Source organism: Muntiacus reevesi, chromosome 5 (genome assembly GCF_963930625.1).
Source record: "Muntiacus reevesi chromosome 5, mMunRee1.1, whole genome shotgun sequence".
Lineage (NCBI taxonomy): Eukaryota > Metazoa > Chordata > Mammalia > Artiodactyla > Cervidae > Muntiacus > Muntiacus reevesi.
Genome location: NC_089253.1, coordinates 124,281,689 through 124,351,667, shown reverse-complemented (window position 1 = coordinate 124,351,667; position 69,979 = coordinate 124,281,689). Strand labels below are relative to the sequence as shown.

At 60.8% G+C, this 69,979-nt stretch overlaps 1 protein-coding gene across 1 annotated transcript; it reads right to left on the bottom strand.

Annotated features, from left to right (window-relative positions):
* Positions 1–14,796: 14,796 nt before the first annotated feature.
* On the bottom strand, positions 14,797–52,341 carry PKP1 (plakophilin 1). Its single transcript, XM_065936355.1, has 14 exons — positions 52,035–52,341; positions 43,073–43,179; positions 27,215–27,609; positions 24,413–24,557; positions 23,491–23,698; positions 22,885–23,062; positions 21,583–21,697; positions 20,561–20,716; positions 19,709–19,885; positions 18,562–18,715; positions 18,090–18,276; positions 16,579–16,663; positions 16,242–16,347; positions 14,797–14,907 (listed from the first exon to the last, which is right to left on the bottom strand). The coding sequence occupies exons 1-13, from the start codon at positions 52,234–52,236 to the stop codon at positions 16,273–16,275; spliced, it is 2,184 nt and encodes a 727-aa protein (XP_065792427.1). The 5' UTR covers positions 52,237–52,341; the 3' UTR covers positions 14,797–14,907; positions 16,242–16,272.
* Between the last annotated feature and the right edge of the window lie 17,638 nt (positions 52,342–69,979).

Sequence of the window (69,979 nt, the reverse complement as noted above, 5' to 3'; positions counted from 1 at the left end):
ACTGTGCGCTCAAGCCGGGGGAGCAGGCCCCCCAGGGCCGCCAGAGGCTCTCGTGGGCGGGCACACCCTCAGCGCCCCCAGCCCCTCGCCTTGGGAACCGAGCTTGCTCACACTCCGGGGCTGTGACCCCCAGAGTCAGCGTCTGGTCCTCTTTTTTCAGTGTATTTGGAATTGCAGTCTGCAGGTGACTTACAATGTCCTGGGTTTTTTTTTTTTTCCTTTTTGACCTACAGCAACCTGATTTACCTAGATGTATATATGTCTTTTTTCGGGTTCTTTCCCCACATAGATGATTACAGAGTGCTGAGTGGTGTTCCTTGTGCTATACACCAGATCCTTGATTATTTTATAAATAGTAGTGTGCCTATGTTAATCTGAACCAGCTAATTTCTCCTGGCTTCCCACCTTTCTTTTGTGGTAGCCATAAGTTTCTTTTCTAAGTCTATGAGGCTCTTTTTCGTTTGTAAAGTTCATTTGTAGCTATGTTTAGACTCCACCTTGGGATCCAAAATCACTGCAGATGGTGACTGCAGCCATGAGATTAAAATATGCTTGCTCCTTGGAAGAAGGGGATGACAGAGGATGATGTGGCTGGATGGCATCACCGACTCAAGGACCATGAGTTTGAGTAAACTCTGGGAGTTGGTGATGGACAAGCAGGCCTGGCGTGCTGCAGTCCATGGGGTCGCAAAGAGTCGGACATGACTGAGCAACTGAACTGAACTGAACTGCTCCTTGGAAGAAAAGCTATGACAAACCTAGACATCATATTAAAAAGCAGAGACATTACTTTGCTGACAAAGGTCCATCTAATCAAAGCTATGGTTTTTCCAGTGGTCATGTATGGATGTGAGAGTTGGACTATAAAGAAAGCTGAGTGCTGAAGAATTGATGCTTTTGAACTGTGGTGCTGGAGAATACTCTTGAGAGTCCCTTGGACTGCAAGGAGATCCAACCAGTCCATCCTAAAGGAAATCAGTCCTGAATATTCAATAGAAGGACTGATGCTGAAGCTGAAACTCCAATACTTTGGCCACCTGATGCAGAGCTAACTCATTTGAAAAGACCCTGATGCTGGGAAAGATTGAGGGCAGGAGGAGAAGGGGACGACAGAGGATGAGATGGTTGAATGGCATCACTGACTCAGTGGACATGAGTTTGAGTAAACTCTGGGAGTTGGTGAAGGGCAGGGAAGCCTGGTGTGCTGCACTCCATGGGGTCAGAAAAAGTCGGACACGACTGAGTGACTGAACTGAACTGAGACCCCCCTGAGAAGTGGTGTCATGTGATATTTGTCTTTCTCTGTTTCACTTACTTCATTCAGCGTGATCATCTCTAGCCTCTTCCCTATGGCTGGAAATGGCATTATCTCCTCCTTTTTGATGGCTGAGTGATATTACATTGTGTATATGCACCCCATGCTCTTTATCCACTCATCTGTCCTTCTGGAGAGTTGGGGGGGGGGGTGGGATAAATTAAGAGTTTGGTATTAAAACATACACATGAATGCATATCAAATAGATAACCAAAAAGGACCTACTGAATAGCACTGGGAACTCTGATGAACACACTGTAATAACCTGTATGGAAGAAGAACCAGAAAAGAAAAGGATGCGCGTCTCAGTATAAATGAATCAAGTTCCCCTACACCTGGAACAAACGTCCGACCAACTCTGCGCGGAGACAAAAATTAAAGAGTGGGAATGGTGCCACCTTGTGGCCATTTGCTGTAACAACAACTTTAAAACCTGGGCTGATGGGCCCTGAATAGTCACAAGACCTGCGGGGCTCTAAACCACCTCCCCTCAAGAAATGTCCTAGGGGAGTTCATCGGAAAAGAATTCAAGAGAGCGCAGACATTCGAGAAGCCAATTTCAAGAGGTAAATTTTACTCACCCTGCTATGTTTAACACGGATACCCAGCAAGGCCGCACTGCACAGCAGAGGGAACTCTTTTCAACGCTTCGCGCCAGCCGGGACGGGAGAGGCGTTGGGGAGAATGGATTCAGGCACATGTATGGCTGAGTCCCTTTGCGGTCCACCTGAAACTGTCACTACACTGTTAGTTGGCTGTACTCCAATACAAAATAAAATTATTTTTTTGTTGAAAAGTCAGTTTTGGTTAGGGTGATCCTTTAGAATAAATGCACCTCTGAGTGACTAACATTTAGATCAACTAGTCAAAAAGGTCCATCACCCACTGTTCTAAAACACTGATCCGTGGAAGAAGTTCTGCTGGGTAACAGCGTACCCCTGCCTTCCCGGAGCTGCTCTCTAGCTGTGGTCCTCGGGCTTCTCACCGCGGGGGTGTCTCTTGCTCCAGGGCAAGGGCCCCGGAGCGCAGGCTCAGTCGTGTGATGCAGGTTAGCTGCTTCATGGCCCCTGGAATCCCCCTGGACCAGGGGTCGAACCCGCGTCCCCTGCCATGGCGGACAGCCCTATCCACTGTGCCGCCAGGCAAGTCCCTCGCGGAGGTGACGCTACACGCGCTCCCCGGCATCGGGGGCCCCAGGCTTTCTTTCCTTTGTACAGGAGGCGGCGTGACAGGAATCGGCTTGGCCAGTCCTCCCTGGACATCGTCCTCCACGATCCACACGGTGGGTGAGCTCACTTCCTCTGTTGTGGTTGGGTTAGGGCTTTCAGTCGCTCAGTCGTGTCTGACTCTGTCGGGAAGGTCGTGGGACCAGTCCTCACTGTCCTACGAGGCTTCCTACACTGACTTCCTCTCTCCTCAGGCCATACCCTTAAATCAACATGAGTAGAAATTCACAAGAGTATTTGCAGCAGTGAATATGACTTTATTCCCGCAGCGCAAAACGGCCTCTCAGGGAGCCATTTTATTACTCCACCCCCCCTGATCCACAAACAGCAGGAGACATTTCGTCTTTGGGTTCATCCATCTCAGGATCAGCAGTCGCGCTAATCACCCGCGTTACTTGAGAAGCATTTGCATTCAAACCAGACGTCTCAGGAGCGGAAACCAGTGCCCCTAACCCAGAATGGCTACGCGGATGCCCTTCAGCATGTCCTACACTCGAAGATCCTCGCTATGGAAACGTAAAGTACAGCAGACGCACAGGTTTACCAGCCGTCACTGTAATCTTAATTGCCTATCATCACTGCAAATCCTTTACCTGATACATGAAATCAATAACTCTTCCCAAATCATGAAAACTGTGGCTCACTCATAATACTGAAGCTACGAATACACAGATGGCAAAGATTTAACTGTTGGCTCCTTCATAATCCCCACAACAGATCTGACACAGGAAAATTATGACTCATGGAAATCAACAACCGAGTAGGAGAGAGGTCGTCACTGAATACTAGTTGCATTTGAAAATGTTTACCACTCATGAGCTGCTCCTTCGTTAGGCCTAAAAGAGCCTAGATCTATCCCAGGATGCCTAAATTGAAGGCTCCTAACATCGATGGGACCAGGCCTACGGTGTGGACACGGAGCAGGAGAGGCCGTTCTGCAGCTTTCAGACCGGACGGAGGGAGAAGGGGACACGCAGACTCCGGAGCCCTTGGGGACGGGCTCTCCAAACTCCAGGACGGACAGGCCGCGGGGGTCCCAGGCCCCGCTGCCCTCCTGAGCGGGATCGTGGGCGCGTTCCCCTCCCCTCCCCCGCCCTCCCCTGCGAGTCCCCAGAGGAGCGCCCTCGGGGTGCAGCCCGCTGAGAGTGAATAGAGGGGTCACCTTTCTGCTCGGTGCTTGACAAAGACTGAAGTTGCTCAGCGGTGTCTGACTCTGCCACCCCGTGGACTGTAGCCCGCCAAGCTCCTCCGTCCGTGGGATGTTCCAGGCAAGAATACTGGAGTAGGTTGCCCTTTCCTGCTCCGCATGGACAAGCAGTTTTTCCCCCTAAACGTGACACACGGCCACCCCTCCGGCCTCACGTCTCCTCCCTACGGTCCAGGGTGGTGGTGCGCAGGGGGCATAATGTCCAGGCCAGCTCTGCAATGACAGAAGCGATGTAAGGTCCGCTGGGCCAGGCCCCTGCGCGTCACAGTTCCACTCCGAGTCAGGGTCTGCGGTTAAAGTCCTGTACGAACGGACCTGAGGCTCACAGAGGCTGGCAACTCATCAAGGCTGGGCAAGGCAGGACCTTGGCTGCTTTGATTATGAATTTAAATTATTTGTACAGTACACGTTTTACCAAATTGGGTGTCTTATAGAAACCAAGAAAAGCATATTTTAAAGAAATTGCTTCCATATTTTAGCCAACAAATATTTGAATAACTTGTGATTCTATGAAGGAAAGCGTGTGTGAGCAGTCCTGCTGCTCACACATGTGAGAACGCGTGTGGACCAGCATTCAGGTCTGTCTGCTGCCAGCTCCCGCGGCTCCCGGGCGCTCAGCTGGGGTGGGCCGCCCGCTGGGTCTCCACTGCGCTTGCTCAGGTTGGCGGCAGCCTCGGCCCTTGGCTGTGGGGCTGCTTTCCTCATCTCTCGTCCACGCTGGGCCCGGCTGCCAGTGGCCCTCCACGTCAGGCGAGTGGCTGGAGGAGGAGAGCGTTCTTGGGCAGCAGGTCTGGGGCGGGATTTGACCATTCGAACATCGGCTACTGACTGGGAGGGAAAACACCGCCACGGCGGCACTTAGAGCTTTCTCTCGGCTGGTTGCCAAGGCGCTGAATCAACCCAGAAGAGGGACGCTAGAATTGGAACAACTTTGCTCTAGAAAGGCTGAGGTCCTGCCTCGCTCACGTGGTCTGTGTGAGCACCAGGTCGGCCTGCTCTGTGTTGCCAGCGCGAGCCTCATTCATTCATCAGGTCTATCCTTCTGTGAACCCAACCTGCATGCGTGGAGCGCAGAGCCTCTGCAGGCGCTGCCTGTTGTCAGGGTCACAACTGGGAACACAACAGGGGTGGCGTCTCAGGTATTCCTAGACCAGGGAGAGAAACTAGACAAACACTGAACCACTGGACAAACACTGAACAGACACTTCTATACAGAGAGAGGTATGCACGTGCACACACCCAGGTACACGCTCACATGCACACACACCCAGGTACACACTCACATGCACACACACCCCCAGGTACACACTCACATGCACACACACCCAGGTACACACTCACATGCACACACCCCCCCCAGGTACACACTCACATGCACACACACACGCCCAGGTACACACTCACATGCACACACACACACCCAGGTACACACTCACATGCACACACATCCCCAGGTACACACTCACATGCACACACACACCCAGGTACACACTCACATGCACACACCCCCCCCAGGTACACACTCACATGCACACACACACCCAGGTACACACTCACATGCACACATACACACACCCAGGTACACACTCACATGCACACACATCCCCAGGTACACACTCACATGCACACACACACCCAGGTACACACTCACATGCACACACCCCCCCCAGGTACACACTCACATGCACACACACACCCAGGTACACACTCACATGCACACATACACACACCCAGGTACACACTCACATGCACACACATCCCCAGATACACACTCACATGCACACACACACCCAGGTACACACTCACATGCACACACCCCCCCAGGTACACACTCACATGCACACACCCCCCCCCAGGTACACACTCACATGCACACACCCCCCCGGGTACACACTCACATGCACACATACACACACCCAGGTACACACTCACATGCACACACATCCCCAGGTACACACTCACATGCACACACATCCCCAGGTACACACTCACATGCACACACACCCCCCCCAGGTACACACTCACATGCACACACACACGCCCAGGTACACACTCACATGCACACACACACACCCAGGTACACACTCACATGCACACACATCCCCAGGTACACACTCACATGCACACACATCCCCAGGTACACACTCACATGCACACACCCCCCCCAGGTACACACTCACATGCACACACACCCCCAGGTACACACTCACATGCACACACATCCCCAGGTACACACTCACATGCACACCCCCCCCAGGTACACACTCACATGCACACACACACCCAGGTACACACTCACATGCACACATACACACACCCAGGTACACACTCACATGCACACACACCCAGGTACACACTCACATGCACACACACACACCCAGGTACACACTCACATGCACACACACCCAGGTACACACTCACATGCACACACACACACACCCAGGTACACGCTCACATGCACACACATCCCCAGGTACACACTCACATGCACACACACACCCAGGTACACGCTCACATGCACACACACCCAGGTACACACTCACATGCACACACATCCCCAGGTACACACTCACATGCACACACACACACAGGTACACACTCACATGCACACACATCCCCAGGTACACACTCACATGCACACACACACCCAGGTACACACTCACATGCACACACACCCCCAGGTACACACTCACATGCACACATACACACACCCAGGTACACACTCACATGCACACACACACACAGGTACACACTCACATGCACACACACCCAGGTACACACTCACATGCACACACACACAGGTACACACTCACATGCACACACACCCAGGTACACACTCACATGCACACACACACACACCCAGGTACACGCTCACATGCACACACATCCCCAGGTACACGCTCACATGCACACACACACCCAGGTACACAGTCACATGCACACACATCCCCAGGTACACACTCACATGCACACACACACACAGGTACACAGTCACATGCACACACATCCCCAGGTACACACTCACATGCACACACACACACAGGTACACAGTCACATGCACACACATCCCCAGGTACACACTCACATGCACACATACACACACCCAGGTACACACTCACATGCACACATACACACACCCAGGTACACACTCACATGCACACACACACACAGGTACACACTCACATGCACACACACCCAGGTACACACTCACATGCACACACACACAGGTACACACTCACATGCACACACACACACACCCAGGTACACGCTCACATGCACACACATCCCCAGGTACACACTCACATGCACACACACACCCAGGTACACGCTCACATGCACACACACCCAGGTACACACTCACATGCACACACATCCCCAGGTACACACTCACATGCACACACACACCCAGGTACACACTCACATGCACACACACCCAGGTACACACTCACATGCACACACACACCCAGGTACACACTCACATGCACACATACACACACCCAGGTACACACTCACATGCACACACACCCAGGTACACACTCACATGCACACACACACCCAGGTACACACTCACATGCACACATACACACACCCAGGTACACACTCACATGCACACACACCCCCAGGTACACACTCACATGCACACACACAGGTACACACTCACATGCACACACACACAGGTACACACTCACATGCACACACACACACCCAGGTACACACTCACACACACACACCCAGGTGCACAGGTGTGTACATAGACAGAGATCTACCCGGCTGGCAGAGGGGAGGGGGAGCTGGACTTGACAGGGAGGCTGGCTATGAGGAGGACTAGGATGCAGTGTTCGTAACTAAGATGTGACTATTGTAAGATGTAACTGTGCTGAACCAAAGTGGCTGAGTGGGGCCTTGATCAGAACCCGCTGCCCGCAGGGAAGGGGCTCCCCGGGCGCAGTGGTGGCCCTTGTTGAGATGAAAATGAGACTCTCATTTGGTAAGGAAACCTCACCTCCTGGGGGTGGGGGCACCCCTGGCCCAGAAGCTGGGCCCTCCCCTGCCGTACTGTCTTCTCCATGCTGTGTGTTCTCACCATTCACCTTGTTTCTTTGTCTCTCTGCACTCACTGTAAGTGCTCAGAGATCCTGGATTTGTCTTTTTTGCTGAATTCCCATCTGAATCCCCAGCGTCAAGAGCGTGGCTGGCATACAGGGTGCTCAGTAACAACTTGCTGAGTGAATGAGTGACCGTTTATTCCCAGGGAGTCGAGGCCATGCCCCCCATCCCCAGGGCCTGTCAAAAGGGCGGAGGGTCTTGCCGCTGGGAAAGGGAGTGGAAACTCGGGGGCCCTAGGGCCGGGCGGGTGGCTCTGTGGCGCCCTGCAGAGTCTGTCCTGGAAAGTCACAGTTTTCAGCTGGTGACAAGGCGCGGGCTGCAGGCCCTGAGTGGACGATTCGGGGGGACCAGGAGGAAAGCGGCTTCCCCGGAAGGAGAATGGCCGCTTTGCCAGCCGACAGTGAGGCTTGTTTGGGCCTTCAGACCCGGTCCTGCCCCTGCGGGGCCATTACCTGGGTGGGGCGGGCCACCCGTGCCCCAGATCCTGTTGTGAGGGGAGCAGCCTCTGAAGCCGGGTGCCCCAGATTAATCCCAGTTCTGTCACCGACTCGCTTGGTGACCTTCCTGTGTCTCCGTTTCTTTGCCTGTCGGGCGGTTGCCATGAGCAGTCCCCCGGTTGTTGTGAGGATGGAAGGAGCTTGTTTGCATCTGCAAGCCTGGGGGTGTCTGCCGGCACCTCAACTACCACGTCCCCTGTCCTCCTCCTTCTGGGTGCCCACCCCCTTCCCACCTCTGCCCCCGGCTTAGGTGCCCTCCCACAGCCCGGGGCACAGGGCGGGCCCCTCCCACCCCCCCCACCCCCACCCCCACCCCCACCCCCCCGTCCTAGGCACGCCTGGCACCGCTGGTCATGGGAAGATGGACCTGGGGTGAGCCAGCCCCCCCCGTCCCCCTGCAGCCCCCAGCCATGGAGGCACACCCCTCTTCTAAGGACCCGGGGCTCACCCGGGTGTGGTCCCCAGCCTTGAGCCTGAATCACTGTCACCCTCCCTGTGGGCCCGTGGGTGGGGCAGGCTTGGCTGGCTGCCCTGCTCGGGTCTGCCTCGCGGGCCTGTCTGTGCCTCCCACCCTGGCCCACTCCAAGGCCGGGCCCCCAGATGACCTCACTGCCAGACTCTCCTACACTCCTCTTATTCTGCAGCCCCAGCTCTGCTGCCTGGTCTTCCCTCTCGTCTCCCCTCTCCTGCAGCTCTACTCCTCCAGGAAGCCTTCCTGGACTGGGAAGGAATTGCAGCATGGTGCGGTCCCCACATGGCGGCAGGAACACCCCCGGGGGCTGGTGGAAATGCAGATGCTCAGGGTCACGTTCAACCAGATCCCAGGGGTCCACACGCACGTTACACCTTGAGACCCAGTGAGCGAGATCACTCCTGCTGTTCCAACCTGACAAGATGGACTTTTCTGGGAAGCTGCGTCGGCTGGTCGGGCTGACTGGGGCAGGGGGTGGGGGTGTCTCAGATTCTGTGAACAGCAACGAGGGCTGCTCGGGCCCCAACCTGAATCGCCGTTCAGCAGCAGGCTGCCCACCAGCCTCTCCTATCTGCTGGAGGCTGGACACGCTGACCCCACCGCGAGGCCGCCCCCATGGGGCCGGGTCAGCTGAGGCCGAGGGTCCCAGGCCATGCCCGCGGGTTGCTGCTGAAGTGCTCCGGGGGGCCTCCGTCTGGGACCCCAGAATCTCCCGTTACCTGGCCTCAGGCCGACTGAGTGTGGCCCAGACTGGCTCCCTGCAGGTAGACAAGGTGGGGCGGGGCTCGGGTCACCCCACCTTCTCTTCCTCTCTGTTACCACACGCGGCCACGTGTGGACTCCTGAGCGAAGATCCATGTTTAACCTCACGTAGCCCAGATTTTCCGAAACTTAGATTCCGTTGGTCACTTAGCACCTGTGGGAATAACCTTGGGAAATGCTAATCTAATTCCACGCACATGCACACACATGTGTGACCACACACGCACACACATGTATGGGCGCGCACACGTACGCACAGGCTACCATGTACACGCACATGCCCGCATACACATGCACACACATGTATGGGCACACACACGTATGCATGTGCTGCCATGTACACATGTGCACACACGCACACGCATGCCCCCACATACATGCACACGTGTACACACATGCGTGGGCACACACACATGTACCAGTCACTGGGGCTCTCTTGGGAGGGGTAAGCTGAGTCTGGGGGCATCTCTGCAGCCCCTCTGCACAGAGGCCGTGGGGTGGGGCAGCCTCTCCTCGCCCAGGGTTGGCGGGGTAGGCTGTCCTCACCAGCTTTTGAGCCTCAGATGTGGTTGTCCTCCCCAGTCCACCACCGGCCCTGGAGTGGGCAGCCCTGCTGGCCGTGATGGGGTGTGTGTCCCACCGGAGGGCCTGCGGGAAGGGCATGTTGGGGTTGGAGCAATTTCTGGGAACCCCGGCCTGGACTCGAGCTGACATGAGGGTTGGATTGAGTGGAGCTGGCAGGGCCGGGCCTCCCTGGGCCTGCTGCAGAGGGCAGGGGTGGAGGTGGGAGGCTGTAGGATCTGGGCACCCAAGGTGGGCCCCCCGGGGGCCTGGCCAGGAGCTGGGACGGGTGAGGGCCGAGGTTCAGGCTCACGGGGATCCTGGAGGCAGGCTGGGAGTCGGCCTGACTGTGGGCAAGTGCTGTTCAAGTGCCGCTAAAGAGGGAGACGGTGGGGGTCTGGCCTCCGGCCCCCTTCCCCTTCTGTCGCCTACTAGCGGTGTGACCTCGGACAAGTGGCACAGCTCCCCTGAGCCAGAGTTTCCTCATCTGTGAACTGGGAGAGGTCGCGCCCACCTGTGGCATCGCCGCGAAGATTTAGGTGATTAACGTGTGGCCGCGCCGCCACGCGCCCCGTGTCCCCGTCCCCCGGCCCAGCGCTCCTTCAGGACCGTGTTGGGCCCGAGTGCGGGGACGTGAGGCTGGGAGGGTTCAGAACGACGCACCGGCCGTGCTGGTGGCTCCGGGCTGGCCTGCCTGGGCCTCCCTGTCCTCAGCTCTGAACCAGACATTAGTGCCCTGAGCTCTGTCCGTCTCACTGGGGTGAAGAAAGGGAACACCCTAAGCCTTTGCAAGGTAAGAGCTGTCTTGTGGGCCCTCAATAAAAAGTCTATTGCTAACAAAGGATAACTAACTTCCGTTCACTCCTTCTCCGGCCGTGCGGGGCGGCAGAAGGCCCTGGGTTCCAAGAGGTGACGCGTCAGGCCTGTGTTGTCTCCAGGGCAGCCTGGCCTCCAGGGACCAGCTTCCCGGCTCGGGGTGGACGTGCTGCGGCAGCTGGGACGTGGGGTCTGGGCGACTCGGGCTCAGGGCTCCAGAAACTCCGCCCTCACAGCCTGGGCTGCCGGCGGCCCCTGGGATCCCCACTCTGAGCTGCCCTCTGTTTCTGGCCCCGAGGAACGTTGCATTCTCCTCAGGAAGTTCTCCAAGAGGCCAGCAGGGCCTGAATCCTGCTGACTGGACACGGCCGGATTAAGCCCCTCTGGCAGCGCACACGCTGAACGCACCACCTCCCGTGGAGTCGGGGTCTGTGACGGCTCGCTGTGCGTTCCGACACCATGGCCCCTTCGGGCAGCGCCGGGCACACGTGGTCTCCGCGGTCACACACCCCGGACACGGGGCAGCAGGCCACGCTGCGTCTGCACCGCAGGGCCGTTGTGGACAGGCCATCTCTCAGCAGCGCCCGCGGGGCAGAGCGGCAGAGGACGGGGCCCCGGGGGGCCTGAGGGCCTTGGGGAGCTGGTCACTCTCTGCATTTGACCTGGGGGCCAGCGCTTGGCGGGTGGAGAGTCACAGAGCTGCCCGCCCTGAAGCTGCGTACTTTCCCGTGCGTACACTTCGCTTTAATGCGTGATGCCTGTTCAACTCTTTTGCGATCCCGTGGACTGCAGCCCGCCAGGCTCCTCGGTCCATGGGATTCCCCAGGCAGGAATACTGGAGTGGGTTGCCATTTCCTTATCCAGGGGATCTTCCCAACCCAGGGTCCAAATCCGTGTCTCCTGCACTCCAGGCGGTTCTTTACCACAGAGCCACCTGGGAAGTCCTTGCTTTAATGGCAGTTCACCAATTAAGCATGTATTGACTTAAAATCTGCAATTTGACCTCACGTTTTGGAGGCTCCAGACCCAGAGTGTCAACAGTCTGGGCCCCAGAAAGGTGGTCTTCTCCGCCCCCGCCCCCCGGAGCTGAGGCCCTGCCCTCCCCCCGGCCTTGCTGACTGTCCCCAACTGAGGGATGACTCAGGGCTCAGAAACACAGGCTCAGAAAGGTCACCGCCCTCCCAGGCTGGGAAGGGTCCTCTCTCCAGCCTGCCCTAAGCCTTCCCAGGCCCCTCCAGCCGGGGAGCCCACAGCCGCGAGTCCCACCACCACTTGGGGCTTCCGCCCTGTGACTCAGGAGGTTCCCTGTGTCTGTCCTATCCCTTATGAGCCTCTTGGGGCGGGGGCCCCCAGCCTGTCCTGCAGGACTCGGGGAGAACAGGCCTTCAGGAAATGCGAGCTCCTCTTTCAGCCCTGAGGTCCGCTTCCCAGGGGCCTTCCTGGACGTGCTTCCCTGGACAACCTGTGTGATGTTGGGCACGTCTGTCCTCTCCCGAAGGGGACTTATCTGTAAGATAAGGCCAGCCACACCAGTCTGGGCCTCAGAGTCCTCGTCTGGCACAGGGAGGCGTGAGTGGCCCCTGGGGCCTCAGCGGCTCCCCCAGTAATCCACTGCTCAACAATGTTCAAAGAAACGCCAGCAATTTATTGATTTCCTATATTTCCAAAAAAGCAAACACACAGTGTACCCCACAGGAAACGGGCCTGGCCGGTGCCCGGTTCTTCCAGACACAGAGGTGGGGAGCAGGCTGCAAAGGGACCCCCCTTTCCCTCCCATGCCCCCAGCTCTGCTCGGCCCCAGGCAGACAGGAGCAGCTCTGCCTCCGGTCCGGGAGGGGTCTGCGCTGCTGGGCAGGGCCCACCAGGCAGGTCTGGCCGCCAGGGGCCTGTCCACCTTAAGCCCTGGGTCGGGGCTGCACAGGGAGACCCTCGTGGCCTGGGCCCTCCCCCACTTGATCTCGCATTGGAGTGTCCCGTTTCGGGTGTTGAGCCCGGCAGCATGAGGCCAGCACATCCTTCCAGCCCAAGCTGGGCCCACAGACCCCGAGCTCCTTCTCTAGAGCCTCATCCACAGCACCACCCACCCTGCAAAGGTCTGCCTCTTCCAGAGTGACAAGCCTGGCCAGCCGGCAGCAGAAGTCACGAGATGGCTAAACCAGGCCTGGCCTGACTGTCCACCCGGCCTACTGAAACGCCACCCCCTGGCAGAGGCGGGGGCCCTCCCCGGCACAGCCACAGACCCGCTGGTCCTCAGCTACTTCCCTCTAGCCCTGACTGGACTGAACGGCTCTCTCTCCCTGGGGGCCCCTAAAGCCGGGGATCCCGGAGCCCCTCTTTCCTCCAGGAGAACGTGGGCCACATGGATGGGGTGTGGTCTCTCGTCACCGATGTATCCTAAGGACTGACAATACCGCCTGGCTCCTCGCGTCTTTCTTGGAGAAACAAACTCCCCTAGGGCCCGGCGAGTGGCCGAGGGGACGGTCTTCTGGAACCAGCTCCCCATGGGCCTGTGAGGGAGGCGGGCCTGCATGTGAGGGAGACCCCAACAGCAGAGAACACGCGGCCGCGTGGCGGGCCATCGCGGGTCTGCACCCGACCCGGCCAGTCCAGCTGTCCTCTCCAGCAGGCGGTCCTCAGGGCCGGGGTCTGACTGCCGGGGTGAGCAGTGGGGCTGGACGGGGGGCGGGGGGGACACGCGGCGGGAGGAGGTGTGTGGTGGGCGAGGCCAGGCAGCCAGTCCCCACTGATCGCCGCTGGCACTGCTGGGCAGGGGGGCTGTGGCCAGGCGGCACTGTGTCCTGCCCGGTCTCAGCCCGCAGACGGGGGGGCTCTCCGGGGCCTGTTCTATGCTCATACGAGTCTGGGGGTCTGGGAGCCACTGCCCCTGGCGGGCTTCTCACCACCCTCTCTGCAGTTGTCACAGGCGGCTGGGCGTCAGGGAAGGCGGGCCGGCCTCTGGCTGATCCCTGATACAACAGCTCCCTTTCCTAGCCGAGCGCCCTCCTCCGAAACCCTGCCTCGCTGGGGTCTCGGCGGGTCTCAGGACCCACAGGACAGCCCCTGGCCTACCTGGGCCAGCTCCTCTGCTGGGAATCCGAGGACGGAGCAGCCGCTCTCCCACCACTCTGCCTCCTTCCTCCCCAACATGTGGATTACTCGCCCCTGAAGAGAAGGGCTTCCAGGTGAGCCCACTCTGATGGGTACACGGCCCGCGGGAGTGGTCGGCCGCCCCCGGCACCTACTCTCCGGACAGACTGCACACAGCAAAGACAGCCTGCCTGTCCTGGCCCACCCAGCAGACCCCATGGCCGCCCAACCCTGGCCCCAGGCCCTGCGGGAGGGCTGCTCGGCCACGCCAGGAGATACACTGAGCCCCGCCAACCTCCTTTCCTGCAAAGCCGCCTCTCAGGGTGGGTGGGGGGATGAGCCCCAGCCCCAGTCACTCCCCCGCCCTGACCCTGCAGGACTCCCCATGGGCCTGGTGCTGGCGAGGCCCCGGCACTCACACTTCGGGGTGACGGGGAGCGACACCCCAAGCACAGTCACCCGCGTCTGTGAGAGTGAGTCCCGCCACCACCGTGAGCTCAGCCTGCAGTTCCCCCAGTCCTGCAGTTCCAGGGCCTGCCTGCCTTCCGCACACACGCATGCACACACACGCGTGCACTCACACACACACTATACATATGTATATATGCCGCTCCTCAGAGAAAGAAGTATTAACATCAAGACATAAGCTCCCTTAACTCAAGAAAGCCCCCCCGCTCCCCTCCCCCACCCCCACTGCCTGTCAGTTCCCCCAAGGAAAAGAAAGAATCTAAAAATATTTTCATCCACCGCAGCGTCCCTGCGTGCTCTCGGCTGGCTCTGAACACCTCCAAACGCTGTGCAGGTGGACAGACGTGCCTGCACTGAGGCCCGGGTCTGCTCCGCTGGTCGGATCACGTCTGGAAAAGGAGAAGACCCCCAGTGAGCACCCGGTCTCACCAGCAGTCCCCTCCCAGCACGCCCGCGCCTGGGGTCAGGGCCGCGCCTGAGACGTTCACAGGGTGCCTGCATCGGATCAGAGCCCCCCACGCCCACGTGTCCACCCTGGCGGCAGACTGCGCGTGTCAGGCGCCTGCTGGTTGGTCTCGGCTCTGTGTCCGTCCTTGAGGTGTTGGGATGCATTTGCTGCTGGGGGGGAGGTTCTGAGGTCTGAGGGCACCTTCGTCTGGATTGAAGTTGTGGCCTCTGCCTCACCAGCACGCCCTGGGCCACTGGGGCGCCCAGAGGTCCCTTCAACTCAGAAGGCCCTGTCCTCATACCTAGCTCTCCGCAGGTGGGGCCACCTCTGCTGACCCTCCAGGGCTGACCAGGCCAATCTGAGCATCGAAACCTGGCCCTAACCCCTTGGGATGCTTATTTAAAATGTGTTTTCCTGGACCTCACTCCGAAGCCACTGAGTCAGGACTGCTGGGGTTGGGACCAAGCGTGTGTGGTTGAGCAAGCATCCCAGATGAGCCGGAGGAAGGCTTGTCAGGGATGCTGGACCTGAGTTTTTGGTCCCTAGAATTGTCAGCTAGAAACAAGCTTGTCCACACTAGGCACGCTGCAGGGACTGGACTGTGGCCTGTAAGAAGAGGTGAACCGCAGACGCCCAAACCCAGAACCACACACTGTGTCATTGCTGGGGTGCCATTCACGCTGCAGTCCATGTGAGTGGCGCCCCCTGGGTTGTGCAGTGAGCAACCTACACGACTGTGCCTGGCAGTTCTGCCCAGACCTCTGGCCTGTTGATACTACCAGTCCATCCTAAAGGAAATCCGTCCTGAATACTGACTGGAAGGACTGATGCTGAAGCTGAAGCTCCAGTACTTTGGCCACCTGATGTGAAGAACTGACTCATCAGAAAAGACCCTGATGCTGGGAAAGACTGAAGGCAGGAGGAGAAGGGGACGACAGAGGATGAGATGGTTGGATGGCATCACTGACTCAATGGACATGACTTTAAGTAAACTCCGTGAGTTCGTGATGGACAGGGAGGCCAGGCGTGCTGCAGTCCATGGGGTCACTGAGTTGGACACGACTGAGTCACTGAACTGAACTGAACTGAATGTCCTGTGTGGGACAGTCACCGCACAGGCAGTCTACACGGCAGTCCTCACAGACCTTATGTCAGCCAGACTGGAGCCTGCTTCTATGTCCCTGGGGAGCAGGGCCGGGCCCCTCTCTCTGAGGATGGCCGGGACCGTGGCAGGGGGCCTGGAGGTGCTCCTGCCCCAGAGGGGGCGATTCTCACCTGCAAGCTGAACGTGGGTGGGCGGCCCCTCTCAGAATCGGGAGGTGAAGTTCCTGAGGCTGTTGGCCCCGGCTAAGGTCCCCAGCATGCTCCTATCAAAACCTTGCTGCAGGAGAGACAGCAGCTGCGTGAGACACCTGGGGGCAGGCGCCACGGGCGTCCCCACGCTCAGAGGCTGCCCCCAGCGCGCTTCCTTGATGGCCTTGCCCGCCGCACCTCCTCAGCCTGGGGCGGAGGCCAGCCCCTGGACCGCGTCACGAGGGCCGTCTCCCTCCCGCGGCAGAGCCAGGCAGTGTGGGCGAGCTCGCCGGCAGGGCCAGGCAGGGTGAGGCCTTACCTGCCTGAGGAGCCCCTGCAGCTCCCGGCTGGACCACATGTCGGACAGGAGGAGGCGGGCGGCCTCCGCAGCCTTGGGGGAGGTGCTGTGGGGCGGAAGTTCACCGGCGCTGAGACTGGCCACCTGGGGATGAGCCGACCCTCCGCCCTCCCCCTCACTCCTCCCGGGGCAGCCCCGCTGGTGGGCATCCTCACAGTGGGCACACCCGCGGCTCTGCCCACTCGGGTACCCGGGACTCTCTTTGGGGCCCCCTTCTGTCCCTTGGCCTTGTCCTGGGAGGACAGAGCTCCGTGGGCCTGTAAGTCCTGCACGGCTGGGGCTGCTGCTGCCTGCCTCCTGCTGGCCCACGGCACTCACTGTCCTTGGGTTCCCAGCCAGGACGGGTGCGGCCCGGGGCCTGAGAGTGAGGCCTCAGCTTCTGGAACCTGCCTCCTTCGGGCCTCCCCGCCAACTCCCACTCTGCAGGGCCCGGCCACCCTCCACGCCGCCTGCTGCTGCTGCAGCCCTGCTGGCCTGCCCCCTCCACCCGACCCCCGGCCAACTGCAGTTCCCCCACCTGCAGTGCCCCCCACCTATGGTTCCCTCACCTATGGTTCCCCCACCTGCACTCCCCCCCACCTATGGTTCCCTCACCTATGGTTCCCTCACCTATAGTTCCCTCACCTATGGTTCCCTCACCTATGGTTCCCTCACCTATGGTTCCCCCCACCTGCAGTTCCCCCCACCTATGGTTCCCCCCACCTATGGTTCCCTCACCTATGGTTCCCCCACCTATGGTTCCCCCACCTGCAGTCCCCCCCACCTATAGTTCCCCCACCTATGGTTCCCCCACCTGCACTCCCCCCCACCTATAGTTTCCTCACCTATGGTTCCCTCACCTATAGTTCCCTCACCTATGGTTCCCCCCACCTGCAGTTCCCCCCACCTATGGTTCCCCCCACCTATGGTTCCCCCACCTGCAGTCCTCCCATCTATAGTTCCCTCACCTATGGTTCCCCCACCTGCAGTCCCCCCACCTATAGTTCCCCCACCTATGGTTCCCTCACCTATGGTTCCCCCCATCTGCAGTTCCCCCCACCTATGGTTCCCTCACCTATAGTTCCCTCACCTATGGTTCCCCCACCTATGGTTCCCCCACCTGCACTCCCCCCCACCTATGGTTCGCTCACCTATGGTTCCCTCACCTATAGTTCCCCCACCTATGGTTCCCCCACCTGCAGTCCCCCCCACCTATAGTTCCCCCACCTATGGTTCCCCCACCTGCACTCCCCCCCACCTATAGTTTCCTCACCTATGGTTCCCTCACCTATGGTTCCCCCCACCTGCAGTTCCCCCCACCTATGGTTCCCCCCACCTATGGTTCCCTCACCTATGGTTCCCCCACCTATGGTTCCCCCACCTGCAGTCCTCCCATCTATGGTTCCCCCACCTATGGTTCCCCCACCGGCAGTCCTCCCATCTATGGTTCCCTCACCTACGGTTCCCCCACCTGCAGTCCCCCGCGGCCCTACCTGCTGCGGCACAGGTTGATGACGTTGTTGACCATGCTGCTGGAGAAGTGCTGCTTGGCCACGCCCGGCAGGGAGGCCATCAGGTTCCTCACGGTGTAGCAGGCCGAGGCCAGGATGTCCTCCGAGTTGCTGGTGTTGCCGGTGTGACTGGTGAGGAGTCTGGTCACCTCTGGGAGCACCTGGGTCCCTGGGAGGGAGAGGAGGGGCGGGCGCGGGTCGGTGACCGAGGGGTCCCGGGCGGCCCAGTCTGAGGCTGCCCTCAGCCAGGCTCCCAGCCAGGCAGCCCCCACTCAGGGCTGGTGGCCCGATGGAACCCAGGCACCGGCTCCCCGCCCAGGTGACCTGCCGCTTCCTATGCCCACGCCGCTCTTGGGCCAGCTTCCCCTTCCAGGATGCTCCCCCAGGGAGAGGTCAGAGGGGGACCTCCCCGCAGGCCCTGGGGAGTGGGGTCCCTCGCGCAGGGGGCGCTCACCCATCACCCTGTGCAGCGCGGGGTGGCGGGACATGTTGCTCAGCAGCGAGGCTCCGGACCGCACCACATCCGAGTTGCCGGACTGCAGCAGGCGGGCGATGTGGGGCAGGCCCTTCTCCTTCAGCCCGATCAGCTGGCTCATGCCGCTGGACATCTGGGAAAGAGGACGAGCGAGGCCCTCGCTGGGCTTCCCCGGACCCACGGCAGGCAGGAGGGGGCCAGGAACCCCGCCCTCAGGGACCCCAGAACTTCCTCTTCCGTGTTGGAAGCAGATAGACTCACGTTTGCTCCCACCTGGGCGGCTGCAGAACAATCCCCCAGGCAAACACTCCTGCAGCTCACCGGGGGCAGCCTGAGCCCAGTGGGTCTGGTGAGGGGCATCCCTGCCCCTCGTCCCCCGTGGGAGGGGCCCAGAATCAACTCCCAGGTGTGACCGGTTCTCATGGTGGCTGCCCGGCCTCCCTCCTGCTTCCCAGCTCTCTGGTTGCGTGAAGCCTGGAGTCGACGGTCCCTGCCACCTAAGGAAGGGCCGCCCGTCTCCTGCCGGCTTGCTGCCTCTGTGCTGAGTGTCGGGTCGAGGGTGGATGAATGGGCCTGTGCAGCTTGGAGATGCAACCCGGGGTCCCCGAGAGGATGGGCAGCCCACCCGGTCCCTGGCAGGAAACCCACACTGGCTGTAACCTGGTCCAGGCTCATCCTCTAACAGTGGGGGGTCCTCTTTGACCCTGAGCACACCCTCACCCCCTTCTGTCCTGAGCAGAGACGGCAGAATGGCAGCTGCAGACCTGCCTCCTACCTCCCCCAATTCCACCATGTCCCCAGACTGCCTCTGGCCTCAATGCTCTCCCAATTCTGCCACACTTTTCTGTGGACCTGCCCACACCCCAAACCCTCCATGTCCACCTCTCTCCGCTCAGCACGCAGCAGACCCTTCACAGCCTGAGCCCAGTCTGGGCCGGGAGCCAGGAGGCAGAGGGGACCCTACGGCACAGACTCCAGGTGGGCTGGGGGTTCGGGCCCCCTCAGCTGCCCCGTGCCTGGCCTGGAGCCCAGCGTACATCCCTCCCTACTCAGGCAGGCTGGTGGAAGGGGCAGCCGGGCTCAGACCAGGGGGGAGAAACAGGTGGGGTGAGGTGGGGGCGCTCACCAGCCCTTTGCTGGCAGTCAGGTTCTGTAGGGCGCCCGCGCAGGCCTCCAGAGTGGCATCCTTCTTGCTCTTGCCCATGAGGTTCAGGTAGGTGCGGATGGCATCTGAGTGGTACAGCCAGCTGCTGCCTTTGGGGTTGGGCTCTTCTTCGGGAAGCGGGCAGTCGTAGTTGTTGTTCTGAGGACAAGAGGAAGGTCACGGGGCTGAACCCACACGCCCTGCTCCTCCAGCCTCAGAGTCGTGGTTCCCGGAGGAGGGTGTGCCCGCTGCCCCGTCCCCAGGCCCTCTGCCCTCTCCATGGGCACAGAGCATCCTAAGTGTTCCCCTGGCCTCAGAGTCCTGGTTCCTGGAGGAGGTGTGCCCACTGCCCCCTCCCCTCCCCCAGGCCCTCTGCCCTCTCGGCGGGCACAGAGCTGTCTCTGCGCTCCCAGCCACTGGGCCCCCGCCTCCACGGTGAGGCTGTGGCTCTCACATGGGGATGCCTCCCTCACTCCCCAGGCCAGCAGGGGTGGCCCAGGGCCCAGCTTGCATGGCCTGCCCAGAGGAGGCGGCCAGCCCTTCCTTCCCGGCATCTCTCTGTTTCTGGGAGCCCTGGGGGCTCAGGACGCTCCGACGGTGGGCGCCAGGCTGACCTCCACCATCAGGAACGAGGGCGAAGACAGGGGAGAGGAGGCCTGCCCGCAGGCGGCCCCGGCTCCGTCCCCGCGAGCACGCGGGGCCCTGTCGTGGGGGAGGCGAGGCTCTCCCCGCCCCTGCTGCAGCGGGGCCCACGGGCGGGCGGGCAGGGCCCCTCCCCGGGGGCCGGTCTCGGGCTCCGCGGGCGGGCGGGTGGACAGGGCCGCGGGCGCTCACCGTCATGCGGTCGCTCTTGTTGCTGAAGCAGCCGGTGGAGGACTTGTCGGTGTAGGCGTTGCGGGCGGTGTACTCCAGCTGGCGGTAGCGCGTGGGCACCTCGGCGTCCAGGCGGTAGGAGAGGTTGTGGAGGACGCACATGCAGTTCTCCACCGACTGGGGGCCGAGCAGAGACGGCCTGAGCCTCCGCCCGCCCCCGAGCGCCCGGCCTGACCGGGGAAGGCCCCCACCCAGCCGCCCGGGGCTGTGCATGCGGCCCTGCCCCCACGGCTGTGTGAGCACCAGTGACCCGCCTGCCCCTCCTGGGCCTCAGCTTCCTCAGCTCTGAAATGGGACCAAAGTGGCTTGCTTCCCGGGGCTCCCGGGGAGATGACCCCCAGGAGGCACCTATGGGAGGCCTGGTTGGCGGCAGGTACAGGCCGCGGCCACCGTCCCTGCTGCCCCGGCCAGCGTGCCCACGGCCAGCCTGGCTCTGGAGACACAGCCTGCAGGAGCGACCCTGAACTCCTCAAAACCTTCGAGTCCCAGGACCTCCCCACCCAAAAGGCTTCCCTCCTTCCTGGGGCCTCATATGCTTCCCTTTTCTATTTGGTCCTCCTCTCTCCCCTCCTTCCTCTCCCACCACGCCCTCAACCTGTCCCCGTGACCTCCGCCCCCTTCCCATGACCTTCACCTTCTCACTGTGACCTCTGCCCCTCCCTGTGACCTTCACCTTCGCACTGTGACCTCCACCCCCTCCTCGTGTCCTCCGCCCCTCCCCGTGCCCTGGAGACGGCTCTCTCCTGAGGCCTGTGGTCACAGCTGATGGAGCAGGAGGCAGAGTCCTCTCCAGGGAAAGCGCGTGCGGGACCCAGGGGTCACGATGCCCGGCCAGCCCCTGGGGACGGCTCTCTCCTCCGGCCGGGCGGGCGGACTGCAGCCTCCGTGCCCCTTCCCACCACCGTCTGCCCTTCTGCCCGTCCGCGCAGGTGTGCGGTGTGGGTGGGCGCGCGGCCACGCTGGCCTTCTGCGGCCACACTCACCTTGTCGTCACAGCGGTTGGCCGCCACGCAGTTCTGGACGTAGGCCATGAGCGAGTCGACGAGCCCCGTGTAGTTGCGCATGGTCTGGCGGCCCGCGTCTGCGGAGCTCAGGTTCCTAGTGGAGGTCACCAGGAGGTCACGGGGAGGGGGCAGAGGTCATGGGAGGGGCAGAGGTCACGGGGGGGCAGAGGTCACGGGGAGGGGCAGAGGTCATGGGGAGGTGCAGAGATCATGGGGGGTGGAGGTCATAGGGATGGGGTGGAAGTCACGGGGTGGGGTGGAGGTCATATGGAGAGGGCAGAGGTCATGGGGAGAGGGTGGAGGTCGTAGGGAGGGGATAGAGGTCACAGGAAGGGGCGGAGGTCATGGGGAGAGGGCAGAGATCACAGGGAGGGGCAGAGGTCACGGGGAGGGGTCGGAGGTCGTGGTGGGAGAGGAAGGCGGGGAGAGAGGACAGAAATTGAGTGAAGCAGATGAGGACCGGGCTCTTCTCAGGCCTGGCTGAGGCCGGGCTGGGGTCTCCCTGGCCTCCTCCGCCCTCCTCTGTGCCCGCCGGGCTCCAGGCCCGGAGTTGCTGTGTCCTGGGCTCTGATGCCACTGGCAGCCTGGCACACCCTGGACCCTCGTGCCATGTTCTGGGCAGGGTCCGGGGCTCCACCCGCCTGGCCCTGCCTGGGGCTGCTGGACAGGGGCCCGGAGGCTCCCTGGAGGCGGTGTCCTGCCCCCAGCACGGCGCTCACCCCCGGGCCGCCTGGGCGCCCCTGCCTGGTGCAGGTGGGGTTTGGCTGCGGCTGCCCCGTTAAGGCCTCCGTGACCCTGGCTCTGCACCTCCCCAGCCTCTGCCCTCCGCTCCTCGGAGGCTGCTGTTAGAGGGAGGTGTGACCCTGAGCGCGGTCTGCTCCTCGGCCGTACCCGCCACCCCCACCCCCAGAGGAGAGTCCCGCCCCCCCCTGCAGCCCCCAGGGACTTTGCCACGGCTGGGGAGGAACCCAGGAAGTTCTGGCCAAAGCAGTGCCCGCCTCACGCCAGGGAGCACGCTGTTAGCGTCACAGCCAGGAGGCAACGCACTGGGGCGTCGGTACACGAGCATCTCAAAGACGCTCGCTCCTCAGGAGTGCAGCAGCCAGGGCTGTGTGGAGCGGGCGGGCGGCCGGCGGAGCCAGTTCAGACGTTCAGACCCATGCGTCTCCGCTCAGACTCCTGGCTCAGGCCCCCCGGTGCAGGTGGGGGTCCCAAGCCTCGTCCAGGCCCCCGCCCCCGGCCCCTCTGAGCCTGGGCCCGGCCAGCCGGACCCCGCCTCACCTCAGGCAGCCGGTGGCATTGAAGAAGACCTCGGGGTCCACGGGCTCCCGGGGCAGGTTGCTGTTGCCGTCGCACCAGCCCGAGAAGGGGACGATGACGCGGTCAGCCAGCACGGGCAGCGCCTCGGCGATCAGCTCCTCCTTCAGCTCGTCGGTGGAGGACAGGTTCCAGAGCAGCCCTGGGGGACCGCGGGCTCAGCAGGACCAGGGCCCAGGGCCGCCCCACTGGACCCCGCCCCCGCTGGACCCAGGCCCTCAGACTGCCATCGGGCTCGCCAGCCCCCGACCCCACATTCCAGCCAGGTGGCAGGATTTCGAGGGCGGAGCGCTGGGGGTTCTCTGTGCGGGTCAATGTAACACACGGTGGCTAAGCCAAAGCTCCGACCCCTCGGGGTCTTCTCCCGGTCTCCATCTCTCCAAACACAGATCCCGTCTGGACACACTGCCCTCTCTCCTCAGGCACCTCAGACTGCGGGCGGACAGAGGGACCCAGTACCCAGACAGAGGCACCTGCTGGGCACGACTAGCCTGGCCAGCACTGGCCTGAGTGTCCGCTTGAGGCTGCCCCCCGCTCCCCCCGCCCCCGCCCCCACGGCCAGGCCCCCACCAGTCAGCTGCTTCTGGATCTCCGTGCTCCCGGTCCTCCTCAGGAGGCTGACCGCCTCGCGGATGCCGTTCTGCCGCCGCGTCTCCAGCTTGTTCGTGGTGCTGCGGAACACGAGGTTGCGCAGAGCCCCGGCCGCGGCCTGCTGCACGTTCTGGTTGGGGCTGCGGAGCAGGTCCACCAGCTTGCAGATGCCACCCAGCTGGTACACCTGCGGGAAAGCGCGCCGGGCGGGGCTCAGGCCAGGCTGGAGACCCGCCGCCCGGAGCCGCGCCACTCTGAGCCAATTGCCCGGCGCTGCCCAGACGGATGGGCAGCCTGGGGAGACGCGGGGGCCAAAGTGGCGCCGGACAGGGCGCTCTGCTGCCTCGCTGGAGCCCTCAGCCCCCTCCCGAGCCCCGTGTCCCTCCTGGGCGCCTGCGGTGAGGGCTGCACGGAGCACGCTTCAGAGTCCTGAGGCCGGGGGGACCCCCGTGGGGACACCTCCCACTGTGGCGGGGGCTGCGTGGACATGGACCCCGCCCGCACTAGGAGTCTGCCCGCTTCACAGGGCCACGAGGAGGCCTCCCTGCTGGCCACGCTCAGGGGCACAGACAGCCCTGCTCTCAACCATGGGCGAGACAGACAGACAGACAGAGACAGACAGAGACAGAGACAGAGAATCAGAGGGTAGGGCTGAAGCTGAAGGGGAGGAAGCTGTCCTTTCCTTAGTGAATTTGAGGAGGGGCTTCCTTTGAGCCCGTGGCTGTCACTCCAGACCACGGGCTGAGTGGCGTCCCCTGCAGACAGCCCCCCTGACCTTGGGCATGCCGGGCACACTCCCAGCCTTGGGCAGCTGGGGAGGGGGATGAGGAGCCAACAGCAAATGCCCCCCACCCCAGCTCGGAGCAGGCTCAGGCTGCCCCCCAGCTGCCCGGCCACTGACCTGCTGCTTGGCAGACTCGTCCTGGAAGCAGGTGTGCTGGATGTAGTAGGCCCCGATGGCCTGGCACTTCTCGTCCTGGGAGCTCAGGTACTGCACAGCCTTGGGGATGGTCAGCCCGCTGCACTCAATGTCCTCGCTGCAGATCCTGTGGGCATGGGTGGGCGGGAGGGTTGCAGGGGCTCAGGGTCCCTGTGCCCACCCCAGAGCCGGAAGGGGCTGGCCCCGCTCCCACGGTGGACAGGTCCCCCAGAGCAGCGGACGGCTCACCTCGCAGTGAGCATTTGCAGGGATGAGGCCCTGGTCACTGGTCATGTCCAAGCGGACAAGTCACCTCTGTGCTGAGAAGAAGCTCTGCCCTACTCCTGAGGGGAAGCACCCACCCACCCTGCCATCTCTCACATGTGTGCCTGGTGCTGGGAAAACAGAAGAGAATGCTGGGAGCCTGTGCATCTGTCTGCACCCCTCCATCACCCCTCCTCCCGCCCTCCCTCCACCCATCCATCCCCCATCTTCCTCTCCTGCATCCCTCCATCAACTATCATCCATCATCCATCTTCCCTCCATCCATCCATCATGCATCCATGCATTGTCCATGTTCCCTCAATCTATTGTCCATCTTCCATTCATCCCTCCATCCATCCATTATCCATCATCCATCCATCATCAATCTTCCCTCCATCAATTGTCCATCTTCCCTCCACCCATCCATCCCCCCATTTTCCTCTCCTGCATCCATCTGTCATCCATCTTCCGGCAATCTGCTGTCCATCTTCCATCCATCCCTCCATCCCTCCATCCATCATCCATCCATCTATCATCCATTTTCCCTCTATCCCTTCATCCATTCATCTAGCCATCCACCCCTGCGTCCCTCTCTTCCTCCTCCCTCCATTTCCAAGTCGAGCTGATTTTTCTAACACAAACATTCTCACACCTGCTCCTCCTCCCATCCTCACGGCCACTGCCTTCCTTCTGACCACGGTCACTCTCACTGGGATGACAGCGAGACCCACCCCCAGTGGCTTTCTTCTCCGAGCACTCAGTCCCACCTGAAGTGTAACACCCGTTCCCATATGAGTGGTTCTGACACCCTGTTTGCTGAGCTGTCCCCATCAGCAGCTTCTCCATACTGCAAGTTCAAGTTCAGACTCGAACTGAGACTGATACCCAAGGGCATGCGTTAGGTCGAACCATACAAAATGGCCAATAAGCCACATTTTTGGAGCCACAAAACTAGAACCATCCTGTTCTAACCCAACAGTCTGGTTCTGCCACGACTCACACACTCCCAGCCTAAACTCGTGTCTGCTCCAGCAAGACTGCGCTCCACGCTGCACCCTGATCAGGCCCGGGTGCCTCTGTCCCCCTCACTGCAGACCCCCGGCTGGGAGCCCCCCTGGGGAAAGGAGGCCTCCTTCCAGGACCTGCTCCAGCTCCCATGGTACTGACCGCAGACTGAGTTCCTGGCCTCTGGTTCCCACAGACAGCTGGGCAGCCTCTTCCTGGCCCCAGCCCCCGCCCCTAGAAATCCTCCCAGCATTTCTAGAGCAGCCTGCACCTCATGAGTCCCAGCCTCATGCCCCTCCACTGCAGGCGCCCGACTCCATTTCTGGAAAGACCGCCTCCAGAGAGGAGCTCCCGGACCTCCATCAGTGGTACCCGCCACATTGGGAGAACACCGCCCAGCATCTGCAGGGCAGACCTCACCTCCACACAGCCTGCCACTCATGCCTGATCCTGTCCTCTTGGGGCCTCCCATTTGGGGAAACGAGGCGGGGCCGGAGGAGGCCGTGGTCCGTCTCCAAGGGAGACATTCTCTCAGTCCTTCTCCAAAGACTCCTAAGTACCCGTGTGGCCTCCAGGCAGCCATCAGAGAGCCAGCTCCATAACGGCCAGGACAGCGTGGTGAGCAGAGGAGGGCGTGGTGGCGCCGTGGCCTTGGGCGAGCTACCTGGCACCTCTGAGCCCGTCTCTCCCCAGGTCCTAGCCTCGAAGGGCTCTGGGGGTCAGACACGAAGATTGCAGTGCCCCCAGGCCCCGCGGAAGGCAGTTAACCCCACAGCAGCAGGCGGCCCCGGCTGTTCAGTCCACACAGTCTCCCTGCTCTGCCCATCCATGCTCAGCAGACGTCAAGGAAATGTGTACAGGGCTCTGGCGGGGACCGAATGCAGCTCTGAGGTTCATGGGGCGCAAGAGCGACCCTCGAGACCCGGCGGCCGTCCCCAAGCCGGCCTGTGCCCAGGGCTCTCTACGGGCCCCGCGGCCGTCCCCAAGGCTCTCTACGGGCCCCGCGGCCGTCCCCAGGGCTCTCTACGGGCCCCACCCCCGGCGCTGACCCTGCTGGCTTCTGTCTTCCGCCCTGTAAGACGGACCCACCCCTTTCTCCTCATCGACCCTGGGGCACACTCCTTTGCTCTTTCGGAAGGTGGGGAGAGCATTAACCCCAAGCCCAGCGCGTCTCAAGCCCTGACAGAGGCTGCACTGCCTGCAGGCTGGGGAGGCACGCTGCAGGCCCGACAGGGTCTCTGAGTCGGAGGTCTAGGCAGCCTGCCGAGGCGCTTTCCTCAAAAGCTTCCTGGCGATGCCGAGGCTGGTGGTCGGAGGCACACTTTGAGAATCACTGGCCCAGGCAGCCCCTCACTTCCCTCCTCCCCCATTAATCACTGGAGACCCCTTAAAATCAACCCACACACTTGACGTCTCTGTTCGGGGTCCGGGTTCTGCCTCCCCCTGCAGGCTGAGAACCCCGGGCCAGCAGTCGGTCCCCCGCGGCCCCGCCCGCCCCTCGCCGTGGGTACTCACTTGGAGCTGGCCCTGGAGTGGCTGAAGGACAGGTCCTTGGTGCAGGAGGTGGGCGGGACGCACACGGGGTCCTGCTTGGAGGTGCAGGAGGGCGGGCGCCCCGGGTACTTCTTGACCGCCTTCTGGCCGCTGCAGGTGCTATAGAAGCTGTAGCGGTTCTGGGTGGTCTTGTGGCCCTTGCTGCCCAGCGTGCCCTTGCGTAGGGTGCCCCGGGGGTCGCAGTAGAGGTCGGGCTCGCTGCGGCTGGCCTTGATCTTCTGCATGAAGCAGATGTCGCTGCCGGCGCCCGGCGCGGTGCAGGTGCCCCGCGGGTACTGCCGGCCCCAGCTCTCCATCTGGCTGTAGGAGCTGAAGCGCCTGTTGTCAGCCTCCCGCTTGAGGGTCCCATTGTACATCTGGGGGAGAAGGGGAGGGAGGCTCAGCCGGGGTCCCCACCCGGGATCCAGGCCCCGTCACCCCCATGTGACGCTCAGAGGGTCCTGGGATGTCTGGTGAGGGGGGAACCTTGACCAGCCTCTCATAGACGACTTCTCAAACTGCAGGTTGTAAAACCTTATGGATTAGGAAATCAATTTTGCAGACTGTGACCATCAATTTTTTTTAATGGGGTCAAATAATATATATTGGAATTAGAAAATTTGAGTGCAGGACATGTAGAAAGGCCTGAGCTGTGTGTCAAGCGTACGGCTTACTGTGGCTTGTAGCCAGAAAAGGTCAGACAGCTGCTGACCCGGTCCCACTGGGCCGAGTCCAGAGGGGAGCTGGTGGCTCAGGGAGGCGAGGGGCTTTCCCACGGAGGGAAGTGCAACCGTGGGGCTTGAACCCGAGTCCCCGGGCGCAGCCCTGCCGTGTGTCCTCTGCAGACGTCCCCAGCTCCCGAGATCGCCTGTGCTCCGCGGGGGACTGCTCCCACCCTGAAAGGACTCTCTCATTGTCGTTTCTCTGCTAAACTCCTCATCTCGCCTCCCGCCGACCAGGGCAGAGGGCATTCTGGGGAACCCCTCCAAGGCCAAAGCAGGGAATCCTGCTCCTGGGCCCCCGGCGCCCACGAGGCAGGCCCGGGGCTGCAGTGGACACAGGGTGGCCAGGGCTGTGCCGTCAGACGGGCATCAAGGGAGCAGCGGGCAAGGCTCAACCGAACCGCAAACTTGGGGGACAGCGAGGTGCCCCCAGGGCTCTGTGTGAGCCCAGCAGGGAGTCGGGCGCCCTGGGAAGAGCCTGCAGAGCCGGGGGCTCAAAGAGCGAGGCCCTCACGGAGCAGAGCAGCCAACCACCGGCCTGCCGGCTCTGACATGCCCCGAGACCAGAGGACCCACGCGAACCAGAGAAAACGCATGCACCAGGGGCCGACTCGCACTCGGCTTTGCCGGGGTGAGCTGGGGCCCAGAGCCTGCCTGCCCCACCCTGTGAGTGAGTATGAGTGTGTGTGTGTGCGTGTACGCGTGCACACATGGGCCCACGCAGAAGGGTGTGGTCGGGCAGCCGGCTGAGCCCCCTCCACCCCAGGTCCAGCCACTGGCCCTCAGCCAGGCCCCCCTCGCCCCGCACGGAGAGCCTTTGGGGCAGGAAGCCGCTGTGGTCAAGCTCCGGTCAGCGGTGGCGCCAGCTCAGAAGCCCCCGTCGCCCTGGCAAGGGTGCTCCGGTGTGCTCTGCTCACCAGCCGGGCCGGTGTGCACCCAGACAGGCGCGGCGCTCACCCCCAGACTGGATCAAACCAGCCAAGCCCAAAGGTGTGTGGGGCGGGGAGGCGCAAAGGGACCAGAAGGGACAGAGGTCAGCGGGGCGGGCTGCCGTCTGCGTGTCTGCGGTTGGCACACGCGCGGCGCACCGGAGACACGCGGAGGGTGAGAAACAGGAAGCCGGCCCCCAGGCTGCGGGCTGGAGGCCACACCCCCTCCGCGGCACCTTGGAGCGAAGGCTGAGCCTTAAATGGAAATGCAGCCCAGAGCTGCCTGTCCTCAGAGACGACACTCCGGTCCTTGTTCCGACAGTCCCCGGGTCCAAGCCCAGCACATGCAGATGCCGGCATCCTAGCTGGAGCCTGTGACCTTCGCCCCTTTCTTCTACCTGCCCCAAAGGACGGGGCGTACCTGCTCAGTGTGCGGGGCGGCAGGGAAAGCTCGTTGCGAGGAGGCTTGGGGGGCACGGCACAGGGTGAGGCTCATGGTAGGGCAGCGGCTGCGGGCTGCCCTGGTGCTCAAACCGGGACCGCGGGCTGCCCGGGCACAGGAGGGGCCGAGCCCTCACCCAGGGCGGCCCAGGAGGGGTGGGGCTGCTCTCACGCCACGGCCTCAGAGCACAGGTTCCAAGAAGGCAGAGGAGGCTGGTCCGCCCACACGGGCAGCTTTCTGATGGAACAGCGCTGTTTCTTCGAGCGGGCAGGACAATTCTTCATTGTCCACGATGCCCTGAGCACCGCGGGTAAGTGCTGCGCTGGTCCCCAGGCCCTAATCGCCAGGAGCACCTCACAGCCGCTGTGGCCAGGGAGAACGCCCGAACGCTTCCCAGTGCTGCCTCGCGGGCCCCAAGCAGCCGCCCACCAGACCGCCGAGAACTCGGTGCTGGCCAGGCCGGGGGACCCGGCTCAGCCCACGCACAGACACTGGTCTGCTGGCAGTGCCCTCGGCTTTGCCTACACAGGACAGAGAGACGCACACACGCACACACACACATATACACACATGCTCACATGCACACGTACGCTCACACATGCACAAACGTGCACGCGCACACATGCTCACGTGCACACACATGCTCATATGCTCACATATGCACACACGCACATGCACACATGCTCACACACATGCTCACATACACATATGCACACACACATTCACACATGCTCACACATGCACACACACCTACACACTCACATACACACACATGCTCACACATGCACACATGCTCACACCTACACGCTCACACACATGCTCACACATGCACACATGCTCACATATGCACACACACATGCTCACACATGCACACACATATGCTCACGCATGCACACATGTACACACATGCTCACACATGCACACACATGCTCACACATGCTCTCACACACATGCACACACATACATGCTCTCACACACATGCTCACACATGCACACACATATGCTCACACATGCGCACACATACAGACATGCTCACACATGCTCACACATGCACACCTACACGCTCACACACACATGCTCACACATGCACACACACCTACATGCTCTCACACACATGCTCACACACATGCTCACACACACACACATGCACGTGCCCTGTGGTCTAGTTATCTCAAGCTTCCTTGGGAAAGGCCAGCCTCAGGCGTATCGGAACACGCTAGAGGCCAGAACCCTGGGAGAGCCTGGGAGCAGAGCTGACCAGAGAACCGCCTGTGGACACCTGGGGGGGCTCCGGACAGACACCTTTCTGTACCCGGAACCACCCAGCGAGCCTCGCTGGGCCAGGCCCTGCTCTGCTCCCACTTCAGCTAATGACTGAGGTCTTGTAACCCATTTTATCTCCCTCTCCCCTTCCTTTGTGGAGAGGTGGGGAACTCTGCCCACCTCTGAGTTCCCCCCAACCCTTCTCCTCGATGTAAGCTCTCTTCCCACCCCTCCTGAGGTCGGGAAGTCCTCAGAGGCAAGGAGTCCGGTCCTGTGGGCAACTAGTCCCCACTGAGTAAAGCAACCTGGACCGGGGCCTCAAGCCCCTGAGCGCAAGCACACCTCCCCCCCCACCTCCTTGGGCTGTGGCAGCCGGAGGGGCACAGGGCAGGCCTGGGTGAGAAGCAGGTCTGTGTCCTGCCTGTTAGCCCATCCTGAGACCAAGCCCTCCTGGGCAGGTGGGCCTCGGCAAACCGGCTTCAGGTGGACACACCCGGCCCCTCCCGCCCAGACACGCCCAGCAGAGCGTCACCGCAGAGGGCCTCTGTGAGAGCCAGCACAGGGCCACCTCCTGGGGTCCTCGCCCTCCTGGCCTGGTGAGGGGCTCCTGAAGAACCCAGACTGGAGACGCCTCGGGGACAGACCTCTCCTGCCATCTCACTGCACCTGCTCAGCACCCAGCCAGGGCCCCGCCCAGGGGAGCAGACAGACCACAGCCCGCCATCCTCCTGGACAGCGGTCAGGATGGCACCACGGCCAGTCCAGGCGGCAGGGGGCCTTCCCACGTGACACGCTGGCCCAGGGGTCTGGAGAGCACAGAGCCCCTCCCAGCAAGGGCTCCCCGGGGAACTCGGGGCCCAGGGCGTGGGGAGCTTCCCAGGGATGGGGTGACTGCTTACTCGGCAGTTTGTGTAAGTGTGGGAACCACCAGCCTGAGTCACCAAAGGTGGGACCTGGGCGGGGGCAGGGTGGGGGCGTGCCGGTCCCTGCCCCCTCCGGCGTGCCACTCCCTCCCTGGCTGGGAGCACGGGCCCGCCCAGGCCGGCCTCCCTTCCTTCCCGGGCACAGGGCTTGGTGCGGAGCATGAAGGACAGAAAGAGCAGGCCCTGGGCTTGGAGGCCCAGCCATCTGGGCTGGAGGCAGCTGTAGTGGGTGCCCTGCCCTGCGGTCCCCCAGGCGAGGAGGAGCTGTCCCAAGAGTCCATCACCTGCACCCAGAGACAGCAGTGCCCACTCGGGGGTCCCTGGTTTGTGAACTGGACGCTGCTGGTGGGTGACCAGCTCGCAGGCTGCAGGGGGGCACCATGGAGATCTGAAATCACTGATGCCAGCTGCCAGGCATCTTCTAGCGCCTGATTTGTTTAATGTGGATAAAATGACATTTTGATGTCCATTCTGGGAGCAGAGATCTCACCAGAGAGCTGGCTGGCAATGGCTAGTGTCCCCTGTAACCTGGGATGGTGGGGTCAGGGTTCACAGAGACCAGTCAGTGGTGAGAACCATTGTGGTGACTCAGAGAGACCTTCTGAAGTATCTGGACCATGAAGCCCAAGCAGAAGAGCCTGCATGGCTGCCTCAAGGCGCTGCTCGCTCCAAAGAGAGAAGTCGGGGCCCTGAAAAGCCTGCTGTCCTGGACTCTGGGTCCACGTCTGCTCTCAGAACGGCAGGCGTCAGGCCACCATGGCTCTGCTATTCCCGGTGATGGGGCAGGGGGCGGGGCCAGTACACTTGGTCACCCTGCACTTTGAGAGCTGGCCTCCCCGACATGTGATGTCCAAAGAAACAACGGTGCGAGCTCCAGCTCCAGCACCCAGCTCAGGCACTCAGTTGAAGCACCCAGCTCCAGCACCCAGCTCACATATTGAGTTCCAGCACCCAGCTCCAACACCCAGCTCGGGTACTCAGTTCCAGCACCCAGCTCCAACATCCAACTCAGGTACTCAGCTCCAGCACCCAGCTCCAATACACAGCTCGGGTACTCAGTTCCAGCACCCAGCTCCAAAACCCAACTCAGGTACTCAGCTCCAGCACCCAGCTCCAACACCCAACTCAGGTACTCAGCTCCAACACCCAGCTCAGGTATTCAACTCCCGCACCCAGCTCCAACACCCGACTTAGGTACTCAGCTCCAGCACCCAGCTCTGCCTTCACATCCTGCTTCCTGCTCCATCCCTGAACTGTGGGAGAGGCTGGGTCTTCTGAAACTCTTGCCCTGCATGCCTGAGACACAGGTTTTCCTCAGCTCCTGAACCCCTAGGATAGGTCTGGGGAACTGGGACTTCGGGTTTCACATGTGGACATCTCCACTTCACTTTGGGAAGGAACCCCTGGCAGGGGACTGCCTTTCAGAGGCAGATCTCAACAGACCCAAGAGGCAAAGGACCCCTGAGAGTCAGCCACCATTCTCATGGGCTCAGGCGAGTCCGAGGCACGGTCCTTGTACCCTCCCGGAGCCCCAAGCTCTTTTGAACCCAGAGGCAGCTCCTTGGTTCCAGTGATGGTTCATCCTGGGGACCCTTCCAAGGCCCCCACCTGAAATAACCCCTGGAACCTCAGATGAAGGGTGGACTCCTGAGAGGCTGCACCTGAGGGCGAGGGAGACTCCTGGGCCAGGCACCCCGCCTTGTGCCAGGGGCCTGGGGGATGGCTGGGCCCTGACTCGCCCCGGAGCACTGAGCCAGGAGGTGCTTGCAACCATAAGACAAAGGCAAGACCCCGCGAGGTGGCAGCGTCCTCGGGGCAGAGTCTTCCTTGCAAACTCCTTGGTGAAGGAAGCGCTCCTGCTGGGGAGACGGCCAGGAATCTCACGGGAAGGTTGGCTGGGAGCTCCAGGGTCTGGTGACCGACCCCTGCTTTGGAAGGTGAACCTCTGCACATGTGCACACACACACTGCTACACGCACGCCTGCCTGTGCGGGACACACACCACTTCACTGAGGTCTTCACACGTCACGTCACTTCACAAAGAGACTCCATGGGGAAGGTCTTTGGACATGCCTTGAGCCTATCCTGTGATCACTGTTGTAGCAGGCCTGGTGCTCCAGTTTGCAAAGATTCCCCCCCAGTCATCCCCCTGGACATGTCGCAAGGAGATCAAACCAGTCAATCTTAAAGGATGTCAACCCTGAATACTCATTAGAAGGACCAACATTGAAGCTGAAACTCCAATACTTTGGCCACCTGATGGAAAGAACTGACTCACTGGAAAAGACCCCGATGCTGGGAAAGACTGAAAGCAGGAGGAGAAGGGGACGACAGAGGATGAGATGGTTGGATGGCATCACTGACGTGATAGACATGAGTTTGAGCAAACTCTGGGAGACAGTGAAGGACAGGGAGGCCTGGCGTGCTGCAGCCCACGGGGTCACAAAGAGTCGGACATGACTGAGTGACTGAACAACTCCTCCTCTTGCTGGAGCCTCACAATCGCCTCCTCCCGCCCGGCTGATGACATGTCAGGACAGACGGCAGAGCTCTCTCCCATAGCATCTCTCTCTCTCCTCTCTTTCTTTTGGCTGCACCGTGTGGCATGTGGGATCTTAGCTCTTGGACGAGGGATTGAACCCGCAGCCCCTGGAGTGGAAGCCCAGAGTCTTAACCACGGGGCCACCAGGGAATGTTCCAAGAGCATTTCATAACTCAGAGAACTTGAGGCCGGGCCAAGGCCACGCAGCTTAGATGGGGCTGACTCTGAAGCAGGACTCAGACCTCCAACCTCTCCCAGTGTTCTCCCTCCAGTCACTCGGCCACCAGAGCCTGGTGACACGCGTGCCGTCCAGCGGCCCAGAGCCTGGTGACACGCGAGCCGTCCAGCGGCCCAGAGCCTGGTGACACGCGTGCCGTCCAGCAGCCCAGAGCCTCTGCAGCTGGGGCCCTGCAGCATGCGTGGCTCCCGCCCCAGCACCTCTGGGACACGCTGGCCCGGCACCTGGGAAACCGCCTCCCCTGGGCCCCTGACCCCGGCAGCGCCTGCCCCCGTCGTTGGCTGACAGTGGGAGACGTTCAAGAAGAGCGTGAGTGCCTGGCTGGGTGACCCACGACTCAGCTCCATGCCCACAGGGCCGGGCGGAGGCCCTCTGTCCCGGGGACGCCTGTGGGAGAGGCGACCTTGTGATCGGGCACAGCTGCCTGGTAAGGCCACGAGAGGAGGGCAAGCCGGAGGGAGCGCTCGCCCCTGCACCGAGCTGCGTGCAGAATCAGGTCAAGGCCAAGCTCCTGGAACCAGCCAAGCCTCGCTGTGCTTCCCGGGGCCCTAGAAGCCCGGCCACCTCGCTCCCCGCCCCGGGGGCGCTCAGAGGGAGGAGAAGGGCCTGCCCCCAGACCCCCAGCTCCTTCCGGCCTCCTGCACAGCACCCCGTCCTTCCCCCCCCTGCTCTGTGGGCCTCCTGGAGCTTTTTTCCACCTTGATTCCCTTGAGGAGATGGCCTGCGCTGCTGCCTGGATGTGTCTGTAACATTTGCCGACCTCCCTTTTCTGAGCAGGGGGAAAAAAAAGCCATCTCTGTATGGACTTAAATAAGGATACTGTTGTCTTTTTTCTCTCTCTTGAGTTACTGATACAAAGTTTCCTTTCAAAGTGAATACACTTCCTAAATTTTAAAGTCAGTCTATTAAAATTAAGGAATAATCGTCGGTGTGATGATTTTGTGGAAACAGTGACAGTGGAGATCAGACGCCCAGGTCCCCAGCAGGGACAGCATGACGGGACTGCTGGACAAGGGGCCCCGAGGACCAGGAGACCCCAGGGCCGGGTCTCCCTGAGTGGCTGTGCAGCCTCGGGCCGTCCCCTCATGCCTGAGCCTGCGTTTCCCCAACCAGAGCAAGTCCTGCAGGCTTCTGCCTTTGGGCGTCTATGATTCAGCCCGACTGCAGTCTTTTGGACGCGCCCTTCTCCCCAGCTCAGAGCTTGGGAACAAACCCACCAGCCTGCCCTCATCCCCTTCCCGGCCACACCCTCGTGCAGCTGTTGGGGTGCAGCCCCCAAGCTACCTCCCTCCCCAGCTGTCTCCACCTCCCATCGCCGCCCCGATTTGGGTTTTCAGCTGGGTTTGCTCTCCCCAGGCAGGAAGGCCTCCGTAGAGACACGCGGGGGCCCTGGTCTGGGAGTCTGGGCCCCACCCTACCGGCGAGGGGTGGGGGCCTCATCCACCCGCTTGGGAACGGCTGCTTGCCGCTCTTGTCCCACTGAGCCCGGTGACAAAAGGAAGCCGCAAGGGAAGGCAGGCAGCAGACCCCTGCGGTGTCTTGGCCCCTCTTCCCCCCTCACTGGCCCTGCCCCCTGCTGTCCACTCTGCAGCCGAGCAGGAGAGGCAGGAGACGAGGTCCGGGCGCCCGCCCTCCCCTCCACACCCCCCTGCAGTGCGGAGTGGGCTCTGGACCTGGTTCTGCCTAGCAGGCCTGTGAGGCGTCTGTTGGATGAGGCCCTGCACCGCGCCGCAGCCTGACCTCCCCGCTAATGAATCGGAACCCCAAGGCCTGGTTCACTCCGGCCCCACAAGGATGCCAGGACCAGAAGTGGAGACAGGATGGGGAGAGCAAACTGCTGCACTATTCAAGAGGCTCCCAGGCCTGGCTTCCTTGGGCTGCACCCACCCAGCGTGACGGCAGGGGCTCGGCCGGCCTCCCCGTCTGCTCACCCGGAGCCCCGGGGCCCCGTCCCCAAGCCTCCAGGACACTGGGGACCAGGGTTGGGCCTGACCTGGTCCCGCCCGCCCGCCACTGACACCCAGGAGACGAGGCCGGAGGTTAAGTCACTCTGCCGCCCACCACAGCACCTCATCCCAGCCTCTCATGCTGTTAGTGTTTTTAACTGGCGAGTTAGGGCTTTAAAGACTTGTCGGCTGAAACTAGTTCTTGTCAGGACTTAAAAAAAAAAGGCAAAACCAAAACACGCTAATTTTCTTCTGGCGCAAAATAAAGAAGCTTTATGATTGGCCCTGAGTCTTCAAATCTTCCCTCCAAAGTTTCGGAGGCTCTGAGGTGACTCGTGAGAAGCAAGGTGAGCCCGATGTGGCTCACGGGGGGCAGGGGGGGGCCTTTCTAGGAAGACGCTGACCGGAAGTAGCAGGTGGATTAAAGCCAAGAAGACGTAAACGCAGGCAGGCTCTGTCCTCTCCCGGAGGAGGAGGCGCCCCTTCCCGAGCCCCATGGGGAAGGACTACTGCAGACTGCCCCGGGTGGGCAAGGTCTGACCTCCCCCCTTCTGCTGCACTGAGCCCCCTGCGGGCACACGTCTTCCCAAACACGCCCCCTGCCCCCCAGGGCCCCACCAGCTGGGACCCAAACAGGTGACATCCTGCCTTCTCCGGGCCCGGCCTCTGGCCCCGCCCTACTGGGGGTGATGGCTGTGCCCAGGCGCCCGGTGCCAGCCCCAGGCCTGGACAACCCCCTGCCCCTCCTGTCTGCGAAGAGCAGTCCTCCAAGCTCAGTTACCCGCCCAGAGTTGCCCTGGGACTCTGCCTGCATGGCTCCCTGGCTGCATCCTCTCCCTTCCAAGCCCCTGGGTGCCAGCTTCTCTCCCCCAAGTGAGGACACCTGACGCAAGACCTCAGAGCCAAGGAGACCCTGCTGGTGAACCCGGGGGGCCAGCCGCGGTCAGACGGGGGCTGCTCCTGCAGGGAGGGGAGCAGGGGGCAGCCCCCGGCCCCACTCCCTCGTCTCCTCTCTCGGGCACATTCTGTCCCTCGGCAGCAGGATCGTTGCCTCTTCTTGCCCGGCGAGAGCCTGGGGCCCTGGGGACTGGGTGGGGGTGCGTCACTGCTGGCAGAGGACCCGGGCTGGCAAGCACCTAGACCACTCCCTCTGGGGGCAGGAGCCGTGCCCGCCTGGACGGGGCTTGCTTCTCTGCCGGGACTTTCCAAACTGATCAGAGAACCCAGAGAGGGGAGCAGGGCAGGAGGCAGGCCTGGGCTTTCAAGGCGGCGGTTTCTAGGGGCCTCCCCTCCTCTGTAGGGAGCTCGAGGGCCTGCCTCCTCCCTGCAAAGTGAAGGGCACGAAGCCCAAGCAGCTCTGTGGCTGCTGCAAGGGTCAATCAGCCACCGTTTCCCAGGTGCCCGGCCCAGAAGAAAGCAGAAGGCAGTGCACCCACAGGCCTGGGGGTGGCCCCGCTCCACCCGGAGACCACCGTGAGGTCCTGGCAGCTGCTCACGGACCGCTCTCCAGCCGCACAGAACCTGAAAAGTGAGGGCCAAAGGAGCCCTCCGCTAGGATGTCATCCAACAGCCTTCCCCAAGGACGAGAAAGGTCTCGAGAGGAGATGAGCCCCAGGTCCCTCTGCTCGTAGTAGCCGAGCTGAGAGCAGAATTGAGGCCTCCTACTTGACTGGCACGTCCTGTCCACAGCCCCGCCTGCCCTCGAAACAGGAATTCTCACCCACTGCCGAGACAGGCAAGCTGAAGCTAAGAACGGGTCCTTCCATGCCACCTGCCTCTGGGAGGAGCCTGTCTGCTGGCAAAGATAGGCTGTTCCTCTGCTTCAAGGGCAAGAGTCCCACCACGTTCTCTCCGGAAGCCCCTCGCCCTGGGCCCAGCCCCCACAGACCCCGCGCCCATGCGGCTCGCAGAGCCTGGGTTCCCACCCCCCACGGAGCCTTGCAGAAGCCCAACTCTCTCATCCACAGAAGGGGGCCTCGGGGCACCTCTGGGTGTTGAGTGCCCACCGCCCGCAGGGAGGGGGTCCCAGCACATGGAGGCTGGTTCGTGATGGGCTCATCAACCACTAACATGTCAGTAACACGTATAGCTGAGAAGAGGCTGGGAGGAAGATTTGCAGTGAATCCTGGGTATTTTCTTTAAATAATTTTTTTCCAGCAGTGCCACGCTGCTTGTGTGATCCTAGTTTCCCAAACAGAGCCTGGGCCCTCAGCACTGGGCGCACGGAGTCCTAACCACTGGCCTGCCCTGAAAAAGTGAAAGTCGCTCAGTCGTGGCCCACTCTTTGCGACCCCATGGGCTATACAGTCCATGGGATTCTCCAGGCCAAAATACTGGAGTGGGTAGCCATTCCCTTCTCCAGGGGATCTTCCCAGCCCAGGGGTTGAACCCAGGTCTCCCGCATTGCAGGCAGATTCTTTACCAGCTGAGCCACAAGGGAAGCCCAAGAATACTGGGATGAAATAGAAAAATGGGGTCAGTGACCAGAATGAAGACAGACTCTCCCCTGGTCACTCTCCTGGGGAGTCTGGCCTCTGAGCGCTGGTCTGGTGTAACTGAGCATGGAGAAGGGGTTCAACACGGCACCCCCGGGGGGACCCTGGCCCAGACCGCCTGGCAGCTACTACCGTATGGGATCGGCTCCCGGCAGGACGCTCTCAGCCTGTCCACAGCCAAAGCACCTCTCACCCATGTGACGCCCAGAGGGATGGAATGCTCATGACGCACTTCTTGGTCTGTGGAAAACCTTTCAGGCTGGAGGCGCAAGTGAAGGAGACTGACGCCTTAACCCAGAACCTTTCCCAGGAGTCTGACCTGCCCACAGGCTGCAGCCTCGTCCAGGACATGCCAGGGTGACAGCAGCTGGCTTCCAGGGACCCGGTACAAGGACCCTCAGAGGGGCAGCAGCCTCCCTTCCCTCCCCTAGGAAATTCTGTCTGGGTCCCCAGCCTAGGAGACAGGCACTTGGGGGTCTTGTTTATCTTGCAGGGAGAAGCGGAGACACACACTGACCTGGGGTCTCCAGATCCAGCAAATACAGGACACCCAGCTAAATCTGAAGACCAGATAAACAACAAATAACATTTTAGGATAAACAGGCCTCCAAAACTGCATTTCTTTATGTTTTAGTGGGCAGCCCAGCCTGACCTCCAGTGACACTGACAGCTGAGAGAGTCAGCTGTCTCAGTCCAGGAAGGAAGAGGGCCCCTTGGTGGGGGGAGGAAGGGGCGGGCGTGGGTGGGGCGGCAGGGAGGAAGAGAGGGCGTGTGAAGTCAGGGGTCTTGTCTGAGTCCCCAGAACGGGCTGCAGTGCCACAATGTGGAGATCGATGTCTGGAGTGAGGACAGGAAAATCCGTCAGGGTGAGAGCCAGGAGGCCGGGGTCCAGTCCGCTGCCCCGTCACCAGCCATGTGACCCTGGGCCTCACTGGGCCCGGGCGTCCTCAGCTGTGGAATGTCAGCCTCGCTGGGCTCAGACACTCCCCGAGCCTGGTCCTGAGAACAGGGCTGGGCACGCCCCACCCTTCACCTCAGCTTCCCCGCTCCCCACTCCCCAAGGTTCTGGGCTCTGGGCTCTAGCAACGCCGCCCCGTAGATTCGGTCTCCAAGGGCCAGGAGGCTGGAACGACCAGAAGGGATTGGACAACTAACCAGCCAAGGGTTTTCTCTGGACCGGTTCTTTCCCTCCAGGCCCAGGATGGCGTCAGATTCACTTTGCTTCATTCTATTACACACCCTCTAGGTTAGATTTTCTTGACGTGTGATGTGTGTGTACATGCGTGCTACATGGCTTCAGGCAGGGCCAACAGTTTCCAACCTGTGGACTGTGGCCCGGCAGGCTCCTCTGTCCATGGGACTGTCCAGGCAAGAGTACTGAAGTGGGTTGCCATGCCCTCCTCCCGGGGATCTCCCTGACCCAGGGGTCAAACCCTTGCCTCTTACGTCTCCTGCATCGGCAGGCGGGCTCTTTACCACTGGGTGCCACCTGGAAAGGATGACTTGTGATATAAGTGGTTGTAGATTACAAGTAGTATCAGTGATATGACGACATATATATATATGGAGAGGGAAATGGCAACCCACTCCAGCACTTTTGCCTGGAGAATCCCTTGGACAGAGGAGCCTAGCGGGCTACAGACCATGGGGTCTCAGAGTCGGACGCAAACTGAGAGACTGATACACACATATATACATCTCGTGCACGTTTTTTAAATTAGAAGACTATTGCTGAAATAGAATATAAGGTAGAATCATACGGCTTTTTAAACACCTTTAGAACTTTCCTTTTTGGAATTGTCCACAGGTACTTGGCATATTTAGATAAAATCCATGCTCAGGGGTGACCAGTCTTTGTTATCTGAAGTTGATTCAATGTTTCAAGCCTGAGAAGTGAGGCTCTCAGAGGGCTGACTGTCATTTCTGCTCAAACACAGGTCCTGACAACACAGAAATGGGGCTGGTTTTGTTAGGGGGCCCCTAAAATGGCACTAACGACCAGTATATTTTATAAAAACCTTTAGGGGTCACGAGTAATGGCAGGGCTGGTACAGTCCTGCGGCTCAGCCACCTTGCCGGCGTCCTCTCTGGGTTTCTCCCAGTTCCCTGCTTCTCCGGGGGCAGCTGGAGGCTCCCCTGAGGAGGGTCTGCCCCTGTCCTCTGGGCCAGTTTCTGGGGAGGGGGCCGGGGCTGAAGCCCCCTGGCTCGGGCGCTCCGTCCCTGGGACAGCCCCTCGGCCTGAGGCTCTCCCGGCTCGCCCTCTGCTCCCCGGCCCGGTCCCAACCTGCTGGGTTCCGCCGTCCTGGCTGACACGCGCTGGCTCCAGCATCAATTCTTCCACCGCCCCCCCGCCCCTCCCGCCGCCAAATCCCTGTGTGCACGCAGCTGTGTGCTGTTCCCAGAAGCCTCCTGAGCGGAGCGGAGCCGGGACGTGCCCCGACAGCGCCGGCCCTGAGTCATGTCTGAAGTCCCGCCAGCAGAGAAGGAGTGAGCAGGCCCGGGAGGGAGGGCTTCTCACCAGGTGTCAGCAGGCAGGCACCGCGAGGGTGGGGGCGGCGGGCCAGAAGAAACGCTCAGCCCTGCCACACTCAGGCTCTCGGAGCAACTCCTCGGGAAGAGCTCCGCGTGGGCCCTGCCCAAGGTCCGCTGAGACAACCCCTCATGGCCCACCTGAGGACGCTGCCCGGGGGATGGACCCCCCCCAGGGCAGGTGAAGCCCCCACAGAGGGGAGCGCCGACACCCAGGGCCACAGTGCCCAGGGCTCGCGCCCGGGTGCCCAGGTTCCGATTGGGCAACGCACCGCCGTGAAGACACACACACTGCTCAGTCAGCAGCTTACTCATCCTCACTGCTGGCCCCGTCCAGGGACCTGCCCTCCTCTCTCCTCACCCTTTGCACGGCGTTATAAGTCATCTCCAGATTCTGCCCGGTCATCAGTCTATGTGTCAAAGCCCTTTGCTCACATCTGTGCCTGAACTACCGACCTGCTGGGCTCACTGCATTCATCAGTTATTGGCACTGGTGTTATCAACTGACATCAAGAATCTGAAAAAGGAGGGCAAATGAATGCACAGCAAACCTAGTTAAACCTGTGACATGCAAGAAAGGCAAGTCCTCCTGTCTGAGCCTCCAGGGAGCCCAGTCCTCCCGGATGAGCCTCAACAAGACCTCAGGGAGGAAGGAATCAAGGGGATGACAGAGGACATCTACCTTGTAGACCATCCACCTCCCTCTTGCCCGGGACCCTGACAATCAGGTGACACCTGTGAGCAGCGTGGGCTCAAAGCCAGAGCTGCCGAAACCCCAGCCCCAGAGCACAGAGCCGAGTCCCCTGGAGAAGCTGTCCCCGCTGCCCAGGCCGAGGGGCCTCGCAGAACTCCCGGAGCAGTACAGGCTGATGTGGACGTTAGCAAAAATAAAGCCACGGAATCTGCAGACTGGGCAGAAACCTGGGCGTCACCTAACCCAGCACCCCGATTTGGAGTAGAAGACTCCTGTGTGGGCTTGTGTGGTTGAACCAGAGCATCTGGTTCAGCGCCTGGCGTGGAGTTAGGGCTAAAGAGGCATTTGCCCAGTAACGGGTGACGGGCGCGGCGGTGAGGCCACAGAGAAGGACGGAGACAGGGCTTGGCTGAAGGCATCGAGGATAGTCTCGTTGTGCTAATCAAAAAGAGCTTCTTAAGAGGACTGTGCTCAGGTTTTTCAATGCATATTGTTTCCTTTAGGCCTGACAACAACCCAGAGACAGACTTTGTCGGACCCATCCTACCTGTGGGGCGACTAAGGCACGGAAGGCTCTCGGCCAAGGTCGCAAGCCCCGTAGCAGCACAGCTAGAATCTCCACGTGGGTCTGTCCAACTTATAAACTCAAGCCCCGGGCACACAGCCTCTTACTCCAGAGCTGGCCGCCGTAGGCGCCCCCGCCCCCCCAGGGGACCTCCAGAGTCCCGTCCTTGCTCATCAGCACCCACGGAGGAGGGGGCCCCTGGGGGTGTTTCTAGAAACATCTAAGCACGCCCACGACCGGACCACAAGAATCAAGCTTCTTTCAGAACCACGAGTAAGTCAGACATGTGAGAAAACGGACTTAAAAAAAAAGATGCCTTCTTTACGTCTCTTCTAAAATGTTCTCATTTGACACATTTCGAAATACCCACTCTGCCCGGAAGGAGTGCAGTAGCGCCACGTGTGAAATAGTGGCCCAGCAGACGGACCGGTCAGAGACGGGGGCTTCCCCTCGGGGACCCTGCTGCCCCCCGCCCCCTTCTCAGCAGCCAGGACGCTTTCTCCTGCTCAAGCCGGGGGCCGTGCCCGCAAGCGCCCAGGGTCGGCTCCTTACCGGGTAGCCCCACGAGCCGTTCCCCGCCTGGAACTTGGAGTAGAAGCTGCTCCGGCTGCTGCTCCCGTAGTGGTTGTAGTTGTCGGCCAGGCCATCATACATGGAGCCTTGGGGGCAAGGACAGGCGTTAGCACGGTGCCGGCCCCGCGCCGCCCCCAGCCCCCGTCCCCCGAGCGCCGGCACCCTCGGAGGAGACCAGGAGGACGGGGAGCAGCTCTGTGCCCGCCTCTCCCTCTCTGCCCGCCTCCGGCACAGCCGCACGGCTGCGGGTCAGCTCTCAGGGCCCCGGGCAGCCCCCTTCTAGGATCTACCTGTGGTGGGCTGGCACCAACAGGTCAGGAGCTGGCCTGGGGGGCCTCGGGCCCCTGCCGCCCCGGTCCAGGGAAGCAGGACCCCTCGCTCCACGAGGACGGCCTTCCCGCTCAGGGGAAACAGCCAGGAGGTGGACATGCTGGGCCCAGAGGCTGCAGTCAGGGCCACGGCGCAGCGTCCGAGGATGCGGCCCGCGCCCGGGAGACTCTGGTTCCTGACCCAGATGGGGTAAGGGGCCTCCTTCCTCTCCCAGGTGCCCCCGCCGCCAAAGGGGGAGCAGCCACCGACCTCAAAGGTCCAGGAAGGAGTAATTACTGTTTTCCCAGAGCGTGTGGGCCCGCAGATGACAGGGTCCGCAGGAGGACGGAGCGTCATTACGATCATTAGGGGCAAAGTGGCTTCAGCTCACAGGGCGGCCTGGACAGACGGCCCCTCCACCGAACAGCAGGGGGGCGTGGTCCTCAGGACAGCCCGGCTCTGCCCGCTGCCCTAGAAGCTGACGGTGACCTGCCCAGGGCTCCGCTCACGCCGTGTGTTGTGCCAACCCGGCCTGCCTTCCTCGGCCACAGACGTGGAATTGGAATCGTCCGTGAATCCAAGCTCAAAACCTGGGACCGAGCTCCGCCCGAGGGGCTATCCTGGGTCTGGACCCCGGGCCGCATCCCATCTGGCGCCCCATTTCCCGGACCAGGAGCTATGGCTCAACGGCCTGGTAGTCCGCAGCAAGGCCGGCCCCACACCCTCATTAAGTGACGGCCCTGGGGAAGGCGGATCCCGTCAGAGGACCCGAGCTCAGCTCCAGGGGCAGGGTCTGGCTCAGTCCGCTCCTCCCCGGGTACTGTGCCCCTCAGACCCCCACACCTCTGGGGGTGGGCGCTGAGCACCCAGCTGAGAGAGAAGGCAGGGCAGGGGCGGCTTTGCAATGTGTGTCCCCGCCTCGGGCCACCTCCTGTCTAGAGCCAGGTGACCCCGACAGCTCATAGGAGGGGTCCTGCCCCTGACTCCCCAGGCCCCCACCACGGAGGGCTACTGGGGCCAGTGGCTGTGGCAGAGACCCCTGCCTGCAGCTCGAGGTGCTGAAACTGGTCCTGGCTCTGGACCTCGGTGGGGGCTCCCCAGGTGGCTCAGTGGTAAAGAACCCACCTGCCAATGCAGGAGACACAGGAGACGCAGGTTCGATCCCTGGGTCGGGAAGATCCCCGGAGAAGGAAATGACAACCCACTCCAGTATTCTCGCCTGGAGAATCCCATGGACAGAGGAGCCTGGCGGGCTATGGCCCATGGGGTCGCAAAGAGTTGGGCACGGCTAAAGAGACTGGGCAGGCACTTGCACTGGGCCTGGTCTTCCTCTTCTGGAGAGAGAAAGGGTGGCCTCTCTGCACCCCCAGGTCCCATGGCTGTGTGATCATAGCGACTCTCACCTCACGGCATTCAGGGAAGCCAGCCTTCTTGTCTCTAGAGACAGGCTTCAGCAAGGAAGCATTTGGGCCCCAAAGGCTTCATCATCATCTGCTTGGCTGCCAGCCTCAGGGTCCCTGCAGAGGTCTGCCGTGCCAGGGTGCCCCAGGCCCAGGCCTGACTCCCGAAGGGGCTCCCCTGAGGCTGTGACTTACTCCGAGCTTCCTGATGACCAGGCAGCCACACCGCCTCCCTTCTCAGGAAGCCGCCCCTCTGGAAAGGTGACCTTCCTCAGGAGGAGTCTGGGGGCAATCTCACGGGCGTGGACCCCAGGGCAGGCAGCTGACAGCTGGTGTCCTGCCCACCTCCCCTCCATCCAGCCCACTCCCGCAGCCCTTCTGGGTGGGGCGGGGGGAACAGACCAGGGTCCCACAGGGGAGGAAGTCCTCACCCAAGGGTGGGTGTGGGCCAGCCAGCTGCTTTGGATAGAAATCTGGGCTGGCGATAGACATGGGGTTCTGGGACAGGCGTCCCCGGGAGGCCCCACGGAGGGCAGGTTCCCACGGGGCCCCCGCCCTGCTCAAGAGGGAGGCGGTCAGCACAGACGTCACTTGTCCTCTCGGTCACCAGCTGAAGCGTCTCCTCCCCAACACCTGCACCTGCCCGCCTCCCTCTTACTTCCCTCCACGTGACATTGGGGGAGTTCTCTGCCATGGCTCTGGAGTACCCTATCAGCCAAGGCCAGTTCCTGTGACCCAGGGGGCCTGCGGGGGTGACAGGTGTGGGTGGTAGCTCTCACTTCTGTTTGGACCAAGGTCTCCAGGCCCGTCCAGGCAGCTCCTGAAGGTACCTTCCCAAGATCACCTGCCACTGGGGGTCAGACTGCCTGACTCCCACCATAAGCCACTTGGCCTGGCCTCCATGTGAGAACAAGGCTGCCATCACACCGGCCAGCACTACTTCTCTGGCAGGAGGCAGCTGCTTGTGGGCTGCGGTTTCGAGGGGAGTCCAGAGACTTCACATACTTGCAGTCACACTTTGCAGTGCGCCAGATACTCGAAGGGGTGCAGGCAGGAGGTGAGCTGTTTGTGAGCACAGCAGAAGCAAGGGCTCCCTCTCCCGACCCCGGGGGTCTGGTTGGTAAGCACCACCCTCTGAGTCAAGTGCAGCAGGAAGAACACGGGGCTTCCCCCTGAGAGTGATGCAACAGCTCTGACGGCTTCTCCACTGGCCCCTTGGCCTCTCTGGACGTCACTCCTAGGAAGCCTTCCGCGATGACCCCCACCTGGTCCCTGCACCCAGGTCCCCATCCTCTCGGTTCAGGGCATGGTGAGGTATGGTGCCCCCCGCCCAGCCCGGGGGCTCAGCGTCCCCGCACCTGCAGCAGGGGGCTGGGGTTCGTCACTCCACTCGACCAGGTCCCCCCGTACCCAGAGAGGTCCTTGTTGGTCTGTGAACTGGGAGAGACCAGAGCCAGAATGCCCAAGGCTGAAGCCCTGGCGGGGGGTGGGAAGAAGGGTCCCAGCACCTCTCACTCCACATTCACCCCACCTCCCAGGGGGCACGGCACCCACGTCCTCTCAGGAAGGGCCATGGGCCTCTCTGTCCAACGTGTGTCTGCCAGAGGTGTCTGCCCACCCCCAGAAGTCTGGGGTCAGAGGGCAAAGGTCCGCCTTCCCCATGGGGTCAGCATTGTCAGCCGCTCTGCCCACACAGAAGCCTCATTCGGGTCAGCGCTCGGGGCAGAAGCCGTCTCAGACCCACTCTGACAGCACCTGGGGTCCTCCCCTCGGGCCGCACAGGAGGCGACCCTCCCCAGGTTACCGGGGAGCCCTCGTCAGGACGCCCAGGACTCTTCCCCCGCTGGGGCGGCGGACCCTCCCAGGGTGATTCATCCTTCCACCTCCAAGCTTTCCACACCTGCCACACCTGAAACATTCCTGCTCTCCTCTCGGTGGGCCCCGCCCGCTCCCCCAACCCGACCACGGCCAGCTCCTCCTGGGGAAGACCCCCGGGGCCCGGGCCTCCCGCGGAGCCAGTCGCACGCGGCTGCCTGCTGGACACACTCTGTGCTGTGTGTGTGTGCGCGCGTGTGTGTGTGTGTGGGGGGAGGTCCCCACCCACACCAGCCCCGGACCGGACTGCACCTGGAGGAGGCCGTCAGGACATGGCCAGCCTGCTGGCCGGGCTGCTCCACAGCAGAGTCCCCCCAACACTGACCAGCCCCACACCCCGCCCCACAAGCCGCCCGCCCTCAGAGAGGGGCGCCTCGGGCCGCCCCACGAGGGCCTGTCTTCCGGCTGCTCTTGCGCTTACGTCGACTCCTCCGCACAAAAGCTTGAGAAAGGACGCCCTCCACCTTTTGGCCCTGAAAACGCCTTTGCTTCACCCCCTAAATCCCTCCCATGAGGGACGCCCAGCAGAGCGGGGCCCACAGTAAGAGGGACTTCGGTGAGAGAGCAGGGAGACGCCGGGGCGCCTGGACCGTCCGGCAGCCCGGCGCCGGCCCCTCCGCCCTCGCCCAGGCCAGCACGGGGCTCTGGCGCGCCGCCCAGCCCTGGACGCGGGCGTTCGGCCCAGTCCCACAGCCGCCCTGACACAGTGCTGCCCGCTCCCGCGCACGTGTAGGGACAGACACCAGAGCGGCCTGGGCCGCCCCAGCCCCGGCTCCCCCGTCCCTCGCCAGCACACGTGACCCGAGGGCCGGCCAGGGCGTGCTCAAACCAGCTCTGCCGGAACCTGCTTCTCCTTCTGAGGATCTGGGCGCGGCCACCGCGGAGCCTGCGGGTTGGGCCAAGGGCTGGGCTGGCACGGGGCGGGGGGGGCGGCTGGGCTCACCCGCGGGGGCTTCCAGAGTAAATGACTGTCCCCAGCTACTGCCGCGCCGGATGCCATTTGTATGTGTGAGTGTGTCTGTGTGTGCATGGGATGGGGTGATCCCCACATTGGGTCTCTGTCTGAGGGAGGGTGGGGACAAGAACGAGGATTCTTGAACTTTGTTGCAAGTCCACCTGCCCATGCCGTCCCCACAGTAACTAAACCAGAGCCTCCAGGGTGGGACCCGGGCAGGCGCATTCTTTAAAACTCCCAGACGGTGCCGACGTGTGGCCGCGATTGAGAGCAGTCACTGGGAGATATTTTTTGGTGATCCGATGCTTCCTGGGGGGAGGCTGGGAGGGCTGTGTCTTGCGAGGAGCGGCCTTTTGCCATGGCAGGTGGTTTGGGGAAACGGTCTGCAGAGGCAGTGAGACATACAGTCTGCTTCCAGTGAAACATCTGTGGTGATCGCGCCCCACCTCTAACAGCTGCACAGACCCAGAGAGAGGCAGGGCTGGCCTGAGGTCACACAGCAGCCGGCAACAGCTCCAGACAGCGCCCAAGCCTCCTGGGACCCGTCGGACTCCCACCATGCACAAGCTGCAAGAGGGAATGAGTGTGTACGTGTCTGCACATGTGCGTGCCTCAGAGGTGCGTGCCGATAAACAGCCTTGCACGAAGCTACCTTCCGCTCCATGGGAAACGTTCCTTCATTTTGCTTTGTTCAAACATCACACACCTTCTAGCAGTCATACCCTATAGCAGAGGTAGCTCCCAGAGTTTTAAACCGAGAACAACTGGTGTATTGATATTGATAGTCTGGTGTGTGGGGCGAGGAGTTTGTTTTGTTTATTTGTTTTTTTAATCTCTGTCAATGAGCTTAGCAAAGGAGCAGGATGCCGGGAAATGGCATGTGCCATGGAACACCCAGGATACTCGGCATTTTTGCATGTGTTGTAACAGGCCAGTGGAAATGCTGGCTAAATCCTCAGCTCCGAGCCAAGAGGCAATGTGAAGCAAGGAACACGAGCTCCTGTGAGGTTTAATCAGGACACTTCGCTCTGGGGCCACCGATGCAGACACCCCGCCCTCCTCGCGCCTCGGCGAGCAGAGCTGTCTGAGCCCGGCCTGTGCCCGGGACGGGACACCTTCCGAGAGAGCGGAGAGCAGACCCCCGGCCCGGGCGCAGGCTCGTGCTGAGACACGGCCCACGCAAGGCCAGAGCGCCGGCCAGCGTGGCCCGAGACGGGGCCGTGCCGCCCCTCCCCCTGGGCGCAAGCCTCCGCCAGGAGGGCTTCGGGGAGAGGATGCCTGCCCCGTGCACCCCCCACCTCTGCCCGTCGCAGGCAGGAAACGGTGCTGCTGAGGAGGGTGCAGACGGGACCCGCAGCCCGTGGTGACGCCGTCTCGGGGCAGAGGGCAGAGCGGGCGGGTCAGGACTCCCTGGAGTGAGGAGTGGTGTGTGGAAGGAAGTAGGCTCCAGCATGTGTGTGTGTGTGTGTGCACATACATGTGTGCGTGCACATTCGTGTGTGTGTGCATGTGTGCGTGCGCACACCCGCGGGTGTGTGTGTGCCTGTGTGTGCGTGTGTGTGCGTGGTGGTGGTGGCAGGTTTGGATGTGAGTCTGAGCAGGCTTGTTCAGCTTTCAGCAGAACCAAGGGGAGCGTAAAGGGCATGTGTGTGGCAGAGCCTTCTCCGGGGCCGGACGACAGTGCGCCAGCCCCTTCCCCCACGTCCACCCCGCGTGGACGCCCCCTCGAGGGGGTGACATTTTCCAGCCCCCATCTCCCACTGGGCGGCCACGCCCCCAGGTTCCTCTTGCTTCCCACCTGGGATTACACCCTTTGCCCACGGGGACCCCCAGGAAGCAAGGGCAGCCATGCTCCAGAGCCCCTTCAGGCAAAGGGGGGGCCAGGTCCCAAGCAGGCTCCACCTGCAGGGTCTCCAGGCCCCAGAGACTCCCTCCCTACCTGGGGACTGCCTGGCTGGGCAGGGCGTCTTTCTGGGCTCAGGTTTTGGGGGAGGGCACGGCGTCTGCGCCAGGCCCCTTCCACCGACCTCAAAGGCTCCAGGCCCCTCCCGGACCAGGTGGAGAGCAGCCCCGTGGGGCCGGAGCCAGGGCAGGGGCCCAGGAGAATCAAAGACCCCACAGAAGCCTGCTCTCGTGTCGTGGGAAACGGAAGGAGAACCAAGTCTGTCCTGGGGCGGAGGGGGACGGCCTGGTGTGTGGTCCCCCGAGGGACCCCGTCACCCCTCCTGGGAACCAGAGCAGATGGGCTGAGTGAAACCAAAGGGACAAAGAGAGACCAGAGCCGGCAGAGGTGGTCATGGAGCAAACAGGGGGCGCCCGGGCGGCGGTTGCCAAAAGGAGGGGATCCCTCCGAAGACAAAGCCAGACAAACCAGAAACACCAGCTCCAGGTGGCCTGACGGCCTCACCCAGTTACAGCACCCGCTGGGGAAACTGGTCCAAGCCAAGGGTAAAGGGGACACGCCTACAGTGTCAGCCCTCAGAGCGGACGTGCCGGCCATCGGCAGAGTCCACGCACTCCTGCTGACGCCCCCCGCGGACCTCGGTGGAGGCACGGGGAGGGGGGTGGACGTCACCCGCGGCGAGGGAGGCACCCTGTTGGGGCAGGGAGGGGGCATCGGGCACCTCGACTGGCTGTCTTCTCCGGAGCTGTGGCCCCCAGCTCAGGCCCGGAGGCACCGGAGGGGAGGGACCGGCGAGTCCCGCCCCATGGAGAGAGGAAGCCGGCGTGAGCGGTGACCGCGCGGTGCCCAGAAGGGGCCACTTTGTTTTCCAGTCCTACTTCCAAAAAAGGCTGGAAGCAGCCACCAAGGCCCCGAGCAATAGGGAAGGTGGCAAGCGCTCCGGAAGCTGACTTTGAGTGAGGGCCTGGCGGGAGAGGAGCCAGGGCGGGGAGCACAGAGCCTCAGGAGTGGGGGGCTTGGGCGCAGAGCAGTCCTCTGCCAGCCATCTTCTCGCCTTCATCTCTACCTGGGGCCACTCAGGGGAGAGAAAGAGGCATGGAGGCAGAAACCGCGAGCTGCCGTGTGTGTGTGTGTGTGTGTGTGTGTGTGTGTGTGTGAGAGAGAGAGAGAGAGAGAGAGAGAGAGCTGGTACGTGTGTGCCTGCGTGCCCGTGTGTCTGCTTGCGCGTGTGGGCCACGGGCGGGGGTCCATCCCCTTTGTCTCTTCCTCTTTACTACTCTCGTCTACCCAACTCTCTCATGAGCTCCTTGAGAGCTCTTGAAAAATTACCTCTTTTTTTTTTTTTTTTTTAATGAATAAATCTTGGTTGACCTGTACTGGTTTACAGTCTGCAGCTTCCTTATTAGCCTTAAACTACTGGGCTTCCCTGGTAGCTCAGGCAGTAAAGAATCTGCCCGCAATGCAGAAGGCCCAGTTTCAGTCCCTGGGTTGGGAAGATCCCCTGGAGAAAGAAATGGCAACCGACTCCAGTATTATTGCCTGGAGAATTCCATGGACAGTGGAGCCTGGCGGGCTACCACCCATGGGATCCCAAAGAGCTGTATACGACTGACTGGACTCTCACAAACTTAACTAACTAAATAATTAAGTAGAAGGTACCTGCTGACTTACATGCAATTCTCACCGGGAAATGCTTTGTATCAAAGTCTGTGGTCTAGAACTTCCACTAAGGCGCCTGTCAGGTATCAGACCTTCCTCCCTGAGTTTCGGGGTCCTGCCCCTTTCTCCTGCCCTCCCCCGACAGCTGGGGGACCTCAGCGCGGCCCATGCCTAGATTAAGGAGTGCCCAGCACCAGGGCCCAGACCAGGGTAGGGGCAGTTCTGACCTCCAACCCAATTGCCTCTGGCCTCTTAGAGGCATACTTCTACACCAGCTGAGTGGGCAGACAGTCCCAAGGGAGAGGGGTTGCTCTCAGCCCCGGGAAAGGGCGTCCTGGACCCCTCCCGGGGCTCGGCCCCAGCGTCCGCGCTGCCCTGGGGCCACCTGGGAACCACACTGCCTCCTCCGGCTGTGAGGCTGCAGCGCTGGGCCGTCACAGGGGCGCCTGCCGCCGGTGCCCGGTTGCTGGAATGCGCACCCCTCCTGGCCTCTCTGGGGCTCCGTGAGTCCCCGCCCATCCCAGCCATGCACTGGGCGCCCCCCTCCGCCGCGGACTGGGACCCCACAGCTAAGTCCGCGAACGCTGGGGTGGGAGGGGTGAGGGGCGAACGAGCACGGGCGGCTGCGCCCGATCGGACTCGGGGAGAGGCCCCCGGAGCCGGCTGGGGAAGAGAACCCCTGGACCAGGGGTCGTCCTGACTGTCCGCGGCTCCAAGGTGGACCGAAGGCCGGCGGCGCCGCTGGGGCGCTCCGCGCGGACCCTGCCCGCGCCGCTAGACGGGGACGCGCGCCCCTCGCGCCGGGGAGGGGCGAAGGCCACGCGGGCGTCCGGCCTTTACCTCGGTTGGAGTGGCTCAGGGTGGACGCCTGGGAAGACTTGGACTTCTGCCGCTTGACGGTCATCATCACCTGCTCCTGCACGCGCTGCCGCCCCGACGTGCCGGTCTTCATCCTCTGGTCGGACGGCAGGGCCAGCGTGGAGCTGTCCTGCTCCTGGAAGCACTCGTAGGCCAAGGCCGTCTTCAGCGGCGAGTGGTTCATGGCGGCGCGGCGCGGGCCGGGCGCGAGCCGAGCGGCGCGAGGTGCGGGCGGCTGCGGGGCGGGCTCTGCTGGCGCTCAGCGGCGCCCTGTGCGCGTAGCGCGACGGCTCCCGGCTGCTCGCGGCGCCTCCACCCGCCGTGCGGCCCGGCACTGGCGGGCCCGCCCTCCGCCAGGCTGGATATACCGCCCCGCCCCGCGCCGCCCCCTCCCCGCCGCGGCCGCGCCGCCGGAGCCCCGGGCGCCGCGCCGCGGGCCGGGCGCTCCCGGGGGCAGGGCTTCCAGTCCCGAGCGCGGACCGTGGCGGCTTCCTCCTTTCTCCCTTTGTCCCCGTCCCTCTCGCCGCGACCTGCCGAGGTGGGGCCGCCTCCGGGGGGCCGCCCTCCGGCCCGGCCCTGCGCGCTCAGGAGTAAAGCGTGCGCTCAGCTCGAGCCGCGGGAGACTTCCCTCCACCCTGCGCCCCGCACAGCCCGATGCCCGCCTCCCCTCGTCCAGGGGTCACGGCAGAGACCAGCCCTGTGAATGGAGGGCTCCCAGGCTGACGCAGGACCCTGTCCAAAGGCTCGGCGCTAAGACAGCTTCCGACCTGAAGGGAAGGCGTGGGGGCCCGAAGCCCACCGAGGACCAGACGTGAGATGTAAAACCATAGGGTAGCACCCCACCCCCATCCCGGACATGGGCTCCCCAGGGCAACAACCTGTGAACTGTGGTGTCTCTGAAACTCCAGACTCGACTCCTAAAATGGGCTCCTGGCCCATCTTAGGGGCTCAATAAAAGTAGGTTTTAACAGATGAATGAAGACTGGCTAACTTAAGGTAAACTAAGGTAACATGAACCAAGTAACTCGAATCCTACCCAGATCCTTACAGAAAAACTGGAAGGTTGCCTGACCTTTTGAAACTGCCTGGTGGTGGATTTATTACCCTAGGAAGTTGCGTCTGTTCTCCCAGACTCCCTGGGGACATGTCTAATGAAGCTTCATTCCTATAGCCTTGTCTTCAGGCCCAGAGGTCGCTGGCACCAGGGGATCTGGTGTGATAACAGGAACTGAATATTTTAAACTTACGTTGATGGAAATCTTTCTAAAGCCAGCGCACCCTGCCTTCCCCCATTAAGCAAAAGACCCGGAGCAGAGTTGTGCCCTTCCTCACACGCCGGACATCCCGTGCTGAGCCGCAGTGCGGCGCAGGGCCTCCTCCAGACGTCACCTCTGCTCACCTTTCTAGTTGACACTCACAGCTCATGTCCTTCCCTTTTGGTTTGCCCTTCTGCCCTGTAGAGGGGACTCAGAAGCTGCACTTGTCAGGGATGCTGTGAGGAAGAATGGAGAAGCCCAGGACGGTCTTAGGGCCCACGTGACGGTCACTCTCTGGCTGCCTGAGACGTGGGTGTTACAAGCAGCAGCCCAGGTGTTCTCCATAATGCATTCCTGGGAGCCACGTGCAGAGCAGAATATCGTAAAGCACATCATGGTTTCAATAGAAATAGTTTGATAATTGAGGGTTAGGTCCCTAAGAACTTAGCGTCAAGTAAGCCAGAGATGTGACCAACAGTAAGTATGTCATAGATAGCCAAGTCCACCCCCTGCAGACCTGGACCATCGCTTCCAGCTGTAATATCCCACTTCGAGCCTCAGTCTGTCGGAGCTGGGCATCATCGGGCAGTTCCCTGACCCAGAGAGCAGGTAGCTTGCCCCTGGTAACCAGTTAATACATGGCGAAGCCTCCATTCCCATCAAGCCTGGCTCTCCCCTCCACACGACCAGCCTCCTTATAAAAGCCCTATAAAATGGGCCTTAGAGTTCAGGGCACACTGGAGACAGAAGCGCCCCATCGTCCTGTAAAGTACACGTGACTGCACATAAAAATATAAGTCCATTGTGTCACACACCTGGACCATCTACAACCTAATATGCTGGCCATCATAGATGCTAATTACATCTTTAAATAACGAGAGTTTGCGACCTGTAGGATGCAGAAGGGCCCTGAAGGAGGTCACGGGAGTAGCCCGTATCTCTATAAAAGGCCACACTTAGCCCCTGGAGGTCGAAACTGATTATCTTTCAAATCGCTTCCAGATATGCAGTTTTTCTAGACGCTTCTCTATGCTTTTGATATAACATTATGATATGTTGAAAGCCACGGCAAGTATTCGCTGTGCCCCCGGCAATCAGCACAGTCTGGGCCCAACATGAAAAGCCTGGTCTGAATCCTCACGATCCTCCTATGAGTTGGGCACCAGCGCCATCACCTTTCTTTTTCAGACGAGCAAACAGGCTTGCAAGGTCTCCAGGCTGGTAAGCTGCCTGAGCCCAGGCAGCCTGGACCCAGCCCCGGGGCTCTCGGGGACGCTGCCGGACCGCATCCTTGAGATGTCCCCTTGACAAGCAGCGGCTGAAAGCCTTCCGTGGACCAGCCTTTAAACAGCACCCGTTCCATCACGTGGCATGAAAGCCAGGCCTCCGGGGACCCAGCTCCAGCCGCGTCCCTAGCTCACTTCACGATGCTGGGGTGGTCTCCTCCTCCGTCCTCCCCACAAGTCTGTGAAGTGAGGAGGTAGACCTGGTAGCTCCCAAGTCCACTGTCCCTCTAACGCCCAGATCAGTCACTTTGTCTCTCCTACCTCCAACATCAAGAAGGGAAGTGTGGACGTGGATGTGGGTGGAGGGCGGGCCGGTGCCAGACCCCGTCCGTCCACACTGCAGACACGATTTTAACTCCCCACAACCCTCCATAGTCCTGCAAGAGATATGGCTTTGCCGATGAGGAATCACACTCAGAAGCATGAAGTCAGTGGTGCAGCGGAGATCTGAACCCATCAGACCTCCACCCAGGAGAAAGAAAGGGAGGGACTAGGACTCCGCTGGTGGCCCAGTGAGCAAGACTCAGCTCCCAAGGAGGTGGCCTGGGTTTGATCCCTGACCAGGGAACTAGATCCCACAAGCTTCAATGAAGGGTTTGCATGCCACAACTAGAGATCCCGTGAGCCACAACTAAGACTCCATGCAGCTAAATAAGTAAACATAAGTTTTAAAAAGAAAGGAATCAGGCTCATACCACAAGTCTGGGACCACGGTGAGGTTTATTCTGGCTAGAAGACTGGTCTCAGGCCACAGCTCTTGCCATCCATCACCTCTCTTCTCCACCTGCCCCAGCCCTGCCCCATGGGGCCCTGCCTCAGAAACAGGCTGAGAGGGTCACCGGCCCCAAGGGGAGAGCAGAGGTCAGGAGGACCCCTGAGATGAGCCATGCCTGTAGATGGTAAAGACAGTTTAGTGGGTGTGGGTTGGTCTAGGGAGAAAGCGTCTTGGAAGAAGTTAACCCTGAGTTCGGAAACAAGAGTCGATTTCATCCTCAAAAATGTCGTGATGATGAGTGCGAATGGGGGTCTCACTGTCTGTCCCTGCCCTGCAGGCTGCCTGGGACCCCGAGTCCACCGTTCTCAATGCTCCAGCCTTGCAGCTTTGTGACTGAGACGTGGACAACGGGTTCCTTCATTTGACGGTGCTCCGTGAGGACTGCCCGCTTGGCAAGCCCTGTCCTAGGACACGATGCTTAAAGAGACCAAGTTCCCCTGCATCCAGCTCACCTCCTGGAGGTGCGGGGAGGCAGGGGCAGCCGAGCCAGGCAGGAGCGCTGGCCCGGGTGGAGGCTGAGAGCAGGCCCCTGGCCTGTGCTTTTTAGGGTTGAAGCGGCTCCTTGCTCAGTTTCCAGGCCCCCAGGTGAGGAGGCCACCTCCACCCAAACCCCAGATGGAGCCGGAACTGGCGGCTTCCCGGGTGGACCCCTGAGCTGGAAGGCACGTCCCGCCTCGTGCAGCTCAGCCCTCCGGTGCCTGCCTTGACCGCCCGCACCTGCCCTCCGTCGCAGGCAGCTGTGGGCCTCCCGCTCCGCCTGCTATTCTGGCTGAGTCCCGGTCAGTTAGTGGGGTCCCCAGGGCTCCTCACCAGACCCTTCCAACAAGGAGCCACAGACCCTTCCCCGGGGGCCCCACTGCCCCCCGCAGCCTCGCAGCAGCCTCCCTTCTCATCCTGTCCCCAGCCCTGCCCGGCCTCCTGGTGCCCCGCCTGCTCTGTATCTGCACGGCGGTCCCTCCGTGTGCGGCCCGCTCAGGCTGTCCTGTGAGCCGTGCCGGGGCTAAAGGGCTCCCCTGCGGGCTGGTGCCCGCGGACGGCGCTGTGAAGCATGGCCCCCACTCTCTGAGGGTGTCTGGGACAGCCAGAGGCCGGCGCTCAGGCGGTCCGCTCAGCCATGTGGACCGTGGGTGTAAAGGCCACAAACCGGGCATGTCCTCGGGACCCACAGTCCAGGCAGCCTCGGGGTGTGTGCGGGAGGTGTGCACAGGCGGGTGGGGTCCCGCACGGCTCCGTGTGGCGATGGGAGTGCCCGCTGTCTGCTGACTGAGCCAGCTACAGCACAAGGAGCGGGTAAAATAAGCACTTGGCATTAACAGATACGCACACTGCTACACCTGTGGGTCTCCATTTGAATGCAGAGTTCCAAAGAATAGCAAGGAGAGATAAGTGATCAGTGCAGGGAAATAGAGGAAAACAATAGAATGGGAAAGATTAGAGATCTCTCCAAGAAAGTTAGAGATACCAAGGAACATTCATGCAAAGATGGGCTCAATAAAGGACAGTAATAGTATGGACATACAGAAGCAGAAGATATTAAGAAGAGGTGGCAAGAATATACTGATCAGATCAGATCAGTCACTCAATCGTGTCCGACTCTTTGCGACCCCATGAATCACAGCATGCCAGGCCTCCCTGTCCATCACCAATTCCCAGAGTTCACTCATCATGTCGGTGATGCGATCCAGCCATCTCATCCTCTGTCATCCCCTTCTCCTTCTGCCCCCAGTCCCTGCCAGCATCAGGGTCTTTTCCAATGAGTCAACTCTTCGCATGAGGTGGCCAAACTACTGGAGTTTCAGCTTCAGCATCAGTCCTTCCAATGAACACCCAACTGATCTCCTTTAGGATGAACTGGTTGGATCTCCTTGCAGTCCAAGGGACTCTCCAGAGTCTTCTCCAACACCACAGTTCAAAAGCATCAACTCCTCAGCACTCAGCTTTCTTCACAGTCCAACCCTCACATCCATACATGACCACTGGAAAAACCATAGCCTTGACTAGACGGACCTTTATCGGCAAAGTAATGTCTCTGCTTTTTAATATGCTATCTAGATTGGTCATAACTTTCCTTCCAAGGAGTAAGCATCTTTTAATTTCATGGCTGCAGTCACCATCTGCAGTGATTTTGGAGCCCCCCAAAATAAAGTCTGACACTGTTTCCACTGTTTCCCCGTCTATTTCCCAAGAAGTGATGGGACCAGATGCCATGATCTTAGTTTTCTGAATGTTGAGCATTAAGCCAACTTTTTCACTCTCCTCTTTCACTTTCATCAAGAGGTTTTTTAGTTCCTCTTCACTCTCTGCCATAAGCGTGGTGTCATCTGCATATCTGAGGTTATTGATATTTCTCCCGGCAATCTTGATTCCAGCTTGTGCTTCTTCCAGCCCAGCATTTCTCATGATGTACTCTGCATAGAAGTTAAACAAGCAAGGTGACAATATACACCCTTGACGTACTCCTTTTCCGATTTGGAACCAGTCTGTTGTTCCATGTCCAGTTCTAACTGTTGCTTCCTGACCTGCATACAGGTTTCTCAAGAGGCAGGTCAGGTGGTTTGGTATTCCCAACTCTTTCAGAATTTTCCACAGTTTGTTGTGATCCACACAGTCAAAGACTTTGGCATAGTCAATAAAGCAGAAATAGATGCTTTTCTGGAACTCTCTTGCTTTTTCAATGATCCAGCTATACAAAAAAGATCTTTATGACCTAGATAACCACGATGGTGTGAACACTCACCTAGAGCCAGACATCGTGGAATGCAAAGTCAAGTGGGCCTTAGAAAGCATTACTACAAAGCTAGTGGAGGCAATGGAATTCCAGTTGAGCTATTTCAACTCCTAAAAGATGATGCTGTTAAAGTGCTGCACTCAGTACACAAGCAAATTTTGAAAACTCAGCAGTGGCCACAGGACTGGAAAAGGTCAGTTTTCATTCCAATCCCAAAGAAGAGCAATGCCGAAGGATGCTCAAACTACCACAAAATTGCACTCATCTCACACACTAGCAAAGTGATGCTCAAAATTCTCCAAGCCAGGCTTCAACAGTATATGAACCATGAACTTCCAGATGTTCAAACTGGATTTAGAAAAGACAGAGGAACCAGAGATCAAATTGCCAACATCCGCTGGATCATCGAAAAAGCAAGAGAGTTCCAGATAAACATCTATTTCTGCTTTATTGATTACACCAAAGCCTTTGACTATGTAGATCACAACAAACTGTGGAAAATTCTTCAAGAGATGGGGATACCAGACTACCTGATCTGCCTCCTGAGAAATCTGTATGCAGGTCAAGAAGCAGCAGTTAGAACCTGACATGGAACAACAGACTGGTTTCAAATTGGGAAATCAAGGCTATATATTGTCATCCTGTTTATTTAACTTATATGCAGAGTACATCATGTATAAGCTGGAATCAAGATTGTTGGGAGAAATATCAATAACCTCAGATATGCAGATGACACCACCCTTATGGCAGAAAGTGAAGAACTAAAGAGGCTCTTGATGAAAATGAAAGAAGAGAGTGAAAAAGCAGGCTTAAAACTCAACATTCAAAAAAATCAGATCATGGCATCTGGTCCCATCACTTCACGGCAAATAGATGGGGGAACAGTGGAAACAGTGTCAGACTTTATTTTTGGGGGCTCCAAAATCACCGCAGATGGTGACTGCAACAAAGAAATTAAAAGGCACTTGCTCCTTGGAAGAAAAGCTATGACCAACTTAGACAGCATATTAAAAAGTAGAGACATCATTTTGCCGATAAAGGTCTGTCTAGTCAAAGCTATGGTTTTTCCAGTAGTCATGTATGGATGTGAGACCTGGACCATAAAGGAAGCTGAGCGCTGAAGAATTGGTGCTTTTGAGCTGTGGTGTTGGAGCAGACTCTTGAGAGTCCCTTGGACTGCAAGGAGATCCAACCAGTCCATCCTAAAGGTGATCAGTCATGAGTATTCATTGGAAGGATTGATGCTGAAGCTGAAGCTCCAGTAGTTTGGCCACCTGATGAGAAGAACTAACTCACTGGAAAAGACCCTGATGCTGGGGAGGATTGAAGGCTGGAAGAGAAGGGGATGACAGAAGTTGAGATGGTTGGATGGCATCACCGACTTAATGGACATGAGTTTGAGTAAACTCTGGGAGTTGATGATGGACAGGAAAGCCTGGAGTGCTGCAGTCCATGGGGTTGCAAAGAGTTGGACACGACTGAACTGATACTGCTATATATAAAATAGATAAGTAACAAGCAAGTATTGTCTAGCACAGGGCACTAGATATTCTTTACTAGATCAATAGCACAGATCTAGATCTATTCTGCTAGAAACTCAGTATTCTGTTATAATCTTGACTCCCGCTGCCCTCAGGGGACCGGGAGGACTGGACAGGCCCTGGACTCGAGTCCGGGTGTGGGTGTCCGCAGCCCCGTCGTCCCAGGGCATCGCGCCTGGAGAGTCCGAGGGGCCAGAGAGCGGCCCTTTGCCCTCGAAGGGGACGTGGAAGCAGGGCCGGGGCGGCAGAGGCCACGCCCCAAGCCCTTCGCGGGGGTCCTGGATGGACGACGGGAGCACGTGACCGGGGACCCAGTCCCGAGGCCGGCGGGACCTGGGGTGACTGTGTCCCGTCGTCCACGCCACCAGCAGGGGCCGGGGCAGCTCCGGCCGAGAGGGGCGGGGAGCGGAGGCCTGCGGAGCCGGCGAGCCCAGGCGGGTCCCAGGCGCTGGGCGGGGCCGGCTCAAGGGCCGGGCCGGGCTGTGCACGCGGCCCCGACTCCCCAGGACTCTCCGGGAGCGGCCGCTCTGGTCTCCCTGAGAGGAGCGGGGCGCGGGGGTGAGGCGGTGGCCGGGCTGGGGCTGGGCGGGTGATGAATAACAGCCGCGGCCCGGCCCGGCCCAACTGGCCGCTGTCAGCGCGGGATCTGCTCCGCCCCGCCCTGCTGCCAACCCAAAATTCCAGTTCTGTCCTCCCCACGCGGCCAAACCCAGCGCCCGCCCCGGGCCAGCGCTGCTGTTTTGCAAACCTGCGACAGGACTGGGTTCGGTCGGGGCGGTCCTCAGGATCAGGGCGGGGGCGCATGGCTCCCCGCAGGGCCGAAGACCCCAGAGCACGTGCTCCAGGGGCTCCCCAGGAGGCGGCCTGGGGAACAAGACCAGGCCTTTGCAGCCACCACTGGCTGTGTGACCTTGAACCAGCCGCTTGACCTCTCTGCCTCAGTTTCCTCCTTTGTTGGGTTAGTCACACCTAGCTCACAGGCTTCTTGTGACCATAAACACGTTTAAAATGTTTACCACCCGTCTAGCCCCGTGCCAGGTGCCCCGTAGGAGCTTAACGCTAAGCAGAGCATCCTTCCCTCCTCCCGCAGGCCTCCTGTCCCCCCGCCCAGAGCCCCCTGCCCTGCCGGCCACTGCCGCCCCTCCCCTCCTGCCTCCCGGCCAGAGCCATCCTCTCAGCCCTGACTCTGGCGTCCTTGACTTTGGAGACCTCAGAACATCACAGGTGGAGGGGGGCTCGGAGACCATCTACTCAAGCCCTGGATCCGTCAGAGGAGGCATCTGAGGGCAGAGACGACGGGACCCTGCCTCGCAAAGGCCCCTGCACCCCAGAGGCCGGTCACGGCTCCCTTTGGGGGACAATGGGGGGCGGGCCAAGTGGTGAAGCCGTGGGGAGCCTGGGAGCAGCCTTGCTGGGAGAGCTGTGGCGCTCGGAGGCCGTGGGAGCGTGGGAGCTGGCAGGGCTGAGGAATGAGCCCCCCCCTCGCCGCGGGCTCTGTGCTTCCCTGGGTCCCACAGCCACCTACCCCAGCCTTCACAGCCTCCTGGTAATAGGATGAGTCACCTGTCCGCACCCCAGACAGGGGCCACACCCAGGCCAGCTGGCACCGCATGCTGTTTCTGCTCCGAGCTGCTTCCTGGCAGCCAGCCGCGGATGGGCATCAGGCAGGGGTGGGGAACCACGCCGTTCGGGCCTGGGGCGGGGCTGGGTCCTGCGGGGGGCGGAGCCCCATCTGCATCGCCCCCCCGGCCTGGCTGGGACACCCACCCCGTGCTTTCTTATCAGGAGCCCCAATGGCCAGCAGGCCAGATGCCCTGGCTCCTGGACCCCGTGGGGCGCTGGGCTTCAGGCTGCTTCCAAAGACCTGCCGTCTCCTGCTGACCCCGCCCGAGTCAGGGGCCACGGGGGTGTGATTCGTGGCCCCCCTGCCAGGCGGGGCGGCTGCTCCTCCTCCCAGTCAGCCTGGTCACACTGGGCCCTCACCCCAGCCCACGGCACCCCCTCCCCACGGCGTCCTGAGCTGGACAGCCCGCCTTCCCCAGCACACGGTGAGGCGTCCAGTCACCAGCAGCCTTAAGTCAGTGCTCGGGAAAGCAGTGCTCGGACGTCCCGTCGGCGCGTCCTGTTAGGACATCCTGCGGCCAGTGGCCCCTTTGGGCGCCAATCTGCCCGCCCCCTCCCCTTCTAGGAAGTACTGTCATCCCAGAGGCCCTGCTAGGGACCCGTTGTTACAAGGAGCTGGAGAGAAATGGGGGTCCTCTGACACGACCATCTGTGGCCTTTGCCCTGCGCTGGCCACCAAGCTCTGGAGGAGTCAGGGGGCCTCTCCTCGCCCTGCACAGCCACCCGTGCTGGCCTTCTGCCCCCAGGCGGCCAGGGCGGCTTGTCGCGGAGGATCCTGCCCCCTCCCCGCTGGCCTGGGAACTGTGACTTTGAACCCCGCTGAAGCCAGACACACCTGTCCATCCCACTGCCCTCAGCTCAGAACTCGGGCTGTGGGCACAGCGCGTGGCGGTAAAATTTGCCGCCTTTTGGGACCGGGATGCTGGGGGCCGAGGGCGGTGGGAGGTGAGTGTGCGGTCCACGTGAGGAGTCCCGCGAGGGGATGTCCTGGGGGCCTCGGGGGAGGGAGCACCCGCTGGCGTGGTGGTGGCTCACCTCTGCTTTTTGCACAAGGCTTCGCGACCCTGCTTGCTGTCTGTCTAGGTCTTCAGTCTCCAGAGTGGTCTGGGATCTGCCCGTCCATTTCCCTCCCGAGAAAACTGTCACCCCGTTAGCGCCCCCGTTGTGAAGCCAGGGCTGAGAATGACTGCGGCACTCAGTCGCCGAGCTGAGCCTCTGAGGTCATCCCTGCAGCCCTGAGTGGGGGGCTTCCCTCCACGCCCACCCCCCACACAGCACAGGACAGTCTGGGGTGGGCCAAGCTGCCGGAGAGCACAGTCATCGCGGGGGCGCTGGGGCACCCCCGAAGGATGTGTCCATATCCTGCCCCCCAAACCTGGGGATGGGACCTTGTCAGGAAGGGGTCCTTGCAGATACAGTCACGCGAAGGGTGAGGAGAAGATGAGGTCACCCTGGGTTGGCGGTGGGCCTGAAGCCCATGACCAGCATCCTTCCTGGAGGAGGCAGAGGGCGATGGATCCGGGGAAGAAGGGCATGGAGCCAGCAGTAGGGGTGGCCGTGCCACCACCACTGAGGACGTCTGGGCCCCGGAGGCCGGACCACGCGTCGGGTTCTGCTGCAGAGCCCCTAGACCATGAGATGGGACCCTGCGGGTGTGAAGACGTCGACTGGGTGCCAACGTGTGCAGCTGCCCTGGGAAACAGAGACTCGAACCCCGAACACTCCCGGTCACCTGGCCTGAGCTGTCGGCCTCTCGGTCAGCCCCCAGGTCTCCTGACGCAGTGAGGGTTGGAGACCTCCCCAGGGGAGACCCCTGGGGCTGGGGGTGGGCGCGGCCTGAGACTGCAACCAGGGGAGGGGCCCCGGCATGGCGCGGCCCTGTGGCCTAGCACCCCACACCCCACACGGGCCCGCCGCTCCTGCCCAGCCCTGAATGGCCTACCGCCCGCCTCCCTCCCCTCTGCCACCCGGCTTTGGTTTCACTGGTCCCCAGAAAAGAATGTGCTCCAAGGGCCCTGGGAAAAGTAGCCAGGGACGTCACCTCCCCTGGAGGGAGGAATTTACGAGGCCAGCTACACCTCTGCGGGAAGTCAGTCTCCGCACCCCGCCCCTGCCGCCCCCTCCCCGAGGACGAGGCCCGTGGCTTCATGCACCCTGCTTAATGGGATGTCTTCAAGCAGCGACGGGATGCAGCCGCAATTAAGCCGGACAGGAAACACAATGGGGCCCTGTCTCCGAGGGGGCGGTCACCCCGAGAGCTTACGCAGCCTCACGTGCCCTGGGAGGCGTGATGCCTCCTTTTACACGGGTAAACTGAGGCGCGTGTCTGGGAAGGAAACCGGAGCAGGGCTCCGGTTCAGTCACTGGTTCACGATACTGGCCAAGTTCTTGGCCCCGAAGGTCCGTCCTCATGGTAGGACGGTCTACCAGCCTTCAACAGGAAGCAGTTTTTCTTTTTTTTCAGAAATACCTACAGGGTTTGCTGGACCTGCTTAGAGATGGGCAGATTGGGCTTGACCAGCTTAGTTTGATAGGCAATGGGGGGTGGTGGGAGGGGGGAGGATGGGTTTCTAGGGGGAAAGAGCCCTGCCCTGGGGGTCCTTGCCCCCCAGCTGCCTGGCCTGGCCTCTGACCTGCTGTGTGACTTTGGACAAGTCACTGCGTCTCCGGGCTTCAGTTTCCTTTCATTCATTTCATTCATTCCATTTCATTTCCTTCCTTCCCTCCATGCCAGTGTAATGAAGGGGTCGGGGCAGGGGCCCTAAGCCAGAGCTTCTCAGATCTGAATGTGTGTCGAATGCCCTGGGAATCTCCTTATGGCGCAGGTTCCGCTTTAGCAGGTCTGGGGCGGGCCGGGGCTCTGACAGTGCCGCTGCTCAGACCACACTTGGAGGGATGGGTCTCAGGACAGGCCGCCTGACAGAGACGCGGCCCGCGTGCCGTGGTCCCCCGGGCACCGCCCTCCCCGGCGCTGCTTGAAGAAGAGACAGGCTGCTGGTGTGAGTGCTTTGTCGGCCGACACACACCTGTGTCCAGAGCACACACCTGTGTCCTTAGAAGACCGTGACAGTGTGATTGGGAGACGAAGTCTCCTCTCAGCGGGGCCCCGTGGGTAACCCTGTGAAGTGGGGGTCACAGCACCCGCCGGCGGGCTTGTTGTGAGGATTAGACAGAGCAGGACGGCTCTGCGCGGGGCCGCAGAGCAGGCGCCCGGCCGCGGCCCCTCGCGAGCCCTGCCCCCTGTCCCCTTCGTGGAGGGCAGAGCCGGGAGCTGCCGCGGCCACTCTCTCATCCTGGGGTCCAGCTGCCAGGCCCCCGGGGCTCCCGAGGTCCCTCTGCTCTCCCTGGAGGCGGGGCCCCTGGGAGCAGCTGGGGGGCCTGCGAGGGGCCTGGGCAGGTGGGGGTGGGGGGAGCGTCCCCTGGGAGACAGCCCTCCGCCTGGAGGTGCCCGGAGATCGTGATCAGTCTCCATGGCAGTGTGGTTTGTGGGGGAGCGGGCGAGGAAGCAGCCCCAGTGAGTGAGGGGTGTGGGGGCAGGCTCAGAGACCGCTCGGCGGGGCCCCCCTTTCCCCACCCTGCCTCGCATCGCCCCGCTCCCTCCACGAGCCCGGGCCGAGTGACCACCGGGATGGTCCAGCGGCCTCCTCCCGCCAGGCTGCCCGTGGAGAAGGCCTCCGCCCATGCTGTGAAGGCTGCGAACGTCTCTCAACAGAACAATTACCCTAATTGCTGTTTGTGCTATTCTTGCTTCTCCCTTCAGCTTGGGTCTGACAGTGGGATGGGCATTACTCACCCTACCGGCCACGTAGAGCCGGCTGCAGGCCAGAGACCGGCCCCTGTGGAGGGGCTCGGGGACGGCCCGCCCGGCCTGTCTGAACGCCCGCCCCGTGCTCTGGAGGGGCTCTGGGTGTCTGTTTCTAGGTACAGTGTTTACATAATATACCTAAATATGCAAAAAAAAAAAAAAAGGAAAGCTGCCTTATTGTCTAGACCCGACCCTGGGAAGCCATGAGCCCCCTTTCTGATTCTGATGACGGTGCAGAGCGCCCGCCACGTGAGGTCGCAGGAGGCTGGTTCACAACAATCCCTCGTTGTCCGCTCAGTCTCTGGGTGAGTGATGAACTCAGCATCGAAACTCCGTGTCACGGCTGCTCCCGCCGCCCCAGGACTGCCCGAGGGCACCTTCCTGGTGGTGGGCAGTGGGGTCTGCCCTTGCCCTGGGTTTGCAGGTCCCCCGTTGCGTCAAGGCAAGGCCCTGAGGCTGCCCTTGGGGGTGCAGCACCGTCTCCCCCTCCCACCCCAGCCCTCCTGGCCCTGAAGAGGCCAGCCCTGGTCGTGACACACACTCCATCCCAACCTGGGTGTGCCCCGCGGCCTCCCCGGACCTGCCAGTCAGCACTCTCGGCCAGCCTGCAGCTTGGGGAGGAGGGGGGTGGGGAGGGGGTGGGGCAGGGGGAGGGGTGTGGAGATGGGGGTTCGGAGAGGGGAGGAGCGGGGAGGGGAGGAGGGGGGAGGGGAGGTGGGTATGGGGGAGGGGAGGTGGGGGTGGGGTGGGGTGGGAGTCGGGGGAGGGGTGCACAGGACCGCCCCTGCAGACCCCCGATCTGCTGCCCTTTGCCGGGTGGGTGGGGCCCCACGGGGCCGCTGGGCTTTCCTAAGGGGCCTGTACAGGACGCCGGGAAGGGAGAGGGGCTCCTGCATGGGGCCGGCCCCAGAGTCCCTGGGCCTTCCCACCCTTAAGGACGCCCCTCCTCCTGCCTGGAGCGGCTAGCCTAGCGGGGGAGGAGAGCAGGCCCCTGCGACCCCAGGCCTCGGGAGGGCCCCCCTCCTCCTCCTGTCCGTGGGGAGCATCTCTGCATCGTCCCCTTCTAAGTCCGTCCAGTCACAGGGGACCTGCAGGAGAGGGAGAGAGAGCCAGACCCCGTGAGGGGAGATGTGGGAGCCCGCTGCCGCCTCCCACAGAAGCTGGGGGCCAGGAGAGGACCTGGCGCCGGGAGGACTGGCTGGCGTCTGTGATGCTCTGCCCAGTGCTGCCTTCTCTGGTCTGGGCAGAAGAGGTTGGCACAGACATGGACTGGGGGGCGTCTGGAGATGGGGGCGGGGCGGCAGAGCCTCGGGCGCTCCTGGGTGGCGCCCTGGGTCGCGTGTGGGTTGTGGCTCTTGGAGCGTCCTGCTCCCTCTTCTGGGATGATGACCCCCTTCCCACCCGGGGGTCCTGGAGCCTGTTCACGGGTGGTGTACCGGTCCAAGCAGAGGAACCCTGAAAGTGGGGCGGGGTGCTCTGGATGCTGGGGACCCACTTGTCAACCGCGCTGCCTGGCAGGCAGAGAACCTGGGTGCAGGCCCGAGAGTGGGGCAGGGCCCGGGGGAGAGAGGGGAGGAGGGAAGGGGCCCCTGATTCCAGAGGCCTGTCTGGCCGTCCCGTGTGGGACCTGTGATAACTGAGGGGGCTGTTCTGTCATGGGAGGGGCTGGGTCCACGGGGAACACGGCTGTGAAAGAGCCCCCCCAAATAGGTGACCCCACTTGCTCCGGCTCACCTGATCACAGACCTCCGCTGCCAACTGGTGCCTACCCACTCCCAGACGGCTCTGTGGACGCTTCCCCATGGACGAAACTGTGGACAGTGGGTCACGCTGGACCCAGGGTGGGCGGTCACAGTACCAGGGGCTCTGCAGTGATGGCAGAGGAACCAGGTGCCCTGCTGGGCCCTCCCCCTCCCGAGAGCCTCTGTCCTAAGGGAACAGCCCTGCCGGGGGTGCCAAGGGGTGAAGGAGCATAGACCCCCACCCCAGGGATCCCTGGAGCTGCTGCCCCCAGGCTTCTCCCAGAGGTACCCGGCTGCCCACAAGGGGGTCTTGCGCCAGAGGAAGAGTGAATCTCCCCGGCACAGCCCCAGCCTCGGGAAGACAGGTCACTTCCATACACTCCTCGAGTGTATGGGCGATGACGTCTCGCCCACCAGGCCTCTGTTCTGGCCCGTGATTGTATTTTTTTAATATAACAACCTAATTTTATTTTGCTTATTGTTTTATTTTTTGGCTACACTGTGCAGCATGCAAGATCTTAGTTCCTCAAACAGGGATCGAACACAGGCCCCCTGCATCGGAGACTCGGGAGTCCTAAGCCCTGGACCATCAGGGAAGTCCTGGCCAGTGGTCTTTAAACTAGAGAGCATGGGAACCATCTGAGTGCTTCTTTTATTTTATTTATTTATTTATTTTTTGAGTGCTTCTTTTAAAAGGCGCACTTTAGGAAGCCACCCAAGTCTGCGGTGAGGCTAAGGAGGTTGAGTTTTTAAAGAACTTGACAGATCCAGCTAATTTTAAAAATAGTGATTAAATACACATAACATAAAATTGAGTGATTTTAAGTGTACAGTTCAACGGCATTAAGGGCATCACATTGTCCTACATCCACCACCACCATCTATCTCCAGAACTGTCTCATCTTCCCAAACAGAAGCGCTGCACCTAGTAAACAACCGCCTGCCCCAACTGAGCCCGGGGCACCCGATCTTCTACTTGTCTCGATGAGCTGACTGTTCTCGGTCATGTAAGCGGAATAACACAATACTCTCCTGCTCAGGTCAGTTCAGTCACTCAGTCGTGTCCGACTCTTTGCGACCCCATAGACTGCAGCACGCCAGGCCTCCCTGTCCATCTCCAACTCTCGGAGTTTACTCAAACTCATGTCCATTAAGTTGGTGATGCCATCCAACCATCTCAACCTCTGTCATCCCCTTCTCCTCCTGCCTTCAATCTTTCCCAGCATCAGGGTCTTTTGAAATGAGTCAGTTCTTTGCATCAGGTGACCAAGGTATAGGAGCTTCAGCTTCAGCATCAGTCCTTCCGATGAATATTTAGGACTGATTTCCTTAAAGATGGACTGGTTGGATCTCCTTGCAGTTCAAGGGACTCTCAAGAGTCTTCTCTAACACCACAGTTCAAAAGCATCAGTTCTTCAGTGCTCAGCTTTCTTTATAGTCCAACTCTCACATCCATACGTGACCACTGGAAAAACCATAGCTTTGACTAGATGGACTTTGTTAGCAAAATAATGTCTCTGCTTTTTAATATGCTGTCTAAGTTGGTCATAGCTTTTCTTCCAAGGAGCAAACGTCTTTTAATTTCATGGCTACAGTCACCATCTGCAGTGAGTTTGGAGCCCAAGAAAATAAAGGTTCTCACTTTTTACATTGTTTCCCCATCTGTTTGCCATGAAGTGATGGGACTGAATGCCATGATCTTAGTTTTTTGAATGCTGAGTTTTAAGCCAGTTTCTTCACTCTCCTCTTTCACTTTCTTCAAGAGGCTCTTTAGTTCTTCTCTTTCTGCCATAAGGGTGGTGTCATCTGCATATCTGAGGTTATTGATATTTCTCCTGCAAACTGGATTCCAGTTTGTGCTTCATCCAACCCGGCATTTTCCATGATGTACTCTGGGTATAAGTTAAATAAGCAGGGTGACAATATACAGACTTGATGTACTCCTTTCCCAATTTGGAACTAGTCTGTTCCATGTCCAATTCTAACTGTTGCTTCCTGACCTGCATACAGATTTCTCAGGAGGTAGGTAAGGTGGTCTGATATTCCCATCTCTTAAAGAATTTTCCACAGTTTGTTGTGATCTACACAAAGGCTTTGGTGTAATCAATAAACAGAAGTAGATATTTTTCTGGAATTTTCTTGCTTTTTTGATGGTCCAATGGATGTTGGCAATTTGATCTTTGATTCCTCTGCCTTTTCTAAATCCAGCTTGAACATCTGGAAGTTCATGGTTCACGTACCATTGTGTTTGGCTTATTTCACTGAGCATAATGCCTTCCAGGTTCATCCATGTGTAGCAGGTGGCAGAATTCCCGTCCTTTTCAAAGCCGAATAATGTTCTCTGTGCGGTGGACTGCACTGTGCTTCTCTGCTGGTCCGCCGGTGCACACTTGGCTTGGTTAATGTGAGCGATGCTGCCGTGAACGTGTGTGCACGTGGCTGCTCAAGTCCCTGCTTTCAGTTCTTTGGGACAGACCCAGGCTGTTCCCTCTGTCTCTGACTGGTCATCCTTTCTCTCCCATCACTCAGGACACCTTCTTGCCTTCTGTCTTCCAAGCTCCATCCTGTTTCCCGCGCCTCTGCCAACTCTCCTCACCCTTCCTGAGGCCGGCTTGGGAGGCAGTGGTCAGAGGCAGGCTTGGGGGGTCCAGGGTGGTCCGTGTTCCCGTCTGGGAAGGGCGCTTGTCTGTGCCTTTGGACTAGTCACTTAACGTCTCTGAACTTATGTTTTTGTCTTTGAAAAGAAACTGTCCTCCAACTTGTAGGATAACTTTGAGAGGATTCGGTGGGAAGATTAACACAACGTGCCTGGCACAGAGTAGGCATTTAATAAACAGTGGTGGGGTTGGAGCTGTTCGAGAAAAACTACCCAGCCGGGTGGATGTGATGTGTGGAAGCTTCGCAAGCGAACTCTGCACCAGGGAAGATGGGAAAACAAAACTTCCTCCCCAGAAGATATAAACTCAAGGTTGTTCCCCACCACCACCCCGCTCCTGTGAAATTAGCATCAGGCAGATTCTTGGAATTGAGCAAGTTATGTTTTTGGAGTAACCTCAACTTCTCTTGGGTAATTTAAACACGTTTTCTCGTTTTATCTTTCCTAAGCTGCCAGAACTGCTGTGGAGAGTCCCCTGTGACTGTAAAGATGTCTCTCGGGGCTTGAGGACTCGG

Coding starts and splice junctions, on each gene's coding strand:
- PKP1 (XM_065936355.1), bottom strand. CDS start 52,236: ATGAACCACTCGCCGCTGAAGACGGCCTTGGCCTACGAGTGCTTCCAG. Junction 43,180..52,034: donor CCTGAGCCACTCCAACCGAG/GTAAAGGCCGGA, acceptor CTTGCCCCCAAG/GCTCCATGTATGATGGCCTG. Junction 24,558..27,214: donor CACTCCAGGGCCAGCTCCAA/GTGAGTACCCAC, acceptor CCATGCCCACAG/GATCTGCAGCGAGGACATTG.